Source organism: Lates calcarifer, unplaced genomic scaffold (assembly GCF_001640805.2).
Source record: "Lates calcarifer isolate ASB-BC8 unplaced genomic scaffold, TLL_Latcal_v3 _unitig_327_quiver_877, whole genome shotgun sequence".
Lineage (NCBI taxonomy): Eukaryota > Metazoa > Chordata > Actinopteri > Centropomidae > Lates > Lates calcarifer.
In genome coordinates, this window is record NW_026116468.1 from 1 (window position 1) to 64,722 (window position 64,722).

At 38.5% G+C, this 64,722-nt stretch overlaps 7 protein-coding genes, 1 long non-coding RNA gene and 1 pseudogene across 10 annotated transcripts; 7 read left to right on the forward strand and 2 right to left on the reverse strand.

The window, feature by feature from the left end:
• Positions 1–1,399: 1,399 nt before the first annotated feature.
• On the reverse strand, positions 1,400–4,723 carry LOC108894400 (isocitrate dehydrogenase [NAD] subunit alpha, mitochondrial-like; annotated as a pseudogene).
• A 769-nt stretch (positions 4,724–5,492) lies between these two features.
• Positions 5,493–10,806, forward strand: LOC108894399 (calcium and integrin-binding family member 2). 2 transcript variants are annotated; one of them, XM_018693053.2, is made up of 6 exons: positions 5,493–6,296; positions 6,708–6,742; positions 8,663–8,774; positions 8,868–9,015; positions 9,108–9,303; positions 10,354–10,806. In XM_018693053.2, the coding sequence occupies exons 1-6, from the start codon at positions 6,246–6,248 to the stop codon at positions 10,373–10,375; spliced, it is 564 nt and encodes a 187-aa protein (XP_018548569.1). In that variant the 5' UTR covers positions 5,493–6,245; the 3' UTR covers positions 10,376–10,806. The 2 variants fall into 2 exon arrangements, with proteins under 2 accessions (XP_018548569.1, XP_018548570.1); XM_018693054.2 differs by lacking the exon at positions 6,708–6,742.
• A 6,697-nt stretch (positions 10,807–17,503) lies between these two features.
• LOC108894401 (interferon-induced very large GTPase 1-like) lies at positions 17,504–20,471 on the forward strand. Its single transcript, XM_051068214.1, is given in 3 exon segments — positions 17,504–17,936; positions 17,939–18,219; positions 18,222–20,471. Coding segments are annotated over 3 exon segments (2,964 nt in total).
• Positions 20,472–25,059: 4,588 nt separating this feature from the next.
• Positions 25,060–28,258, forward strand: LOC108894407 (uncharacterized). Its single transcript, XR_001962811.2, has 3 exons — positions 25,060–25,142; positions 26,756–26,806; positions 28,167–28,258. It is a non-coding gene; the product is annotated as an uncharacterized LOC108894407 (long non-coding RNA).
• A 5-nt stretch (positions 28,259–28,263) lies between these two features.
• On the forward strand, positions 28,264–34,884 carry LOC108894402 (interferon-induced very large GTPase 1-like). The gene is made up of 3 exons (XM_018693056.2): positions 28,264–28,297; positions 28,368–28,427; positions 30,509–34,884. The coding sequence occupies exons 1-3, from the start codon at positions 28,264–28,266 to the stop codon at positions 33,541–33,543; spliced, it is 3,129 nt and encodes a 1,042-aa protein (XP_018548572.1). The 3' UTR covers positions 33,544–34,884.
• A 3,620-nt stretch (positions 34,885–38,504) lies between these two features.
• Positions 38,505–44,518, forward strand: LOC108894403 (up-regulator of cell proliferation-like). Its single transcript, XM_051068215.1, is given in 6 exon segments — positions 38,505–38,638; positions 39,986–40,987; positions 41,034–42,478; positions 42,481–43,234; positions 43,237–43,713; positions 43,716–44,518. Coding segments are annotated over 6 exon segments (4,614 nt in total). The 5' UTR covers position 38,505.
• Positions 44,519–46,298: 1,780 nt separating this feature from the next.
• LOC108894406 (ras association domain-containing protein 7) lies at positions 46,299–54,569 on the forward strand. 2 transcript variants are annotated; one of them, XM_018693063.2, is made up of 6 exons: positions 46,299–46,414; positions 51,907–52,043; positions 52,495–53,148; positions 53,228–53,484; positions 53,725–53,911; positions 54,280–54,569. In XM_018693063.2, exons 2-5 carry the CDS (start codon positions 51,941–51,943, stop codon positions 53,875–53,877), a joined length of 1,167 nt encoding a protein of 388 aa, XP_018548579.1. In that variant the 5' UTR covers positions 46,299–46,414; positions 51,907–51,940; the 3' UTR covers positions 53,878–53,911; positions 54,280–54,569. The 2 variants fall into 2 exon arrangements, with proteins under 2 accessions (XP_018548579.1, XP_018548578.1); XM_018693062.2 differs by having other exon boundaries at positions 53,725–53,899; positions 54,280–54,568.
• Positions 54,570–57,173: 2,604 nt separating this feature from the next.
• LOC108894404 (retinal cone rhodopsin-sensitive cGMP 3',5'-cyclic phosphodiesterase subunit gamma) lies at positions 57,174–58,238 on the forward strand. Its single transcript, XM_018693059.2, has 3 exons — positions 57,174–57,277; positions 57,395–57,432; positions 57,594–58,238. The coding sequence occupies exons 1-3, from the start codon at positions 57,174–57,176 to the stop codon at positions 57,668–57,670; spliced, it is 219 nt and encodes a 72-aa protein (XP_018548575.1). The 3' UTR covers positions 57,671–58,238.
• Positions 58,239–60,407: 2,169 nt separating this feature from the next.
• LOC108894405 (retinal cone rhodopsin-sensitive cGMP 3',5'-cyclic phosphodiesterase subunit gamma-like) lies at positions 60,408–60,902 on the reverse strand. Its single transcript, XM_018693061.2, has 3 exons — positions 60,799–60,902; positions 60,644–60,681; positions 60,408–60,484 (listed from the first exon to the last, which is right to left on the reverse strand). The coding sequence occupies exons 1-3, from the start codon at positions 60,900–60,902 to the stop codon at positions 60,408–60,410; spliced, it is 219 nt and encodes a 72-aa protein (XP_018548577.1).
• Between the last annotated feature and the right edge of the window lie 3,820 nt (positions 60,903–64,722).

Consider the following 64,722-nt stretch of genomic DNA (forward strand, 5'->3'; position numbering starts at 1 on the left):
TCATTAAACCTGGATACTTACAGGATTTAGACAGAAAGTACTTTAGAACACTGAAGCTTACAGGTGAGGTTCACCTCAAGGCAGACACAGACATCGTCTCACTGCTCTACATCTTTGTTTGGGAGCCAAGGACACACCTGCACATATAACATTACCTGTGTCCAGCTCTGAGTCTGATCCTGGTGTGGATCACATTAATTCAATTCTATTAGCGCAAAAGGAACTTTTCATGTACAGCAGGTCTAGACTGTACTCTTTATATTATTTATACTTACAAAGAGAGCCCCAACAATTCCCATCATGAGCAGCACCAGGCGACAGTGGCATTATAATGTTTGAGTGAAGCATCAGTAACCTGGTTAATTCTACATTATTCTCACTGTGATAGCCAACAGTTTCAGCCAATGATATGAGAGGGCTGTCAGCACCATGTGTTTACTGCCATGTTAATGTCTCAGCTCTGAATGTCTGCAGAAGTGTCTGTGTAGGTTTCAGGAATCTGATGTCAAAATGTTTTTTCTGCTTTTACTCACAAATTTAGGGAGAAAAATTGAAAAAAAAAAAAAAAAACATGTGAGTGAGGCTACTTGTTTTTTCAGGAGGTCAATGCTATGAATTTTCCATGACTGTAAGGCGATCTGAGGTGAGGAGTGATCAGTGGAAAAGAAGGTAGGGAAATACACACAACAAAACCAAAACAGAAGGAAAAATGGACTGAAGCTCATTATGGATCAGTGTGAGAGGGAGTGTGCACACACACACACTGGGTCGTTGACTGCCAGCTGAAAGATCTCTGCTGAGGCTTTGGTCAACATTTACTTCATTTACTAAACATGTTAGACTGCTCTCTTTGGATGGAGCCCGGCTAATACTTTCCCTCCGATTCCAGTCTTTGTGCTAAGCTAGGCTAACCCTGGATCTCTCTGCAGCCAAAAGTTTTACTGTTTCTTAATCTGGACTCAGCAGCTCTAAAATATTCCTGTGGATTAAAACCCCCAGATCTGAGCTGACAGTGAACCTGGGACACAGACTGATCCACACCAGGACTGTGCAGGGTGAACGGGTGAGGTTCAGGAAGCTTCAGTGGATCAAATTTGTACAATTGAGCTGCTTCCTCCTTCTTACCCTGTAGATGAACAGAAGCAGAGTGTCCTGTCTGCAGCAGCTTAGCTGACCTACAGGAACACAGGTGAGGAGGGCAGGTACACCATCATCACTACAGCTCACACAACTTCAACACACTTTATTTCACAGGGCCTCAGTGTTTCATCACAGCCATTCTTTTTTTGTTTTAGTAGTTTTGGAAAGTTTAGTTTTTCCCAGCTGAACTAATAAACTGCAGGAGGACACTGAATGTATTAATAATAGTAACATAATAACCAACATGTTGGTTTACTTTGGGTGAACTGGCCCTTTAACTGTTGCCTTCTCTTGTTTGATTTTGTTTAAATGCATCTGACCTCTTATCATACAGCCCTGCGTCCTCTCCACTCACCACATGTTCGATGCCGCTGTACTCGCCCTCCGTGTTCTCTCGGATTGTCACCAGGTTGACGTCAGTGTATGGGGTCTTGTAGCCCTCAATGGAGACACAGGGGCGCACGTTGGCATAGAGGTCAAAGGTCTTCCTGAGCAGCAGGTTCATGGAGGGGTGACCTGCAGCGATGGGCCGTCTTCAGGGGTCCTGCAGGACACAGAGTTTCTGCTGATGAGGGCTGAACTTAGAGAAAACTACCTGAGAGTCTGACACAAAGCATCCACTCACCTTTCAGTCCGATCTTGCTCCTGTCCATGGACTCTTTAGCATCAGGGGGGATCATCCACCGCCCGCCGGGTCCTTTTATCGCCGTCACATTCCTCTCCTCCCATCTGATCGGAGCCTGAAGGACACAATTTAAAAACACAGCTTACTCTCTGCCTGAGTATTTCTACAGGAGAAACATCCTCCTCCATCAAATCCTCTGATCACACTCACTTTTGCAGCCTCAAAGATCTTCATGACAGCAGCAGAGATTTCTGGTCCAATCCCATCACCAGGGATCAGTGTGACCGTCTGCATCTGAGAACAGACACACAGAAGTCAGCTTCACGGGAGGATGGTTACACAAACATACTTGTACACATACAGGTGCCCACATGAACTCACTGACCTTATGTATGACTCTGTAACTTCAAGAGGTGACCTGCTGCTTGTGTCACCTTTACCTGGACTTTACCGAATATCTGTTCAGGTTTATAATCAGACAGAGGGACAGATCTGGCATCAGCTGCTCATCTGCCCCTATACTATCAAAGCAGGCGCATCCCTATCTATCTTCGCTAAAATGACTGGATTATGCTCAAGGTCTCTGGAGTACAAAGCGAATTAGAAGAGTCAGCCATTTGTTTTAATGCTCCAAAATGTTGGAACAATCTTCAACACACAGTAAAAATCAATCCCCTAATAACTTATGAGCAAATTAAAACCACAATCACAAACCTCCCTGTCTCAACTTATAACTGTTGTAACTAATCTTGTCACTGTTTAACTGAGTCCTGTTTGTATGTTACCGTCTCTTATTTTACACACACACTAGTTCCTACTTCAAGGTCTCCTGCTGCACTGAAGCTTAAGAATAAAAGCAAGTGTAAATATTTTAATAGTGACACTGATTGCTCAGTGTGTCTGTGAGATACTTTATATTTATAAGTAAATGAAAGAACAGAATAAATTATCTGATAAAACTGTTTAAAATGTGGGTTAATATAGTATTTCTTCACAGTGGAGACTGATTTTAGTTTCACACAGTCCAGAATCACTGACTGAAAAATTACTCAATTATTTATCAAAATAGTAACCTCTCTTTTGATTGGTTGATTAATCAACTAATCACTGCAGCTCTAACATTCATTACCTGTTGCTTAGTTAGGTGAAAGGTTGTATTTTTATTTTTTTTTCTAGATTTATAAATTTGATTCCAGACCAACAGATCAGCCATAGTTTGTGTTATCAAAAATAACCTGGATCATTGTAATGATAAACATCAGAGCTCTGGAAATGTTTGATCACAAGCTTATGCTGAGACATCATAAATGAATGAATAAATGTGGACATCTGTTTCCAACTTTGAAAGTTGTAATGTAAGGCCATGTGAACAGACATGAAGAGTCCAGCAGGAAAAGAAAACACTGAAGTCTCCTGTCCAGCTCAATAAATTAAATCTGCAGCATGAAAAAGGCTCCAACCTGCAAAAACCTCTAAACATCTAATAACACCAACAGATTTTACATCCACTGACTAATCAATATTGTTTCAGAACTAAGTGTTTTTTTCTGTAAAATGACAACATCAACAATGAACGCCATTACAGTGGATGGACTGCAGGAGTTTCATCTGTCACCTCATGTGAACAGTAAACTAATGTCACCCGGCTGTGCAGAGTTTAAAGTGTACATATGAAAGTGTTGCACTGGGTGTTGGTGTCAGGTTGAGGGACCCTGAACTACTCACCCCTCTGGAAAAGGAAGCTGAAGACAGAGCGGGTCTCCTCACCACCCCACCCACCACCTGGGACAGCTGGAGGAGACAACATGAAGGTCATGTCAATGCACACACTCAGTGCTGACCTGCACCTAGCGCTAATGTCTAAGCTGTTTCCTCCAAATCAAACCTAAGAGTCCTTATACCAGTGATTATGAACAGCAGAGAAACTGATGTTTAACTGAACCATTCCTCAGTAAACATGGCCAAAAGCTTAAACTTAAACATTTATTCATGTCTGAAGCAAAAATACTAGAGTTTTATTGCTGTATTCATTTAACGTGTGTGTGTTACTGTACTGTTGGTGGACAAGTTCTTTAAAAATTAGCTCTGGAGTCTGTAAAACATCCAAAGAAACCTAGAGGCAGTTTCAGGGCAGAAACGTCACCGTTGACATTTTCACGTTGTTCATGTTGTTTGTTAGGTTATTTTCCTGGTTTTGTGCAACTTTGAACTATTGTGAAATGTGATCTTATGAAGTCTCCGCCCAATTCAACTACATTTTGATTGTGGTTACTAACTGTATGGTTAACTTCATGTAAGCCGAACCCACCCGAGGGCACTCGACTAGGTTCGGTGTTAATCAGTTGTTATCTGTGGGGTATAAATACAGCCCAAATGCAAAGAAACCTTAAAGTGGTTGATTTTTAAACGCAGTTATGTGTTGGTGTCTACTCCAACAGCCTATCCAGAACCGAGAGCCTTCATGCCGTGTGAAAGTATTTTTACTGTCTCCGTAGACGGTATCATGATAGTGAGAACAAACCTACGGGCAAAGTCGTGACTGTCATGGTGAAAAGCCGGAGAGTTGCCTCCGGTAGTTAGTTATCACTGCTGTCCACACTGTTATCACGCTGAAGGACACACACGAGCAGCTAACATGCTAATCCGCTAACCGTCTAACGGCAGTGAATAAAACACATTCAAAGAAACTACACAACACCACAGTAACACCAACACTTCGAGTCACATACACAACTAGCTCATAACTATTAAATACTAAATTAGTGGTTTTAATCCGTTCATAAAGCATCTTTTTCTCACCATTGACCTCCACGCGCTGCCTGCCATTCTGGACTCCGGCACAAAGATCCTCTGTGACGTGAGCACTCACTCTGAGAGAATCCTCCAACTCAAACAGACAGACAGATGTCAGTGTCATCAGGAAAAGGTACTTAAAACATGAGGAGTATGAGGAGTATTCAGCACAGACAAATGTCCCCTGTACGTGTTATCTAATAAATAATTACATTATTACCACTGGTGTATTAATATATAAATATTAACTTATTGTTACAGTTGGTTGAGTGGCTGAAATATTTGTTATTTTACATGAAAAATGCAGATCCTCTTCATATTCTGAAATCTTAGATCCCGTTTATGTGGAAATGTATATTTTACGTTAATATGTCCGTTTGAGTTTAATTTAAATATTGTAGTAATTCATCACTAATAAAGAGACGATCTTTGGTGGAAAGAGGAAGTAGGGTCTTAATCGACAGCAGGGTGACGTCAGGACGGCGTAGATAATCCGGGTTGCCAGATTTGGAGATTTTTGAAGATTTTACTTCTGTTTAAAAAAAAGAAAGAAAGAAAGAAAGAAAAACCTTTAAATTAATGAGAAACTAAATATGTTAGCCTACAGTAAAAAGCTACATTTTGTTTTTGTTGTTTTCTTTATAGATGGTTCCTTGTTTCAAAGTTTATGATATTAACATTTGAGTGATAAATGAATAAATAGAAAGGTTATTTGATGAAAAACCAAACTTAATTGTGGTACAAAGAAATGAATGACAATGATTAAATAAATAAAATAAAGCCACTTTATTTTTAAGTAAACTGTGCTGAAATCCTGATGTCGATGATGTCAATAACTGTGTAAGAGGGTAAATGCACAGAAAATAGAATCAAACGTCTAGATAAAGAAATGACTCGTGGCTCCTCAAACTCCTGCTGCCTTCAGGAGCGAAAGAGGATCACGAAAATCAGAACCTTCAGCGACACCAGCATACGAATAAAAAGGTACGTTTCTACTGAGGATGTGTGTTTTAACTTGGTTTTAGAGTTTTATGACACTTTTTTGCAGTGTTATTGTTTATTACAGTACAGTGACAGAATTGTAGAACCTATATTAAAAAAATATCCGGATCCAGTGTTTGTATTTGATCTTTGAGTTATTTTGAAGTTTGTATTATGATATTTTAGCCAATAAACAACTTCTGTGAAATCATTTACGGAAGTATTAAAAACTATTTTCTGATAGTATTATGTATTTAGCTTCATGATTATCAACGTTACTGTATCTTTTTATTTTACAGTTTGGCACAGGTGGACTTCAGGGCACAGCTTACTGCTGCCAGATGATCTTCGGTGTTTTGTAACTTTGCCTCTTTATCCTATTTCCAATCAGAGACACTTAAATGTAACTTCCCGCAGTTAAAGCTGTGTTATACGAGCAGCACCTGAAGGCAGCAGGCTGCCACCCCGCACCGCCTCTTCACCGCTGAGGCGTCAAAATCACCTTCTCCTCTGCAGCTCAGAGCTCCGCGGCGACTGGGAGGAGAATCAAACTCCGGGATCTGGAGCGTGGATGTCTCAGCTCGGATGTGTGAGGACCAGCTGCTGGACCGGAACATGTCGGCCTGAGTGGATTTAAAGCCGATCTGAAATCAGCAGTAACCTCCAGTGTGATGCAGCTGTGTGATGGGAGAATCGGCCGAGCAGGATGGGCAACAAGCAGACAACCTTCACCGATGAGCAGCTGGAGGCGTATCAGGTGACAAGCTGCACCGTGTCCGGCGTTTACACCGCGCGGACACGGGTTTATCCCGCAAACACAATCACAGTCATCAGATTAGAGCTGGGATTTTCTCAGGGATGAACAGAAATATTATATTTACTAAGATAACCTGCTTTTCTTTCTCTGATCAAAATAGAATAGAATAGAATAGACAGGGCAGGATGTCTCTCCTGTTGCTGATTGGCTGAGCCCCAGCCTCTCTCTGCATCCTGCTGCTGGATGTGATGCTGCTGCTGTCTTGCTGACTGATGGTGTGAAAGCAGATCCTCCCTGAGGATCAGCAGCTCTGTGACTCACTCTGAGTCAACACCCAGCTCCATCATTATCATCATCATCATCATCATCATGTTTATCTGTTTGTTTGTTTGTTTGTTTGTTTGTTTACAGGACTGCACCTTCTTCACCCGGAAAGAAATCCTGCGGTGAGTTGTCAAAATTCACATCAAGCACCTTCATCACCCCAGAGTCAGAGAGACGACTGGTTGGAGTTCACTACATCTCTTGTTAGTGGAGGGGTGCAGTCGCACACTGATTAGGTCCCAATCTGATCCAGCATCTGTGGAGTGATCTGTGACAAACCAGATGCATGGAGGCCCCACCCCGCAACCCAGAGGACCAGAAGGATCCAAACAGCACAGGACACCACTCAGAGGTCCCGTGTCAATGCTCCGACGGATCAGAGTTGTTCTGGTGGCACGAGGTGGACCTACACAATATTAGGCGAGACCCACAGATGCTGGATCAGTTTGGGATCTGGGGAGTTTGGAGGCCAGGTCAACACCTTGGGCTCTTTGTCGTGTTCCTCAAGACATTTCTGAGCAGTTTTTGGGGCGTGGTGGGAGCATTGTCCTGCAGGGGGAGGCTCCTGTTGCCGTGGGGGTGTGTATTTGGTCTACAACACCAGGTTACTTCTGGACTAAAGTTAACAGGTTGGCCTTCAAACAGACAACAGAGAACATGCTACAGACCTGAGGACAGTCTGAATCAGAGCTGAAGGTCTGGGTGAGCAGTGATGCATTCACTTACAGATATAAAGTGCATCTGAACACAATGCAACCATGTGAGCTTGGGAAAAAAGTGAACAAACTACAGATTCAGTGACAACACGTGTTTGAACTGAATGGAGTGATTTGAATCAGTAATCAGTGATTCCTGATTTCAGCCTCCTCTCCTGTCTCTGTCTCCTGGTTTTGGTTCAGACCTGCTGAGTCTCTGAGTCTGAGCACTAAAGTCCATCAGCGTCCCTGCAGGATGATTTACAGGCTGAAATCTCTGCGGTCACAATTAAAACCCTGTTGGGCCGCTGGGTATTTGTTCCTGTGGTCGTTTGTTTAGTTGAAGCATACAGTAGGTCAGGGTTATTTCTGCTGCTCTGCTGCGACTGGGTCGGATTTATGACTGTTATTAACGCCCATGGTTTTATAATGAACACTGGCTGTGAGAGCTGCTGCTTCAGGTTATTCTCTGTTCATTTATCAGACCAAATGTTTCAGTGTACAATCATTTATTGATTAGGTAATCAATTAAGATGATTACACAGTGAGACAGAAGCCTGCTATCTGTGCAACTGAATACACCTAAACTTTGGTGGACAATTTATAGGAAACACACTTCATTCACAACCTCACAAAGACAGGACCCCCATCCTCCTTCTCAGAGTCAACACACAGACATGAAACAGATGTTGATATGATTCTGTGTGACTTTCACTTCCTGAGGATGTCATTATCTCTGATGTTCATCCAGAATAAACCTCCAGAAATCCACTTACAAATCAGAGAAAAAAGAGGCTACAGAAGTCCTTTCAGAATGTTTTTAGGTTTTCTTCAGTATCACAGTAATCCAGTGATAGTTCTTTGTACATTCATGGATACTCTGCAAACAGAAGCTGATCACATCTGATTGGCTTCTTTTGAGGGGACAGTTTGACTGAATGGAAACAGATATAGGCTAGAAAACATAGGGCTCAAAGGGAACAGCAGTACCAACCTGTAGCTACATTACAACAGACCATTAATGAGCCTTTGCAGGGTCTCTCTCCTGATGGCTTAAATTTTTTCTGTCATCATGCTGGTTCCTAAACAGACCTGTATGTTGGTGTTGATGTGTTTCCATCCGTATGATATATATTTTATATCATGTTCACACAAAAGTCACATTTCATGCTGAGCTGACAAAGGGCAGCATAGGGGAAAAAACTCAACCCAGTCATGAACATCTGAACCAAATTTCATAAAAATCCATCCAGTAGTTGTTGAGATATTTCAGTTTGAACCAAGAGTCATGCTGCTGTTTTTTCTGTCCCATGTTAATCCTGATCACTGTCTTCTGCTGTGTTGCAGGTTGCATGGCAGATATCGTGAGCTGGCTCCACATTTAGTGCCGCTGGACTACACTAACAACCCCGACATCAAAGTCCCTCTGACGCTCATCATCACCATGCCTGAGCTGAAGGTAGAGAGCCGATAATCAGTCTTAATCTCCACCTGGTGATAACCTGTGACCTGCGTTAGCTCAGAGAGTTGTATTGTACATTTGTCTCAACAGGAGAACCCGTTCAGAGACAGAATCGTGGAGACATTCTCAGAGGACGGACAAGGGAACCTGAGCTTCAACGACTTTGTCGACATGTTTTCTGCTCTCTGTGAGACTTCACCCAGAGAGCTCAAGACCATCTACGCCTTCAAGATCTATGGTAACATGTTCGTCGTGTCCTCTGATTCTGTTCCTCTCTGTCACGGTACTGTGAAAGCTTTCTCAGCAGGTGATGTTCTGGTTCTGGTCCAGACTTTAACAGGGACAACTTCATCTGTAAGGAGGACATGGAGAAGACTCTGAACAAGCTGACCAAAGGAGAGCTGACTCCAGAGGAGGTTACGCTGGTCTGTGATAAAGCCATCGAGGAGGCCGACCTCGACGGAGACAACAAACTCTCCTTCGCTGACTTCGAGAACATGATCTCTAAGGCTCCTGACTTTCTGAGGTACGATGGTTATTTCAAATTTATCCCTCGCTCTGAATGTGATCCAAGGTTTTGCAGAATATTCAAATATCCAGGTTCTTGTCTGGCAGATAGGAATGTTTTTCTTCAGCGTTTGACCCAGAGTAAACCTGCAGTTATCTTCAGTTAAATCACCCAGGACCAACATCTGATGGATTAAATATACAACTGAACTGAGACAGAAACGTGACATCAGTCTCTTAAATAAAGCCTCAGTTATTCACAAAAATATGCAAATAACATACTCTCAGGAGCAGACAAAGGTTTTTTATTCAGTCATTTATATCCTGCATGTTTCTGCTCCATGTTCATTTTTTCTTTGAGCTCTGAAGTTGTCTTTTCACATTTCACCTTGACCTCTGGTTTTCCAGAGATCAAGTGGTTAAGAAGGAGGGTGGACGTTGTTGATTCTTGATTCAGCAGCTCGTCTGTCTTTTAGTTCAGACGGGGCAACTGAATCTTCTTCTGCTCTGCATAAAGCTAAGCCCGAGTCCACATTCAAGACATAAAACCCACAAAACCAACAGTGCAGTTCGATCAAACTCCTTTAACTGCTGATGATCCATCACTGCACGGTTTCATTCCTCCACCCAAACCAAGCAGAAAGAACACGGCTGGAAAAAAAAAGAAGAGGAGGAAGCCAGGAGAGAGAGGGCTGGATTTATCCGCTCAGTGATTTCAGTCATAAATCTGTCTATCACACCGGACCGCCGGTTACAGATTAGGTGGAAACGAGGCTCTGGGGTCCTTGTTGCCATGGCAACCAGGTGAGATAAACTGTCATAACAGGGTGTTAGGCTGATAGCCTGACTCAGACTGAGGACATGGATTAATATGAGGACGCTGCAGGTTCTGGTCTCCTGTCTGCTGTAGCTGAGTCATTCATGTATTGTAAACGCAATAAACCCTTGTCCCACCTCAACACTGATCCCAGACCAGTCTCCTTCTGAACCCAGAAACAAAAGTGATAGCAGAAAATTTGCAGTGATAGACAATATAAAACTCATCATATTGTTTGTCTTCTGTCTGCAGTAACTTCCACATACGAATATGAGACTGCCTTCACAGCTGAGATCCTGCAGAGACGTCTCACTTTGATACCTTTCCCTGATCCAACTGGTCTTTACCCTCCTGACTTCACCTCCCCTGCTCCCCAAACACCTCCACCTGAACCTCAGACCCACCTTGACTCAGTGCCTGTCCTTTCTATCACCTGTGGAGTGTCTTCTTCTCCAGCAGAACCTGAGACCTGACACCAAGTCTCATCTGGACTCACAGAAGCACAGGCAACTCTTGCCAACTCTGAATCTTACAACAACAAACAGCGGGGACATTTCACAGAGAAAGTTGTTAGTGCATGAAACCTTTCTCTTTTAATTAATCCTGAATGTTTGGAGGTGGACAGACCAAGATGGGGCTAATTTTATACCAAGAGAGCTTCTCTGCACCGGGGCTGATGTCTCCTCTGGACATTTTTTCTCTTCTGAGACATGTGGAGACACTGGGAGGACGATGCTGCAGAGAACAGGGCTTTTCTGACTTCAGTGCTTTGCAGAAAGGCTAGATCCACTGACTGGATTCTTTTTAAAAAGCACACTTTTAAAGGGCAAAACAGTAAAGAGCTATGCAATCTTTCTTCATGAAGTGCATGTTGTAAATTGCTTCTAGCTGTGGTTACTTTCTACGTCTGGTATAGTGACACGTTCTGGTGCATAATGACAATCATAGTAAACTGTAGCTCAGTTGATGGAAGGGCTCTCTGTCATCTCACCTGTAAAGTTTGGCTTTGATAAACTTTTTCCTGCCTCCAACAAACTTGATATAACGGCATTCACTCATTCAAGACAAAATGTTTTCTGGCTAGAATCAAATAAAAGGTTTTTCTGTTGCTCAACGTTCCATGACGCTTCTTATCAAAGAGGACTGACTCAGGTTCAGGTGATGAGATCTGTCCTGCCCTGTATCAAACACTGAGCTGAGAGAACAAAAACTGCTCCACAGTCTGCAGCTAAAAACCATCAGATCCAAAACATTAGTTCATCTCATGTACCATTAACTTTCCTCACAGGAAAGAAGAGGATGCTCACACTGGATACAGAACATACACCAATTAGCCACAACATTAGTTCTGCTGGGAAACCTTCGGTCCTTCTTGGGTGGAGGACTTTATATTCAGAATGTAAATATTACACAATCATTTAAGTTAGTGTTGCTATAAAACACCTAGATTAATGTAGGTTTAGATATAAAGGTTTAATGTAGGTTTAGATATAAGAGGGAAAATGACAGATGGCCTGATTATAACATGCTGCATTACAGTGGAAAACAAAAGCTAATTTATTATTACAATCTGAGCAGCAGCTGTTGGCCTCAAGTTTCAGACTGCTGTTCAGAGGGTTGCTCAGTTCAGGTGGAGACTTGTTGTTGCACCACTGAAACACCATCAGGACATTCATCCTGATTACTCTGACCAGCCAACTGTGGTGACGACACCGTGTTCCTGCTGCCGCAGCACACCTGCCTTTATCTGCTGGATCACACAGCCTGGACCTGAAGCATCCTCCTGAGGGAGGTGCTATCACATTCAGAGGGTGACTGGTGGGGAAAGAATGGAGATCAATCATTACTTAAATATCAAAGGACTAACCTGCCATTTATGGTATAAAACATGTCATACAGGGCTATATGAACATGCTACTGGGACCCAGCGCAAACAGTGAGCTGTGTGGCAAAGATACTGTGAGATGACAGGGACAGGTGTATATAGAAAACAGGAAGTTATTATACTCTGACCTGTTTATAAACACACACAGATCATGGAAGAAAGTAAGCCACTTTAAAAATCTGAGCAGCTAGATGCCACAACGACCAAAAACTGAACTCCTTCTTGGACATGTTGATATGATTCAGTGTGATTCCAGGTCCTGAGGATATCACTATCTATAATGTCCATCAATAATAAACCTCCAGAATTCCACTTGGAAATCAGAGAAAAAAGAAGCTGCAGAACTCCATTCAGAATCCTCCTGCTTTTAGGTTTTCTTGAGTATCACAGTAATCCACTGAGAGTTATCTGTACATCCGTGGCTACACTTCAAATAGGAGCTGCTCACAGCTGATTCTGTTTTTTTAATGGGACAGTTTGACTACATGGAAACAAATACAGGCTAAAACAACAAGTTGTAGCTCATAGCTAACTCACCAACTCCATCTACGTGGCACATTACACTGATCAGCCCAAGGTGTTGACCTGGCCTCTAAACTCTCCAGATCTCCAATTTCTGTCTCCTCTGGTCTGACTGTTGATGGTTTTATATGGAGCTAAAAGGGCCATAAGTGACCCAGGTGATGATGGTGACGTCCATGCTTCCACTTTGCATTGGTAACTGGGCAAGAATGAATGAGGCTAGATTCTATATTCTTTCATCCTGGTGAGAAAATATATATTTACATACTGAATGTGAATTACTCAAATGTGTGTTTGTATCTGCAGGTTAACACTGACAAATGCACAAATCAGGACAGTCAGATGCACGTGAGAGTCATCACTTTTTAACTTGAGAGGTCAAACAGTGTGAACTTGTGCGCAGAAATATACATGTGAATTTAATTTGTTGTGCACAAATATTGAGATACATGTGTGCATGTTTTCCTTTTGACTTCATGAAACTGTTTTAACGATCTATGCACTCATTTAGCTCCATAGCTTGATGTGCTGCAGACTGATTTGATGTTTGACGTCATGACGTGTTTGGGCTGCAGTGCTGCCGCCTCTTAGAGTGTTTTTGTCCCCCAAACAAATGTCTCATGTTTCTGTCACTGCAGGCAGATCGATGTCATTACTGTCTGCTGGATTGTCACCCAGCAGTTTCCTGTTGCGAACACATCGATGGATTCTCAGCTTCAGTCACACATTAATCTAATATCAGCCACTTTACTCTGCTCGATGTATTTATATTAAGGCATACAGGAAATCTGAGCAGTGTCTCTCTGGAATAACTACTGTTGGGCTCAGCTTGACATTAACCTCTAAGTCCTCAGCATGTCTTCTGCATGCCCACACAAAGCTCAGGAGGCATGTTGCTGCCAGCTGGGGTTAAAATATGGAGGATTTTCAGCTGTTTGCCCAGTCAGCAGGTAGCAATCACTTCAAACGGTCCAATCACACAACTCCACCTGAAGCGGTCAGTGGACAGACTGGGTTCACAAAGCAAGTTTTTACAGTACCTCACTCAGACTCAAGTCATCTCTGTTTCTGGAAATTTTCACTTCAGACAACTTAACTGAACTAATTGCAGTTTAATAAAATAACAGCCCTACAACAAATCCAGACATGCTCTGCAGACATGCCTTAATCTTGAAATATTGGGCACCACTTATTTTTGGGAAATGTCCTCCTAAAGTGGTAAAAATAAAATTCTGTGTTTCACCTGACTGAAAGTGATCCAGCCAGGATGTTGTTGTACAGCTAATTAATTAATGGACATATGGTCTTTACTGTAAGATGCTGCCATCCAGTGGCTCCACTGCCAAATAGCATTCATGTCAAGAGACATGAATGGGTACAAGGACTAATGTCTGTAAAAAATTAAGAACTTAATTATATTGTTTTCAACATTTAAACATTTAAACACATAAACATCCCCCTGTGAGTCAAATATCGTGAAAATAATCACAGCCGCTTCTTCTGTACTCACCGTACAATAAATTAATTTTTACCTGCGTGTCATTAAATACTTACATATATGCACTGCAATGATACACTTATCACAAGACCTTCAGCATTAACATAGTGTTTGCATTTTAACACCCTGGCTGGGAAAATATGAAATCGTTTCACTGCTCATCCTTTACCACCAGTAGTAAATAGTAACTCTGTAGGCAACACAAGCCATTTCTCTGTGATGGTCAAACTTAATTACAGTATCGGCAGATCTCAATATATATTTTGCAGTATTATTTACAGTATTTTGAAAAGGCGATGTGTAGGTTTGTTTAACTATTTCAAAAAGAAATTTGGCAATAATTATCTGACAAGTAAAAACTTCTAAAGTGAAAGTTAAAAGTTACTCTGTGAAACATAGATACAGTACACTTCTCACAGTAGTTGTTCTCTTGTTAGTAAAATTGTGTTCTGACTCTCTGAATCTCCGTTCTTCCTCCAAGGCTTTGAGTTTAGGTAGAAATTTATCAGCATCCTTTAGAGCTGGTCTTTGATGTTGCAGATTTCTTGGCAGATGACCATTTCCCACTCAGACTCCCTCAGTTACATCTTGATCTTGATCTATATGACGTTGTGCTGTTGATTTCTTTTTGCAGATCATCCCTTTGCTTTGTTGAACTTCACAAGGTCCTCTATCTCTCAGTTAAGGGCATTCTCCCTCTCAGTGGTCCTCAGGTCTTTTTTGTATTGAGGCAGACTGGAGTGCTCACTCATTTTTTTCTTTCACAGATTCTTGCCATCTTACTCAAGAACAAGAGCTTTTTAAGTAACTGTACTTACTGTCTTACAGGTGATCTCAATTTGAAAGCTGTATTTCCAAATGATATCTAGTCACTCAGTATATGGCTGTTTGTTTGTTTGTGAGACACTTTGTGTATTTTCCAAGTACTAATGTGATTCTGAAAACCTGGCAGACAAAAGAAACTGTTCCAGTGGAAAGTTAGTATGTCATTTCATGAGAGGGTGTTTCATCTCAGAGTTATTGGTAGAACAGGCAACAGAATCTTGTTAAACACACACACACACACACCCTCACAGACAATGCATAACACTGAATAAAAATGCACTCACACAAATAGGCACACATAACTTAAAAGTTATTTTGGAGATTTGACAGAATCTTGTTTAAAATGAAAGACAGAACGACAAATACAATATTCTCTCTGTTCTTTCTTTTAAGAGTGTAAAACTCACCTGTCAGAGAAATGCTACAACTGACTGCATCATAAATCACTGCAATGAAAATATGAGCTAGCTAGCTGAGTATCATCTACATTATTACAGTAAAAAATGTTGCAAATTGCATATATAGACTGAAAGAGAAGCCTGTAGGAAAGGTAATTCACAACACTTTTACAATAACACATAAAACAAGATAAACCTGCTCTTCGCAAAAACACCAATGCACTAACAATTCATTGTCCTTATAAAAGTGTGCTGTCAAGGTCTTTGATTCCTGTCAACTTAAGGAAGTGGTGAAGAAATATGACAGCAATCTCTAAAGTCTACAAAAGGTTGGCAGTGATCCACATGGGTGTTTACACCTGCTAGACAACATTATTTTAACAGAGCCTGATGTTGGTTTTGCTCTTGCTCAAGCTGAAGGCTGTTGGCAATGGCATTGTAGAGACACATACCTACACACACCAATCCAAACAGATTTTAAGTTTGCAATTATGTGTAATGTTTCTCAGTGCACTGCAGCTTCAGAGAGAAAACAGATAAAAAGAAACAAGGAAAACAACTGCAACCCTTTGACAACAAATATCTACTCAAAAAACTGCAAATACATAAAATGGAAGCAAATTAAGAAACACATTCACCATTTTGACAACACATATGTGGCGTAAACATACTGCAAATACAGTTGTGTCAGTGATGCTTCATCATTATTACACAACAGCTGTCCAGTGAGCCATGGTTTTATAATAACAAAAAACTTTATTTAGAAAGCACAATTCACACACTAAATGCAACACAGTGCTGAATATAAAAATCAGGTACATGTCTTAACCATGTCACAGATAAGATGGGCAAAGCCATTCAGTGATTTAAAAACAATGAAAGAACTTTGAAAATAGTTCTATGACATACAGGTAGCCAATGTAAAAATTTAAAATTGGAGTAATGTGAGTTCTCTGTCTGATTTTTGTCAGAACATGTGCTGCTGCTTTCTGTCTGAGATGTAACTGAACAATAGCTTTCTTAGAAGCACCAGACAGAACAGCATTACAATAGTCAGGCCTGCTGGAGGTAAAAGCATATATTAACTTTTCTGTGTCTGCCTAGAAGAAAAATAACTCTACTATTAATACTACTACTACTACTAATACTCCTTATATGACAGAAGGACACAAGGGTCACGTTTCTACCGTGACGTTCAAAATTTAGGTCTGAGTCAATGATAACACTTAAGTTTTGATCCTGTTTCTTGGTGATTAGTGCAAGTAGTTTTAGGTGGTCAGACAATTTTTCTCTCTTTTTGCAAATTCTAGGATCTTAGTTTTGTCTTCATTTAGCTGTAAGAAGCTCTGAGTCATTCTCAGATTTATGTCAGAGATGTATGCAATCAAGTCGTTGATATAACTCTAATCATTTGAGTTTACAATGTCTAAAGTTAAAACTGTATGGTTGGAAGAGCTGTAAGCGTTTTTGGGGTTGCACTCAGCCAGACTGGTTTATTAATAATATTTATCCTTGTACAGTCTCAGAGGGGAAAAAACAAGAAAAGTCATAGAAACCTGTTGTTCCAATGCATCGACTTGTGCCATGAGATCTCGCCACAACCATATCTGAATCACTGCTGAATAATGGGCTGTATGATGTGTTAACTTACTCTTGTATGTACTCAAGGGACTTTGAACAGTGATGTGACTTCTTAGGTTGTGAAAAAAAGTCAACAAACTTTGTGAGGCTGAAGAACTGCAGTTTATCGAAGTCCCAGGTGATGAATGATGTTCTCAGTCTTGGCCAGTACAATCACAATATGTTCATACACAGAGATATGAGAGGAAGAGCATGTCAGAGGAAAATTGCAAATGGATTGGTCGAGGTTTGTTGGTACCTTCCTTGTGGTACAGAAAATATTGACATATTTCCTAAACCAGTTGCCTTTGCCAATCTGAGAGGAGACATTGGTCAGTCACTCACACAGTTCAGTTTTCTTTTTAAGTGTCAACTGCTACATTTGTATTTCTGGACAAAGTTGAAGAAAATGAGTGCAAGATTCTGACTTCTCTTCAAGATGTGAGATCAAAACTGTTCTTAGTTGTTAATTGCAAGGAGAATGCGACAGAGGACATGATGTCTGTGAAGACAACAGTGGGAGAATTAGATTTACCAAAGGCCAGTGTTAAAGCCAAAGACCAAAGGGTAAGTGTTGCAGGATTCTCACAGAAAATCTGCATAGCCATCAAGAAATCAATGACAAATTTGACCCCCACAATAACCATTGAAAATATGCTTGACAAAGCTGTTGAACTTGGTCTGTCTGTGGATGAATGCAAAAGTGGTGAACAAAAGAAAGCAGCTGAGGAGATCATGAAAGGAACTGGAGTGCGGAGTATATCAGGCTACAAAAGCAAACAACTTCCTTTGCAAGGTATTAACTGGAAAAGGTTAGCACACTTAGAAATGGAGGAATGTAGGCTAAAAAGAGCTGGTGAACTAGGACTAGAAGAATATAAATCTCAGATACAGGCAGAAAAACAACAGATTAAGCAGGAGCTTAGCAAACACAAACTGTCCAGTGCTATGAAGAGTTTTATTGAACACTTATTTGAAACTGAAAAAGAAAAAAGACACTTTTTTCTAAAATGGATGAAACTTAAGCTTTATAGACATTCGCGGTCTGTCATTCAAAGGTCTTTACTGCATTGTGAATTGACAGAGCACCAGAACAAAAAGAAGATAAAGCTTTGCTGGATAGCTCTTTAGGAATAGAGCATTACATGAGAGAGATGGCACTGATCTATGAGGTTTCCTTGCAGTCACAAGACACTGAAATGCTCTTGGATGGATATCCTTTAGAACTCTTGGATGGAGATGCTTCCAATGTCCCAGAGAGATGGGTGATAGATGTGCTGATGGAGCTTCACAGGAAGGTTGGGGAGCAGAGCAGACTGTTGGTACTGACTGTGTTGGGTGTTCAAAGTACCGGGAAGTCAACACTTCTCAACACCTCTCAAACACTATGTTTGGTGTGCAGTTTCCTGTCAGCAGCGGCAGATGCACAAGAGGAGCTTATATGCTCTTCCTTAAAGTTGGAGAGGATTTGAAAAGTGACTTAAATTGTGACTTTGTTGTCCTCATTGACACAGAGGGTCTGAAGTCTCCTGATCTTGCACAACTAGAGGACAGTTATGAACATGACAACCAGCTGGCAACTTTTGTCATTGGCTTAAGTGATGTCACCATTATTAACATTGCAATGGAAAACTTGACTGAAATGAAAGATGTCCTGCAAATCACAGCTCACGCATTCTTAAGAATGAAGCAAATTGGTAAAAAACCAGTTTGTCATTTTGTTCATCAGAATGTTGCCAGAGTTTCAGCTCATGCAAAGACCATGATTGAAAGAAAACATCTCTTAGACCAACTCAATGAAATGACTCAAATTGCAGCTGAAATGGAAAGGCAGCCTTCTATAAAAGCATTCACAGATGTGCTGGACTATGACATAGAAAAGAACAACTGGAACATCCCAGGACTCTGGCATGGAACCCCACCAATGGCACCTGTGAACATTGGTTACAGTGAAGCTGTGGCAGATTTCAAACAAAATCTTTTGGATACAGTGAAAAGTGACAGAACTAATGAAGTCTCAAAGATACCAGAGTTTCTAGAATGGATGAAAAGTCTCTGGAAAGCAGTCAAGTATGAGAACTTCATCTTTAGTTTCAGAAACACCCTTGTGGCTCATGCCTATGACAACTTGTGCAAAGAATTCAATCAATGGGAATGGGACTTTAGAAAAGAGATTCTCTCCTGGCAGAATAAAGCAGAGTTAGAAATCTTAAATGCTGACAATGAAGCTGAGGTGGAGACTTGGAACAGATTGGTTGCATCAAAAAAGGGAGGTGTCAGACAAAATAACAGACCAACAAACAAACAAAAAACTACAAAATATAAAATAAACAAAATAAAGGAGAAACTCAGTGACTACTACAAAAAGAAAGACAGACACATAAATCTGATAGAGAAATACAAAGTTGACTTCATCAACAGTATCAACAGTCTGGCAAATGAAATTCAACATTCTGTGCATAATAAACTGGATTGTGTTCTTGAGCAAAAAATAAGTTCAAAAAAGGTTCAGGACATTCAGAGAGAATACAGAGCTGTGATTGAAGACCAGGTCATGAAGCTCCTGAGTGACTGCAAAGAGTCCACACTGACTGATGAACAACTGACACATGAGTTTGAAAAGATGTGGAATGGAGCTACTGTAAATGTGTCTGGCCTGAAAGAGCGAGATATTGCAGCATGTGTCCTCAATCAGTTGAGAAAGAATTTCTCAAATCTGAATGTCAATAAAGAACTGCAGAACATTGGAGACCTAACAGATATCGGGAAGGATCAATTTAAAACCACAAGAGACCATGTAGACTCCTATATGAAGAAGTTTCAATATTGGTTTAGTGGAGATTTGCAGAGCTTTGCAGACAGTGTCATTGACACTTCCACAAAGTTTGTTCTTGATAAAACAAAGGCAAATGGAGATTATCATGACTCCTTCACAAGGGATATTCTGAAAAAAATAGATGAATCCCTTCAACGAAACTACAGGCATTACAAAACAAATTCACAGTTTGAGATTGAGCTGAAACTTCACATTTGTGGCATTGCCTCAAGAGAGTTTCTCAAAATGCACAAAAAATTCTTGTCAGAGAATGATCCACAAACTCAGTTGGAAAAGTACAAGACTCAGTACTTGTCAGATTTTCTTGACTTATACAAACAAAAAGATGATTGCCAACATAAAGCAACTGCTTTTGTCCAATTGTGTATCAAACCTGCTGTAGAAGAGTACATCAGTAGGTCTCTGGGAGTAGATATTGTGGATGAAATTTTGACAAGTTGCCATTCAGCAGAGTACAGCTCACGTTCATTTTTCCAGTACAACATTCAGAAAGAGCTGCTGAAAAACAAAGACTTTGAGAGTTTTGTCAAGTACATTGGTAACTATGAAATATATGTGAAGGATTGGATATTTCAGCACATCCTGAAAAAAATGGCAGAGGACAAAACTTTGTGCAAACTGAAGAACAAGAATCTGCAGGTCATAGTTAGAAAAATAACAGAGGCAATAGAGGAGGCCTCAAAAAGAGAGGATGGTGCTCTGCTGCCAGACAACAAGGAGAGCATCACAGAGCTCATCAGCAACATGCGCACATATTTGACTAAAGACATCTCACTTTCAGGTTGAAAAAACCACCTTGTTCCAAATCCAAAGTACATGCCATCAATTTATCAACAGCCTAAAGATCTCAATAGAGGACTTAAAAAAACAACTTCAATGGGAATTCACAAACTCTGAAGACCTCACTGAGACTCTGAACAAGCTTCCTGTCAAACCACAGGATGAGCTGTTCAAGCGAGTGTTCCCTGTGAGGCTGGAGACACACGCACTAAAGGGGAGTGGCATCCTTACAAGGACTACACAAGGTACTATCCAGACTGGCTGATTCCTCCAGACCCCACCATAGAAGCATCTGACTACTGGAAATATGTCCTAGTACAATACAATGACAGATTTGCTCAAGAATACAAAGCCAAGCCAGCTGATGCTCCAGAGGCCTGGAGGAGAATCACAAAGAAACAAGCACTGAAAGACTTTCAACATAAAGTGAAAAAACGAATAATCATGACAAATATCTTTAAACAAAACAATATTTAAACATGCAAGAATTGTTCATATACAAATGTAAATTTTGGAAAAGACCAAAAGAATACAGGGACTAAGCATGTCAGGACATTCCACAGAACAATAAACAATAAACAGTCATATAAACAAATTACAACATTATTATTATTATTATTATTATTATTATTTACAAACCCAGAAGTCCTCAGCCTAATTCAGCATCATGAAAAGCAACTCAAACCTTTGAAATCTGTGCATGAAATGATCTTAATAAAACAGAATATAACATTGTATGTTTAAGTGTATGCTGTTTTGTAAATGTTATGACTTTATGGCTTCTTGTATATCTGTCTATATAATTACTGGTCTGCAATAATTATGATGGTAATGATGAAAATAATAATGATATACTACAAGTACAAAAGAGATAATTTTTTGTGATATTCCTCTGGTAGTTTTTATTTTTCTAGATGTATGAGCGCTGGTGTGCACAATAGTGATGATGATGATGATGATTTACTACAGAGACCATGTGATAGAGAGATGCTTTATGTCAGATATGTCAGCATGCTTTCAGCTTCACACTTGGCTGTCTAATGCTGACTTTTAAACAATATTTGATACAAATCAGTGATAAATAAATATTGATACAAATGACTTGGTGCTGACTTGCTTTGGTTTTTACAAAGATGTTCAAACCACAGAAACAGTCAGACGACATAAAATACCTACAATATTTGATATCCTATGAAGTACAAATATCATGTGATGAAATACTTTTAATGTGTCTCAATTTACATTTTGAAAAAGTTTTGTTATCTCTGACTTATTGTTTTTTTAATATTTTTTTTACTGATTAAGTTTTTCATTCATCTTGCTACACAGCTCTGTGCATAACAACAAGTACTAAAGATAATGATGCTGATGCTGATGCTGGTGATGAAGATGTTGAAGTACACACACCATGTCAAACAGATGTTTTCTCATGTCATTATCATTCATATCTTCATTACTTTTCATTAATATTTTTACTGTTTTATTTCTAATAGATACATATAAAATATTTGAATCTCTTAATGTATATTTGATAGAAGTCAGTGAATAAGAAATGTTCAGTATATGTTGATGTAACGGACTTAGCTGTAGCTTATGTTTAAACCCACGCTAATCAAGCCAACAGCAGAGAATACTGTGGCATCTTTTCAGGCAGATGATGATTTAAACAAGTTACAATGAAGTTGTAAAGCTGGAAACTGTCATATTTGTTAACATTTTCTGTGTGACTTTTGTTTTTTTCCCTCTTCCAATTTGATGTACATTAAAGTCATGTGCATAATGACAAGTCATGATAGTTATGATAATATATGCACAAAGACAATGTGGAAAAATGTTTTGTATGACAATGTTAGGGTTAGGGTTACAATGTGTCACAATGATGTGAAAAAACAATGACATTATTAAAGTCTTTTGAGTATCTAGTAGTGATGAACCTATGGAGAATTATCAGCTGAATCTGAAGCTCCCCTCAGCTTTACAATAAGTTTCAACTCACTGTATATTTGTCCAGACTACAGCTTTACTGTTCTGGTTTACTCTCACTGCTTTGTTGTTTTCAGTCACAGCTACAGCTATTCTCATAGACACAGCTATATAAAGCCACTACATACTACCTGCTACAAGATTTTATACTTGTTATGTGATGTACTGAAACACTGGAAATATAAAAGGTCCACTCATCATGTTTTCTATTGGAACGCATACTGTAGCTGTTGCTCCTAGAAATGTGTTTTGTTTTTAATGTGTCATTCAGTAAATGCAGTGTTTTGCAGTGTGTCAGTGGGAACTTGCCACATAACTGCAACATTCTTGCTTTGATTTCATCTGATAACCTTTGCTGCTCTCTCATGTTTTTTCCTGTCTGCTTCTTCTCTGACTGTCCAGTAGAGACAGAAACCCCACAAAATGACAACACTGGTGTATCTGTGTGTCATCTAAAGATGAAATTCCATTCTGAGAAGCCTTTACATTGTTTGCAATGAATGCATGGGGTTTGGGATTACACGTATTTTTGTGCTCAGAGTTTTGAAATGATCCAAACTCCAAGGAAAAGCATAAATTATTAAGACAAAACTGCAAAAACCAACACCAGGGGGCACCAAAGACTGAATGACATTAAATTTATAGATTCAACAATAGATGGAGTACCATCCTCAGTTGCCTTATAATATTATAAATTATCCTATCTCATACAGTTGCTTTAATGCAACTTCACAACAAATTTTCAATGTACAAATCTGATAATGCTTCAAGTTTCACAGAGCCTTTCAGCGGTATAGGATGGAGATTATAGGACAGCCATTAGGGGCTAAAGTGAAACCCACATGTATTTTAAATCCAACTTTAAGCTCACTTTTAAAATAAAAACGAAATGTAGCAGTTATCATGCTGCATCTTGTCTCTCAACCACATATGGTCACAGATTTTGGTCAGCATCTGACAGATAATATCCTTTTGTTATAGAATCTTTAGACCCTACTAAGACATACAAAGTGAGGCTGATATCAGTGAGGTAAAATTATGAGCAGTAATGCATGGGTCACATTCATCCCTTGCTTTGATGCAAAGGCAATTTAAATCCAGTGTGGAAATGGCAAACTATACTTGTAACAATGAAAATTACTGTAAAGAGAAGTAATTACAGAATGTAAATACAGTGAATGGTCATTGCTGAACAAATGTTGACTATAAATACTGTCAAAAACTGATTTCTTAAAAATCTTAATAAGCGAAAAGTATTTTATGTCCCCTGTAAATATGATGAAATGTTTACATTTTTTTAATATCTTGAAATTTCATTAATTCCTCATTGCCTATTGTTCCTTCTCACTGTATTGTAAAAAAATGTATTGCTAATTTAAGTTTATATATTCATAAAAAGGATACTGGCCTGCATTTTTGTTGTGATTAAGTCGTCCTGTGATAATTTGATCATGTAATATGAAGACACGTGCTTGTGAGTGTCACTGGAAAATTTGTCGTTATTTCCCCACTTTGCCACAGCCTGACTGTGTCAGCATTCTTGACCGTGTCAGTTTATCCAGGTCCTACCACAAAGGTCAGAGGTCCAGTGTCATGGTAGTTCAGTGCAACAAAAGGTGGTGTGTCTGCTGTTGTTCCCCCTCTACTTCTACACATCTACCTCCTTTTCTTTATCACAGCCCGTACATATAATACATTTAAATCAACAAGTTTGACAAAGTCAACATCATGCCGCATTTAGCTCTTCTGCCACATCTATATGAATTATTATGAAATAATATGGTAACATTTATTTCAATCAATATTGTGTTGATCTGAAACAACTATTAACATTTTGTCTGTTCTGCATATAAAACACAAAAAGCAGAACTTGCACTAGATGTGTGCTGTGATAAAGAAAGTGGAACTTGATGTAGATGTAGAGAAGCTGAATAACCACAACTGTATGTGAGAGACAGAAATATAGTTTACAAGAAAAGTGATGTTGTGGTTCCTAGCTAAAAACCCCTACAGGCAAGGATATTTTAGCTAGAGACGGCTGACTAATGCCTTATGATCTAGGTATCAGACAGGTTTCTACATTTATTCATACCTCCATTGTCACCCCATCTAGTGAGACTATCACACTTGTATGGGCTTTGACACTGGTTCTTCAAATCTGGTGGTGGCTACCCTGTGCTTCTCACTGCTATCTGAGCCATCAGCCATGACTAACTCATCTCCTGGGCTAGTTATGTTAGGCCCTTTCTTTCTCTCAGATATGCTAGTTTCATTAAGATCTATACTTTTTTAGCTTGGAGTAACCCTTTCTTATCCCGTGCTTGGTTGCTATAGGTGCACTGACAGATACTGCTGTAATGTGATGGTGCGCATTAGGTTACCTTTTTTGGTCATTGTTATTATTTTGTTCCCCTTTTCTGTTATTTGATTAGTGTCCTGTTGGTGTATCAAAGGTCACTGGGGCCTCCAAGAGGTGAGTCATGGTCACATTTCATGTAGCTGCATATCTCGCAACAGTGGTCATTAAAGGAAATGGGCCTGTCACGTTGTCAAGCCAACCACAATTTGTTCCTTTCAAAAAACGTGACATCTTGCACATCATTTGACAGATGTCCTTGAAGTATAAGAACACTCAGCTTTAGGGGGGTTCTCAGAAGAAATGACATTGACTGCCGGAGCAGAACCAGACACTATGTGAGTATCTTTTAGAGGCTGATGTTCCGGAGGGTGATTTTTAAACATTTTACGATTTTTGTCACCCATTCTTACTATCACGACTAATATTAACTATATTCTTAAGTATTGCTGTAAGAAAAACAACTATAGGATAAAGACACAAACAAATTGAGTATGGGGCTGAATTTGTACTTACTTTATTATTGAATTTCAATCAAATTTAATTCAAATTATTTGGCTTCTTCATGAATTGAAACATAAAATATGTAGTAAATATGTAAAGATGATCCTAGCCATAAAAATGCATGCAAAAAGAAAAATATATATAACCCACAAGTATGAGAAGCAAAAAAAAAAAAAAGCGTGCAAGTCTGATCAGAGTTGTTTTTTGGTATTTCTGTAGTTCCCCTAGGTTGTGCAGCTGCTGAGGGTGGGGGGCTGACTTTGCCAGTAATAGCATGGTCCGTACAAATTAATGAGTATTAATAAACAACAAACTGGCAGGAGAGTTACTAGTGCTCTGGTCAGGACTAGCTTGAAGAGCAATTGTTGTTAGACTGCATGCATTTAAAACAAGACTGCTATTTAGGTCTGACTTTCTGGCACTCATAGAAGTTTAATGTAACGAGTTAACAATCTGTCTCCTCTGCTGTGTGTGTGTGTTTGTGTACATGGAGGGGCTAAGACCCACATGAAGATGAAATGATGAAATGGGAGTCAATGGAGAGACTCACGTTGAACTGATATAAAACAGGTGCACATAAATTAGGTAAATAGCATAAATAAAATATTTTGTTTTTGTAATATTATATTGTATATAAGTATTTATTTATTTTAAATTTTTTGGTTTCTTGGGAGGGTGGGTGGTCTTGTTGGGCAGGGGGTCTTGTTGGGAGGGTGGGCAGGCCCACAAGGCAATGGTAGGGCAAACACTGCTGTGAGTACTATCAATAAATATACCAGGTGCAAGTAGTACAAGGAAAAAACGTGCCTGACACACCTGAATGTGTAACAGGTGTGTCAGAAAGAACCTTTTTTCTTTGTCACAATATTTTCTTGTGACAGGAAATTCCAAAAACCTATTCTTGTCTCTAAATCACTGCAGGAACAGAAAACAAGAGCAAAGCAGCACTAATACTGCCTGTGTTTAGGTTTAGGTTACAAAAGTGCTTTGGTTCACATTAAGAAATAATTGTAGTTTCTGTTAAATAAAACAACCATGTTGTATTTTGTGATTCAATTTACTGTCTACTTCTTCTGTATTACACCAGACCAGGATCTTTGCCAAACCATAACCAAGCGCTGTGGGAGTCAAAAAAGAACCATAAAAAAGTTAAATGAACTGATGAGGTTGCATGTAACTTAATGAAACCTAAGCTATATCAGTTCTCATGGTCCATGTATCCTTCAACTGTGAACAGTCTGTTCATGACCTACTACTAACAAGTGGTTGTCTATATAAACATTTGGCATTCATTCAATCTGCATATTACATTACATAACTAAGATATGTATCCTCGTTGCTACAATGCTACCTGCTTTCACACATCCGACTCACTCCTCCTCTACTGCATCCTCTTACAGAGCATTTAGTCATGTACTTATTTGTGTCTTTATATTTCTAAATGCAGATGAATGAAGGGAAAAGTCTGCCCACATCTTCTTTGGACCGGAGCCTGCAGGTACACTCTCAGTCAGATTCTTCCTTTAATAACTGTATCTTGTTTATAAAAAACAAAAACCCCAAACCAAAATGTTCAATATTAAGTAAATGCATTAGACAAAAATATTATTATGCTATTTAATTTCATAATTCATTTTCAAAGTAACTCAATTTTAATGGGAATCATTTTTATTCCATTATACACATTTTATTTCAAATAACCTTTTTCAAAAGCATCCTATTTCTGGCTCAGTAGCAGAGCCATACAAGAAAAGTGTGTCTTCTCATGAGGAGCTGCCTTCATATCAGGAAAAATGTGATCAACCTCATGTCCTTTCATTGCATGCACATGACTCCCTCTTTGGGAGTGACATTTTGTCTGTGCATTAGATTTGCTGTGATAGTAGGTGTTACGGGTGTTGCATGGTGTTAAGGCACACACCAATTACATAACTTGCCCACTGTCTTTTTCAGTTCATTTTATAGATGTAAATCCTATTCAGTTCATCTTTGCGTACCAGCAGTAGTTTATCAAATAAAAAACGTGGTAAAATACTACTTATCAATATTTACTATGATGGTGAACTGAAAGTGTCTGCTCCTCAGCTGTAGCAGAATCATATCACATGATGAGAGGAGAGTTGACATGTGACGTTTAAGTCATGCAGTCAGGCACTGTGCCCTTGAAAAATAAGTTCCTTTCAATTAAGGGAGTTCCTCTGGGGTACAATCCATCACAGAAGACAGGAGATGTCCACAGATGCTCCCCTGACAAGTTTGGGGAGCAATCTGGAAAGGAGGGATGGTGAGGGGTGTGTTGAAGCCCCTTTGGAGTGATGAACACATCAGTGTAAAGGTGTTGAGAGTAGTCTACCTGACCCATGTGGCACTTCTACTGTTCATCCAAGGAAGACCTAGAAGAGTACTTTGTCCTAGTAAGAACAGACATCTCCTCCACTCGGTACCACATAAAGCACTAGAGCTGTAGTAGCCTCTCGGCAATGTCGTGTGTGACATGATTGTGTTTAACACATCACACTGCCAGAGGGTATATTATGAAATAAAAACTGATATCATGAAAAGTGACATTGGTAAAGTGGCACATGTATGTTGCATTGTTGGTAGCAATGCAAATATGAAATAAATGTAGTCTTTTAAAGAAGGGCACTCTGAAATTAAATGGTATATTATGAAATAAAAATTGAAATGAAATAAAAAGTTTATTTCATATTAACTTGTTTACTTAATATTGAACAATTACAAGTTTAAACCATCAGATGAAAATGTGCAGCTATTCTGAATGTAACCTATATTGTCTTTAAACAGCCTCAAAAATATTTCAACTAATGAACTTATTCCTGGACATAAAATTTTACCAGAAAACCTCACCTGTGACTCTGGAGTGCCACCTGCCTGTCTAGAGCGGTTGAGCAGAAAGTATGGGGCAATGCTTTTGTTCAAAGTGTTCAGGTAGGAATGTTGAAAATAAGAGTAAATAACTTCAAAATTTGTTGTTTTGTTTTTTTTTAACTCAATTGGTGTTACTAAACAAAATATATGATATTTATCTTTGTCTCCAGGTTTTAAATCACAAAGGAATGGGGAGAAAAGTCAGATTTTGTCATTAAAAGAGCATACAGGTAACCCAGTTAGATGATGGTTTTAACTTTGGAACTTTGGAAGGCTGTTTATGAAACATACTATTCCTGTCTTTTTCCCTCCCTCTATAACACACTGTCACAACCTGGCTCAAAAAAGGACAAAGCTGAGAGGACCACACACAGGACTATTTTACTGAAATTGTATTTTTGATTTTCATCCGACTTTCAACTGTAGACCTGATAGTGTATAGTGTAGCCTACTTATTCTTAATTATGTAGACAATAAATAGATCAATGAACAGGGATGTGGCTTGACTGTTAACCACAGATTATTGTTACAGTCTTCCCCCTAAAATCTAATGCTTTATGTTTTGGGGATACAAGATAACTGTATAAACACATTTATGCCCTGACAACATGAGTAATATAGGTGTACAGGCATAAACATGCCAGTCATGTCCTAAAATCAATCTTCTCTTTCTTTCTGACAGTGCTGTTGAACTTTTGCACCAAACTTGGACTGGAAAATTTTTATCCCAACAAACTCACTCTTCGTTCTCTCTTGGAGATCAACAAAAACAGTATATATGATGAAATTGTCCAATCAGTGGAGAAAATACCATGGTGTTTTCTCAGAAAACTATTTAAAATCAGTGCAGACTGCAGGAGCTGTACACAATTATCAACCAATTATGGAGAGAACAATGAACTTGACTTTGACCCTCACTCTGCAGATGATTCTGTAGACAGTGAGGTTAACCCTCTGGACCTAATCACAGCAGTCTTCCTTTGTGCTGACAGCTTCTTGCAACAGGAAATTGCCCTCAAAATGTCAATGTGCCAGTTTCCTGTCCCACTGCTGTTGCCCCATGGCAATAACAGTCAGTGTACTTTGATGCTGTGGGCTCTGAGAGACATTGTCAAAGAGTGGTGTCCACATGGTTTGTCTGAATCAAGAGGGTTTATTGAAGAAAACATTGTCCAAGCAGATATACCATTCTATTCTTTTGTGAGACTGAAAAACTGTAGTTTATCAAAGTCCCAGCTTTTAAATCATGTTCTCAGCCGTGGCCAACAGAATCACAGTATCTTCATTAACAGGGAAATGGAAGGAGGAGCAGTTAAAAGAAAAATAGCCAATGGACTGGTAGAAGTTTATTGGTACCTTCCTTGTGGCAAAGGAAATCTTGACATTTTTCCAGAGCCAGTTGCATTTGCCAATCTGAGAGGAGACATTGGTCAGTCACTCACACAATTCAACTTTCTTCTTCAAGTATCCACTGCTATGTTTGTATTCCTGGACAAAGTTGAGGAAAATGAGCACAAGATTCTGATGTCTCTTCAAGGTGAGAAATCCAAACTCTTCTTCGTTGTTAATCACAAGGAAGGAAACACCCAAAAGGAACTCAAGTCTGTCAAGACTAGGGTGAAAGAATTAGATTTACCAAACAGCAGAGTAAAGATCAAAGATCCAAAGTTAAATGTTGCAGAGTTTTCAAAGAAACTTTGTGAAGCCATCAAGACATCACTGACAGAGGAAACAGGCAGAATGAATATTGAAAACATGTTTAACCAAGCCATTGAACTTGGCCTGTCTGTGGATGAATGCACAAGTAAAAACCAAAAAGAGGCAGCAGAAGAGATCATAGAAGGAACAGGGCTTCTGAGTATTCAAGACTACAAGAAACAAGAACTTCCGTTGCAAGGAGAGAACTGGAAAAGGCTATCACAGCTAGAAAAGGAGGAGTGTAGATTGAAGAAATCTGGTGACTCAGGCCTTGAAGAGCACAAATCTCAGCTACAGGAAGAAAAACGACAAATCAGAAAGGAGCAAAGACAATACAAACTGTCCAACAGAATGAAGCATTTTCTTGAGTACTTGTCTACAAGTGACAAAATAAGAAGAGATTTTTTTCTTAAGTGGATGAAACTCAAACTTGATGCGCATTCACGGGACACACTGTCAGACTTGCGTAGCAAATTCAAAGAGCAATGTGAGAAGAAAGATGTAAAACGTATGGCAGAATTAGATCAAGCTTTGCTGGATAGTTCTTTAGGAATAGAGCATTACATGAGAGAAATGGGACTGATCTATGAATTCTCCATTATCAACTCAACAGAAACTGCAGATCAAACAACTCATCTCCCTGGTGTGGCTGCTGAAATGCTGTTGGATGGATATCCTTTAGAACTCTTGGATGGAGATGTTTCCAACGTCCCAGAGAGATGGGTGACAGATGTGCTGATGGAGCTTCACAGGAAGGTTGGGGAGCAGAGTAGATTGTTGGTTCTGACTGTGTTGGGTGTTCAAAGTACCGGAAAGTCAACACTTCTCAACACCATGTTTAGTGTGCAGTTTCCTGTCAGCAGCGGCAGATGCACAAGAGGAGCTTATATGCTCTTCCTTAAAGTTGGAGAGGATTTGAAAAGTGACTTAAACTGTGACTTTGTTGTCCTCATTGACACAGAGGGTCTAAAGTCTCCTGATCTTGCACAACTAGAGGACAGTTATGAACATGACAACCAGCTGGCAACTTTTGTCATTGGCTTAAGTGATGTCACCATTATTAACATTGCAATGGAAAACTTGACTGAAATGAAAGATGTCCTGCAAATCACAGCTCACGCGTTCTTAAGAATGAAGCAAATTGGTAAAAAACCAGTTTGTCATTTTGTTCACCAGAATGTTGCTGGAGTTTCAGCTCATGCAAAGACCATGATTGAAAGAAAACATATTTTGGACCAACTCAACGAAATGATTCAACTTGCAGCTGAAATGGAAAGGCAGCCTTCTATAAAAGCATTCACAGATGTGCTGGACTATGACATAGAAAGGAACAACTGGAACATCCCAGGACTCTGGCATGGAACCCCACCAATGGCACCTGTGAGCATTGGTTACAGTGAAGCTGTGGCAGATTTCAAACAAAATCTTTTGGATACAGTGAAAAGTGACAGAACTAATGAAGTCTCAAAGATACCAGAGTTTCTAGAATGGATGAAAAGTCTCTGGAAAGCAGTCAAGTATGAGAACTTCATCTTTAGTTTCAGAAACACCCTTGTGGCTCATGCCTATGACAACTTGTGGAAAGAGTTCAGTCAGTGGGAATGGGACTTTAGAAAAGAGATTCTCTCCTGGCAGAATAAAGCAAAGTTAGAAATCTTAAATGCTGACAATGAAGCTGAGATGGAGACTTGGAACAGATTGGTTGCATCAAAAAAAGGTGAGGTGTCAGACAAAATAACAGACCAACAAACAAAAATAAAGGAGAAACTCAGTGACTACTACAGAAAGAAAGACAGACATGTAAATCTGATAGAGAAATACAAAGCTGATTTTATCAACAATATAAACAGTCTGGCAAATGAAATTCAACATTCTGTGAGTAATAAACTGGATTGTGTTCTTGAGCAAAAAATAAGTTCAAAAAAGGTTCAGGACATTCAGAGAGAATACAGAGCTGTGATTGAAAAGCGAGTCATGAAGCTCCTGAGTGACTGCAAAGAGTCCACACTGACTGATGAACAACTGACACATCAGTTTGAAAAGATGTGGAATGGAGCTACTGTAAATGTGTCTGGCCTGAAAGAGCGAGATATTGCAGCATGTGTCTTGAAGCAGTTGAGAAAGAATTTTTTAAACCGGAATGTCAATAAAGAACTGCAGAAAATTAAAGACCTATCGAAAATTGGGATGGATCCATTTAAAACCAGAAGATACCATGTAGACTCCTATGTGGAGCAGTTTCAAAATTGGTGGAATGGAGATTTGCAGAGCTTTGCAGACAGTGTGATTGACACTTCCACAAAGTTTGTTCTTGATAAAACAAAGGCAAATGGAGATTATCATGACTCCTTCACAAGGGATCTTCTGAAAAAAATAGATGAATCCCTTCAACAAAACTACAGGCATTACAAAACAAATTCACAGTTTGAGATTGAGCTGAAACTTCACATTTGTGGCATTGCCTCAAGAGAGTTTCTCAAAATGCACAAAAAATTCTTGTCAGAGAATGATCCACAAACTCAGTTGGAAAAGTACAAGACTCAGTACTTGTCAGATTTTCTTGACTTATACAAACAAAAAGATGATTGCCAACGTAAAGCAACTGCTTTTGTCCAACTGTGTATCAAACCTGCTGTAGAAGAGTACATCAGTAGGTCTCTGGGAGTAGATATTGTGGATGAAATTTTGACAAGTTGCCATTCAGCAGAGTACAGCTCACGTTCATTTTTCCAGTACAACATTCAGAAAGAGCTGCTGAAAAAGGAAGACTTTGAGAGTTTTGTCAAGTACATTGGTAACTATGAAATATATGTGAAGGATTGGATATTTCAGCACATCCTGAAAAAAATGGCAGAGGACAAAACATTGTGCAAACTGAAGAACAAAAATCTGCAGGTCATAGTTAAAAAAATAACAGATGTAATAGCACAGGCCTCAAAAGGAGAGGATGGTGCTCTGCTGCCAGATAACAAGGAAAGCATCACAGAGCTCATCAGCAACATGCGCAAATATTTGATTAAAGACATCTCACTTTCAGTAGAGGATGAAAAAACCACCTTGTTTCAAATCCAAAGTACATGCCATCCATTTATCAAAAGCCTCAAGATCTCGATAGAGAACTTAAAAGAACAACTTCAGGAGGAATTCACAAACTCTGAAGACATCACTGAGACTCTGAACAAGCTTCCTGACAAACCACAGGATGAGCTGTTCAAGCGAGTGATTGGCTGTGGACATCAGTGCCCATTTTGTAAAGTTCCCTGTGAGGCTGGAGGCAAGGAACACAAACAGCATCATGCAACTATTCATCGACCACAAGGTCTTGGTAGGTATAGGAACACAGCCACTAAGCAGCTAGTTGAAACACTGTGTACAACTGATGTTCACAGTGAAAGAAAATTTTTAAATGCAGAAACTAAAGGGGAGTATCATCCCTACAAGGAGTACACAAAGTACTATCCAGACTGGCTGATTCCTCCAGACAATACCATAGAGGCATCTGACTACTGGAAATATGTCCTAGTACAATACAATGACAGATTTGCTCAAGAATACAAAGCCAAGCCAGCTGATGCTCCAGAGGCCTGGAGGAGAATCACAAAGGAAGAAGCACTAAAAGGTTTGAAAGATGCCTTCAACATAAAGTGAACACACAATCCTGACAAATATCTTTAAACGAAACAACATTTAAACATGCAAGAATTTTTCATGTAGAAATGTAAACCTTGGGGAGAATAATACAGGGACTAAACATGTCAGGACATTCAGCAGAACAATCAATCAAATTAAAGACAGATCAATGCAGTTTAAATACTGACCAATTTGGATTAAATTTTAGTCCTCACCCAGGGTAAGTCAGTGTAATGACAGATGAAATATGTGTATGAAATAATTAAGTATGACAGAACACAATATTTTTTCATGTTATTATTATTATTATTTTCTTAAATATTATATATGCTTTGTTTTCTTTGTACAATTTTCTGTAGGCCTTCTTTCATAATGACTGGTGTGCACAGTATTAATGTTGACAATGACAATGATAAAGAAAATGCTGTACTACAGAGATCATGTAAGAAAAGTCAGGGTTTTACAGTGATTGTTTTTACTTTTTTTGGTATTGGTATAAGATCATGTTTGTAATATTTTGGTTATATTATTTTGATAAGTTCAACTTTTTGTTTTTATTCTTCTTATTGCTGTATTATTTGATATTTCTGTATGTCTATGTGCATAATGACCATAATGATGATGATGAAGATTTATTACAGAGAACATGTGGAAAAAAGAAATGTTTTATATTGTATATGTCAGCAGGATTTCAGCTTCACAGTTGACTTTCTAATACTGACTTGTAAAAGAATGTTTGATACCAATCAATGATTGACAAATATTGATAGAAATGACTCAGTGCTTACTTGCTTTGGTTTTTACACAGATTATAATAATGAGATGAACAAACCACAAAGAAGCTGAAACCACAGTAACAGTCAGTCAATTTTTTTCATGTTCATTTTATTTCTAAGATGTTTATCAAACTAACATAATGAATGGTATGCACCAAAATGATGATGATTTTGTTCTAGGAAGTACAAAGATCCCGTGAAGAGATGTTTTTTAATGTGTCAATATTTACATTTTAAAAGCTGTATTTAACTCTACCTGCAAAATGTAATCTTTTACATTGTAAAAGTTATTAATGTGTGATAGAGCAAATAATAATAATGTTAATGCAAATTACTTTTTACTTCATGCACAGATACTGTGGCATTCTCTCATGTGTTGTCAATGATTACCTTGTAACTTTTATTCTTTTAGACAAATGATGATGTTTTGAATAACCAACAAGTAAAAAAGCTGAAAGTAGTTTTTTAATCTGACTTGTTTTTTATGGGGTTTTTTTTGATAAAAAAAGGTTTTTCATTCATCTTGCTACACAGCTCTGTATATAATGCAAGTATTAAAGATAGTGATGCTGCTGCTGCTGCTGAAGTGATGTTTTCTCATGTCATTTTTGTTCTTATTTACTTTACTTTTCATTACTATTTTTACTGTTTTATTTTCTCATATACACATGTAAAATATATCTATCTCTTAAAGTGTATTTGTTAAAAGTCAGTTAAATGTTCAGTATATGTTGATGTAACTGACATTGTGACTCATGTTTGAAAATGGACTAATAAATCCAACAGCAAGGAATACTATGTTTAAGGTTTTTTCCCCCCTTCTTCGAGTTGATATACATTAAGATCATGTCCATAATGACTACTGTTGATAATTATGATATATGCACAAAACAGTGTGGAAAAATCATAATAAATGTGTTGATAAAGCATAGATTTTTAAAGTAGCTGTAATCAATGTTTTTATGACAATTTTATGACAACATGAAAGTGTGACAGTGTGAGAGGTGTCTCTGGTTGTGATGAATGTACAGAGAATTATCAGCTAAATAAGAGCTTTATAGTGACTTTCAGCTCATTGTTTATCTATCCAGACCACAATTTTTTGTTCTGGTTCACTCACACTGCTCTCATCATTGTTTTCAGCGGCAGCAGGCAGCTGTTTTTGCAGAAAAAAACAAAAAAATCCACCATCCACTACCTGCTGAGCAGCAATCAGCAGAGAGCTAACAAATAGAATTAAAATACTTTCCAGAGAGCTAGGTTTAGCAAACTGTAAAGTTAACCTTGAACTTTGAGACAAATCCTGACATAGAAAACTCACAGGTTTTTGGTTCCAGTTCAGCTGCTACATAAGGTCAGTGAGTAAGTTCACTCTGAGTTCAGTGTGTGCCTGTTGAATGGAACAAAGCATCATCAATGGAACTCCATACTATAATTCAACATGCCAACAGCTAAAAGAGAAGAAAAGCCTCCATTTTAATCTAGTGAAGCTAGAAAATAGTAATGTTTAACGGCACAGCAGTGGCAGTGAAAGTGTCTCAGTTGGCAGAAAATAGCCAATGCATGACCAATATTACATTTTACTCAGTCCAATCATTCATTGTTTATACCTGAATTTCTTTAATGGATGATAAAGTGCTGGAATCATACTGTATGTTAAAGTTTTAAATATATTTCTTTAGCTGTAACTTGATGGGGACAAAGTGCTGCTGGCAGTGGAAGATGAAACCAAACAGACATAAGTTTAGTAATAGGTCTATGATTGTCACCTCATAGTCTGATGATTTTGGTCAACTGTAGTTGAAAAAGTGTTGAGGTTCAAACCAAGTGACAATTTTTAAATTATCTATCTTAAATGTAAAAGTGTCTCAGTGTCTGAATATTTAATGACTATATTTCAACGTGCAGTAAATTTAAAGTCACTGAGTTGAAAGTAGGCTGGAGCCTATCCCAGCTGAGAGGTGGGGTGCACCCTGACAGACTGCCAGTCCATCGCAGGGCCATGAGAAATTATGGCTCATAGATCAGTGTCTTATGTGTCTAAAGCTGTATACAGATATCATTTTTTTACTACAGTAATGTACAGTAAATGTTTCAGAGCAGAGAACTGATAAACAACCTGACATTTTACTTAATGTCCACTCTCACACTTGCGTACACAAACTTCATCATGCTATCAACACTTCATGAATGCACAGAGGTCTCTGAAGTTTCAGTTTCAAAATGAGTACAGCCTGCATGGCTATATTTATACTGGCCTAATTTTAGGACGCCCAGGGTTCCCCCCAACCTGGAATAATACCTTTCCTCCCCACAGACGGAAACCCCTAATGCAGAAAATTTAAGAAAAGGTTTTTCTGCTTACTTTTTATAGGCGACCTTGTCATTAAAACTACTGGCAGATGAAGTGAATAATACTGTCATTGCAATACAATATTCTGCTGGGAAACCTTGGATCCTAATTCCACCACCCATCTAAACATTGTTTGAGTAGGATTCCTTACTGGTACCGTTACCCCTTGATGCTCTCAAGGGGTAACGGTACCAGCAATTATGCTGTCCACTCATATCAAGTCGGCTGATCTGACTGAGTGAAAACATGTGAAATCCCAGATGTTGTGTACTAAACTGTAGATGCTAATAGCTAGTCTCCTGGTCTTTGCCATGATGTCTGTGCTGAGAATACCAAGCTCCAATTGTGACCAAATTTGGCTGTGCATAGACTGAGACCACAAATAAGACAGCCAAGTTTAGAAGTGAATGATGTTTACATCATCACAGGTGCTGGCCTTTTTATAAATCATGTAGTTTAAGATAATAAGATAACAGAAAGTGAAAGTAGGGGGTCTCTCTATAAAAGAACCACTGCCTCTCTTTCACTATCTTATTTTGTCTCTGCTGCAGCCGCACTACAGTAAAAGGTAAGCATCCAAAGTAACAGAAAGTCTATGTTTGAGTGTAGTTGTTATGTTTATTAAATGTACGACTGTGTGTGTGTGTGTGTGTGTGTGTGTGGTGGGTACATCTTATTGCACCCCATGTTTGGTTTCATGTATCTTTCCATGAGGGAGAAATGGGAAAACATAACTTTAAAACCAGGTCAGTGAGCAGTAGTATAAATTTTGTCAGTTGATCTCTATGAATCTTTTCCTTCTCTGTCTCCTGTGTTGTATTACACATCACAGGGATATAATGCTAATCCTACCCTATCTGCTCTTCCTCTCTCATCTTTATCACCTTCAGTCTTTTCATTTTCATCTGTGTCAGTGAAGAAAGTAAACACAGGGTCAGTTGATATTTATATGCAAATGTTACAGTTAGGATAATCTTGCAATGAAAAAATGGGGGTACCTCATTTATTTGGTAACCCTTGGGAGAGGCCGTACCCCTAGGTTTGGAAACTATATGACCAAATTAACTAACTGTATAAAAATTAAAGCAAGCGGCACCTCGATAATGCTGCTTTCACACTGATACCGCAGTGAAATTCTAATGATGTAATATACAATAATGTCTCAGTCACAGGGACAATATTTCTACATTATGACTATTTTACTTTTGATATGTTAAGTATTTTTCCTGATAAAACTTAAAGTCATATTTTGAATGCAGACTTCTACTGTAATGGGATATTGTCACTTCTATCGGAAGAAAGTAAATTCAGTGTAGCTAGCTTAGTCGAGTGCATTTGTTTTCTGGCTTGACATTGCAATCCCCATATGATCCCCTAGAACAATAAAGAGGAAAAGTGGATTTATATAATCTAAACAGATATATGTACAAATATACAGAACTGCAATGGTAGTTCATATTGACATGAATTAGCAGACAGGAAATGAGCCACACAATGTGAGGGAGAGAGAAGAGGTGACATAAAAATAAAAATAATATGAGGGAAAGCTGAGATAAAATATCAAAAAACTTACTCCAGCTGGCAACAGCGGGAGGTGGAATCAAAATTGACTCTAAAGGAGGTATGTCACCCTCTTGTGGTGGTTTGCATTCAAAGCCCAGTGAGAGACATACATTACATTCAGTGGAAAAGAAAGGAAAATTTATTAATTTTTCATATGATCGCAATAATCTTGAAAGACATGATAATCCAACATTCTCATAGTAATTTTGTTGATTTGCAATTAAATAGTTCAGCAGTTTTAATGTTGTCTTGTGTGTGTTTTTCTCTTTGCACTTCTCCATAGGATCAATGATAGGACTCTTAAAGAATAGCGGTGGAGTAGTGAAAGCAGAACCAGAGAACAGCCGAGAGTTACCAGATCCAGACCCTGGAGGACATGAGGAACCAGAGAACAGCATCGAGAAAGCAGACCTAGATCCAGGTAATGACCCTCCCAGTTACTTATATATACAATTTACGGTTTCATTTCACAGTTCTCAGCTCCAGGCAAAGTAAGGAGGGCCCCCAAAGAAAACCCTGCTCAAGACCCCCTGTTGTTTAGAGGCAGCCCTGCATGACCCCTCAGATTTATGTGGTAACACATTGGACAGCCCAAACCCTAGGTTTGGGAACTATATGACCAACCTACCTAACTGTATGAAGAAGTTTAAACTAGCTCTACCTGTAAAGTACAACACACTCACACATTGATACATCAGTAAAATTCTAGTAATGTATATATAGTAGGGATAGACCGATTATCGTCCGGGCCGATTATCGGCGCTGATATTCTGCATTTTAATGCGTATTGGCATCTGCCTTTTTTTAAATCCGATGGCCGATAAGAGATCAATTTAAAACTGGGTTATTTTGGCTCTGATGCAGCCGCGCCTCTCTGTCTGCAGTCACTACTCTGTCTCCAGCATTGTCCCACCCACAGCACCATCTGTTTGGTTACAGGCAGAGCCACGTCACGGGTAACAGCCAATCAGCAGTGAAAGCTGTGCACGCACTGTGCTCTCACACACGACGGAGAGGAGAAAAAGTTTTGCCGAGTGGAGAAGCTCCGGAGAGCAGATATATGTTTCTTTATTTACTGTAGTAAACTTTAGGGACCTATTTAGTTTTCATTTAACTTTATAAGACATGCTGCTGAGCCTGGGAGCTCCCTGCACTTTTTGTTAGAATTTTAAAACAAAGATGTCAATTGTCTAAGATAAAAAAAACCTTTAACATGTTGCCAATCTGAAAAGCTGTTTAATAAACATATGCTTAAAGGCATTTAACGAAGTTGACACCATTATTTTCACTTTTACTGCAAATTAATTTCGGCTCCAAATATCGGTTATCAGCCTCCTTGACTACTAATAATCGGTATCTGTATCAGCCCTGAAAAAAAACATATCAGTCTATCTCTAATATACTGTCTCTCTCAAGGGGACAATATTTCTACATTATGAGTATTTTTTTTACTTTCGATGTATTTTCCCTGATAAAACTTTCATATTTTCAATGCAGGACTTTTACTGTAATGGGATATTTTCACTACTTCTATAGGAAGAAAGTAAAATCAGTGTAGCTAGCTTAATTAGTCTAGTGCATTTGTTTTCTACCTTGACATTCCAATTCTCCTGGAACATTAAGGGAGAAAAGTGAATTCCACTAAGAAGCTTTAATCATTTACAATTTTCACTTGAACAAGAAACACTCACAGCATAGACAGACACTAAATAGGTAGTCTTCTGTCATTTACTAAAGGTTTATTTTTCTTTTCCTCTCTCTCCTTTAGGCTTTTTGAACTTTCTCTCCAAACTTGGGCTGGAGAAATTTTATCCCAACAAACTCACTCTTCGGTCTTTCTTGGAGATCAACAAAAACAGCATATCTGATGAAACTGCCCAGTCAGTAGGGGAAATGCCATGGTGTTTTTTAAAAAAACTATTTAATATCAATGCAGAATGTAGGAACTGTGCACAGTTATCAAACAATGAAAATGGTGGTGATGTTGATGATGAAGCTGAAAATAATGATTGGCCTGATGCTGACATATACACTGCAGATGATTTTGAAGACACAAAGATTAACCCTCTAGACCTCATAGTAGCTCTCTTCCTTTGTGCTGACAGCTTCTTGCAACAGGAGATTACCCTCAAAATGTCAATGTGCCAGTTTCCTGTCCCACTGCTGTTGCCCCATGGCAATAACAGTCAGTGTACCCTGATGCTGTGGGCTCTGAGAGACATCGTCAAAGAGTGGCGTCCACATGATTTGTCTGAATCAAGAGGGTTTGTTGAAGAAAACATTGTCCAAGCAAATATACCATTCTATTCCTTTGTGAGGCTGAAGAACTGCAGTTTATCCAAATCCCAGTTTCTGAATCATGTTCTCAGCCGTGGCCAACAAAATAACAATATCTTCATACACAGATATGTGGAAGGGGGAGGAGTTAAAAGAAAAATAGCCAATGGATTAGTAGAAGCTTGTTGGTACCTTCCTTGTGGTACAGAAGATCTTGACATTTTTCCAGAGCCAGCAGCCTTTGCCAATCTCAGAGGAGACATTGGTCAGTCACTCACACAATTCACCTTTCTTCTTGAAGTATCAACTGCTACCTTTGTGTTCCTGGACAAAGTTGAAGAAAATGAGCACAAGATTCTGACATCTCTTCAAGATGTGAAATCCAAACTCTTCTTAGTTGTTAATAACAAGAAAGGCAGCACTAGAGAGGAAATGATGTCTGTCAAGACAGAGTTAAATTTACCAAAGACCAGAGTAAAAACCAAACACTCAAGTGTAAATGTTGCAGAGTTTTCACGGAAAATTTGTGAAACTATCAGGACGAAACTATAAGAAACAAGAACTGCCTTTGCAGGGAGAAAACTGGAAAAGGCTATCACAGATAGAAAAGGAGGAGTGTAGATTGAAGAAATCTGGTGACTCAAGCCTTGAAGAGCACAAATCTCAGCTACAGGAAGAAAAAAGACGAATAAGGGAGGAGCAAAGAAAATACGAACTGTCCAAAGGAATTAAGACTTTTATTGAGTACTTATCTTCAAGTAACAAAGAAAAAAGAGATTTTTTTCTTAAGTGGATGAAACTCAAGCTTGATGCAAATTCATGCAGCATACTGTCTGTGTTACGTAGCAAATTCAAAGAGCAATGCGAGAAGAAAGATGTAAAACTTGTGGCAGAATTAGATCAAGCTTTGCTGGATAGCTCTTTAGGAATAGAGCATTACATGAGAGAAATGGGACTGATCTATGAGTTCTCCATTATCAACTCATCAAAAACTGCTAATAAAGTGTCTCATCTTCCTGGTTTGGCTGCTGAAATGCTGTTGGATGGATATCCTTTAGAACTCTTGGATGGAGATGCTTCCAATGTCCCAGAGAGATGGGTGACAGATGTGCTGATGGAGCTTCACAGGAAGGTTGAGAAGCAGAGTAGATTGTTGGTACTGACTGTGTTGGGTGTTTAAAGTACCGGGAAGTCAACACTCCTCAACACCATGTTTGGTGTGCAGTTTCCTGTCAGCAGCGGCAGATGCACAAGAGGAGCTTATATGCTCTTCCTTAAAGTTGGAGAGGATTTGAAAAGTGACTTAAATTGTGACTTTGTTGTCCTCATTGACACAGAGGGTCTGAAGTCTCCTGATCTTGCACAACTAGAGGACAGTTATGAACATGACAACCAGCTGGCAACTTTTGTCATTGGCTTAAGTGATGTCACCATTATTAACATTGCAATGGAAAACTCGACTGAAATGAAAGATGTCCTGCAAATCACAGCTCACGCATTCTTAAGAATGAAGCAAATTGGTAAAAAAACAGTTTGTCATTTTGTTCACCAGAATGTTGCTGGAGTTTCAGCTCATGCAAAGAGCATGCCTGAAAGAAAACATCTCTTGGACCAACTCAATGAAATGACTCAAATTGCAGCTGAAATGGAAAGGCAGCCTTCTATAAAAGCATTCACAAATGTGCTGGACTATGACATAGAAAAGAACAACTGGAACATCCCAGGACTCTGGCATGGAACCCCACCAATGGCACCAGTGAACATTGGTTACAGTGTAGCTGTGGCAAATTTCAAACAAAATCTTTTGGATGCAGTGAAAAGTGACAGAACTAATGAAGTCTCAAAGATACCAGAGTTTCTAGAATGGATGAAAAGTCTCTGAAAAGCAGTCAAATATGAGAACTTCATCTTTAGTTTCAGAAACACCCTTGTGGCTCATGCCTATGACAACTTGTGCAAAGAATTCAATCAATGGGAATGGGACTTTTTAGAAAAGAGATTCTCTCCTGGCAGAATAAAGCAGAGTTAGAAATCTTAAATGCTGACAATGAAGCTGAGATGGAAACTTGGAACAGATTGGTTGCATCAAAAAAGTCGGAGGTGTCAGATAAAATAACAGACCAACAAAGAAAAATTAAGGAGAAACTCAGTGACTACTACAGAAAGAAAGACAGACATGTAAATCTGATAGAGAAATACAAAGTTGACTTCATCAACAGTATCAACAGTCTGGCAAATGAAATTCAACATTCTGTGAGTAATAAACTGGATTGTGTTCTTGAGCAAAAAATAAGTTCAAAAAAGGTTCAGGACATTCAGAGAGAATACAGAGCTGTGATTGAAGAGCAGGTCATGAAGCTCCTGAGTGACTGCAAAGAGTCCACACTGACTGATGAACAACTGACACATGAGTTTGAAAAGATGTGGAATGGAGCTACTGTAAATGTGTCTGGCCTGAAAGAGCGAGATATTGCAGCATGTGTCCTCAATCAGTTGAGAAAGAATTTCTCAAACCAGAATGTCAATAAAGAACTGCAGAACATTGGAGACCTAACAGATATCGGGAAGGATCAATTTAAAACCACAAGAGACCATGTAGACTCCTATATGAAGAAGTTTCAATATTGGTTTAGTGGAGATTTGCAGAGCTTTGCAGACAGTGTCATTGACACTTCCACAAAGTTTGTTCTTGATAAAACAAAGGCAAATGGAGATTATCATGACTCCTTCACAAGGGATATTCTGAAAAAATAGATGAATCCCTTCAACAAAACTACAGGCATTACAAAACAAATTCACAGTTTGAGATTGAGCTGAAACTTCACATTTGTGGCATTGCCTCAAGAGAGTCTCTCAAAATGCACAAAAAATTCTTGTCAGAGAATGATCCTCAAACTCAGTTAGAGAAGTACAAGACTCAGTACCTGTCAGATTTTCTTGACTTATACAAACAAAGAGATGATTGCCAACGAAAAGCAACTGCTTTTGTCCAATTGTGTATCAAACCTGCTGTAGAAGAGTATATCAGTAGGTCTCTGGGAGTAGATATTGTGGATGAAATTTTGACAAGTTGCCATTCAGCAGAGTACAGCTCACGTTCATTTTTCCAGTACAACATCCAGAAAGAGCTGCTGAAAAAGGAAGACTTTGAGAGTTTTGTCAAGTACATTGGTAACTATGAAATATATGTGAAAGATTGGATATTTCAGCACATCCTGAAAAAATGTCAGAGGACAAAACTTTGTGCAAACTGAAGAATATGAATCTGAACGTAATAGTTAAAAAAATAGCAGAGGCAATAGAACAGGCCTCAAAAGGAGAGGATGGCGTTCTGCTGCCAGACAACAAGGAGAGCATCACAGAGCTCATCAGCAACATGCGCAAATATTTGACTAAAGACATCTCACTTTCAGTGGAGGATGAAAAAACCACCTTGTTCCAAATCCAAAGTCCATGCCATCCGTTTATTAACAGCCTCAAGATCTCAATAGAGGACTTAAAAAAAGAACTTCAGTGGGAATTCACAAACTCCGAGGACATCACTGAAACATTAAACAAGCTTCCTATCAAACCACGGGACGAGCTGTTCAAGCGGGTGTTTGGCTGTGGACATCAGTGTCCATTTTGTAAAGTTCCCTGTGAGGCTGGAGGCAAAGAACATAAGCAACATCATGCAGCTATTCATCGACCACAAGGTCTTGGTAGGTGCAGGGATCTAGACACTAAAAAGCTAGTTGAAACACTGTGTACAACTGATGTTCATAGTGAAAAAAGATTCTCAAATGCAGACACTAAATGGGAGTGGCATCCTTACAAGTACTACACCAAGTACTATCCAGACTGGCTGATTCCTCCAGACCCCACCATAGAGGCCTCTGACTACTGGAAATATGTCCTAGTACAATACAATGACAGATTTGCTCAAGAATACAAAGCCAAGCCAGCTGATGTTCCAGAGGCCTGGAGGAGAATCACAAAGGAACAAGCACTGAAAGGTCTGAAAGATGCCTTCAACATGAAGTGAACAACACACAATGCTGACAAATATCTTTAAACAAAACAACATTTAATCATGCAAGAACTTTTCATAAACATATGTAAACTTTGGAGAAGCCGAAAAGAATACAGAGCCTGAACAGTCAAGGTATTCAGCAGAACAGTCAAATTAATGATATATATATTATATATATATATATATTAATGCTGTGCACAGTAATGAGGTTGACAATGACAATGATAAAGAAAATGATAATGATGGCAAAATTCATATGAAACAGTTTAGTTTTTCTATATTCATCTTTTTGGCTTGTGTTTGTCTTTCTTCCCCTTTTCAAGTTACAATATGCAATAAACACTGTGTGGTTTGCAACAATTATGACGCTGAAACAAACTATTGAGCATGCAAGAAAATGATGATGCTATAGGTTTGTGAAGCACAAAGATCATTTGATGAGATGTTTTCTTTTCTTAACATTTGCCTGTTATTAACACTGTTACTGTGTACCTGAATATTGAATAAATCAGCATTAGCTGAAATGTATCCAAGATGATGACTTTTTTCTTGTTTCAAATCCAAAGTACATGTCATCTGTTTATAAACAGCATAGTGATTTCAACAGAGGACTTAAATGAACAACTTTAAAGGCAATTCTAACAAACAGTCTCTTATTTACATCCATAATGGCATTGGAAAGCTACAGGTTGATTTATATTGGATACATGCAGAAATAATCTCACTGCACTGGTAGATTTATTTGGTTGTTTTGAGAAAAGTAATGGCATGATAAGATGCAGTGTTTAAGCTGTTCTAAATATTGTGTAAGACATAAATTCTTCAGCAACTTATCACTCAGGCACAAGGGGGCATTCAAACCACATACAGTTCACAATGAATAGTAGTCAGAAATACAAAATGCTTTCCAAATGAGTGGCTTTCAATTGCAGGTGTAACAGACAACAGTAATTTCACAAAAAAGTGACATGAGAAATATGTTTTCATTAGATACAAAACAATAATATTTAAACCATTCCATACCCACAGCAGCTATAATTCTGTCTGGTAAGAATTTAACTTTTTTTTTTCTTTAACTTTAGTTTTGAGCTTGTAAATTAGCTGTTGCTGCGTCACATATCATCTGACTAACTTAGCTGTGGTTAAAAAAAATTAACTTTTACTTCATTGGTCGTCATTTCTACCCAGTAGTTTCTGTGTGAGTCTCTGCTTGTGTTTATTTGCTTTTGTAATAAAGTAGGGCAGAGGAAAACCAGCACAAATACACACAGATATAAACATACACACATAACTTGCAGAGTGGAATGCTGGAGATAATGCTGGAGATTTTGAAAAAGAACAGGGCGGCAGCAGGAGCCACTCCTCTCACTTTTTATCTGTTACACATGGTGGGAGGAGCCCAGTGTCAGTGTCACAGTGACATCACTGACAGAGGTAGCGGTAGAAGTAATACAAGTTAAAGTCTGATTTTTCTTGTGAGAGTTAGTGAAATTAAACAGTCTTGGTAAAATGTACAGTACTGACAGGAGTGAAGAGCAGTTGAGTTTAGTGTGGCTGTCAGGTGATATCTTATCTCTACATATATATCTGAATTTCATGAGAAATGGAAAAGTTAAAAAAAAAAAAAAAAAGAAAAAGAAGAAGTATATTTTGGTCTTACCTTGCACTGAAAGTAAAGAAGAAGAAGAAAGGGTAGATGCACTTAATGGCCTCCCATTTTCAGAGTGACATCACTTCTCATGCTGAACACCCAGATGAGCTGCATTCCACAGCTTTACTCCTCCTCCTCCCTGGCTGAAGCATGTCTGTAGGTGAGTGTTTGGGTCACATCCACCCACTAGCCTGAACACACACAGTGAGAAAAGAACAAGGACCGTCAGTGAAACTGAGAGCAGCTTGAACTAACAGGTGAGTCTGTTAAAATTTTTCTTTGAGCTTTAATTACTTTATGACATGGTTGAAGAGACACTAATTATCATCACGTAAAAAATGGGGTAGTTTTTCAGGAGGCTTTTATCTATCCATTCATTTATCTTAATAAATGAACAATATCATATTGTACGCAATGGCACTGAAGCTTCTCCACTGAACAGACAGAATAATTAGTTTACATTTGTGAGCAGCTATATATATATGTATGTACGTATAAAAGGATGAGCAAACAAGACAAGCTAAAAAAAATAATTAATGAAAGCATTCATATTTACATTAAGTCGTAGTTTATAAGTCATAGACTAAAGAAACTGGAGCTACGATAGTGATTTGGGTAACTTCAGTTGTAGAGCTTAGAATACAGTTCATTTATAATACAGACAATACATTTAATGAGATGATTTTTTTCATTCTTCAATCAAGAAAACAATCTTCAGGTGAAACTGAGTAGGTTGAGAGTTACATCATTTGAAAGATGTTTTTTTTTTTCATTATGATAAAATATTTCTTCAAGGGGAAGTCTACTTCTTAAAGCATAAAAACACATTTTCTATCAGGTATAAGAGAAGCACTTTCATCAGCTTTAATTCTAACATATTTTCAAAAGTAACTGGAGTTAATTTTTTATCCACAAAAAGAAAATTATTTTTTGTGGCTACAGTTTCCAGGGTTTTGAGGACTTTTAGTTCTTGAGTATGTGAGTGAGTATTTTCTGAATGATGGTGACACTGAAAGTTATTCTGAACAGTGAGGTTAGTAAACAGAGAATGGAGGAATGTGTGGGTGGAGTCTGAGTCCTCCAGGAATGTCAGCGTGTTCTGCCACATTCCTGCCCGCAGCAAATCTGTGCGTCTCCCCTTGCAAACATGAGACAAGTACACAGACACAAATCTTCACACACTTCAAACATCTGCAAAACTCAAACCTGCCTCTTGTGTTAAACTGATCACTGAGGCTACTGCTAGTGTCTGACCTGAATAAGTTCAGCCAGAAAGATATCTGGTCCTGTCAGGCAATATGTTCACATATGGTGTTTTGCACCTCGTTATACAAATGTTCTGGCAACCATACACGTCAGTGTAGTATCACTAGTTTGGACCTAGTCATGGCACAATTCTGAACTGTCACATTAACATAAAGGCTACAGTAGCACAAATGTGAATGTGAATACACAGAGATAGACACATGTCTTCCACCTTGTTAAGAACACTGTAATGATGTATCATCTTATCATCATATTTATCATACCTACACCACCTGCAATAATAATCATCAACAGCTCCTCCCTATATTTTCAAATTCACCAACAGAGATGTGCAACCAGGCTACAGTTAATACTTTATTGCAACTGCATGCTGGGAAGTCATCTAATAACCTGACAATGTCTCATATAATCAGTTGAGTCAATACTTGGTTAGAAATTTATAGTTTCAATTCACTATATTGACCTAGGTTTTCAGGTAACTATTAGTGTCCGTTGACTTCAGTTGAAAGACATATGAACTTAGTTAATGATTAGAGTTTGGTTTACCGAAACTGCACAGTGAGTTTTAACTGTGTATCTTTTGAAGACCACAGATAGTGACATTTTATGACTTCACAGTATCTAATGTTGAATGTGCAGTAACCAGGAACTCCAGCTGTCAGGTTAATTTTTTGTTTGTTAAAATTACAACATTTCCCTCTTCAATGGAGCAGAGAAAAAGTAGAAATTAGCAAAAATGTAATCATTTGAGTAAAACAGTAAATAACCTGTGAGTGTGTAGTATGTATTCAGTTACTCCCCACCTTTGTCTTTAAGCATTAGAGAAATGCTTTGAAACAATTTGAAGTGAGAACTGGCCTCTCCAGATCATCTCTCCTGTAACTGAATGTAAAGGGGAGGAGGAGTGACAACAGTGAAAGTAGAAAAAACATATTAGCTCATTTCTTTCTTTTGCAAAGAAGCCTGATTGTCTTCTTTTCCTGTAACACTGAGAGTGTGAGAAAATTCCAGAAACCACCAGTCTGGATACTGACACTATGACAGAATGATATTTTATACTTGTTTCCACTCTCAGGCTGGTTCAGTTTTCATACGTCACCCAGGTGGAAGGTTACAGTATTGTATGGAAACAGCAGGGTGAGAAAATCACCTTGTTCCCATTATAGAGATGAGCAAACTCTAATCTGAAAGGCTCCAGGTGTTTTTCATTTATTATATTCAACAATGTCAGAACATTAAATAACCCAAAACAAAATATATTTTATGGGGAAATGTAATGCTGCCTGAATTAGTGTTATTTAACTTATCAGAGAACATTCATGATCTTTGCCAGAAAAACGTTTACTGCCAACATTTTTTATTTGGTTATTTAGACAATATCTCCACATGGCAACTAAATGTGTTTAAGGGGTCAGCTGACCCAAATCTTATCCAAACATTTTTTCATGTGCCCCTGTGGGATCTCATTAGAGTATCAGGGTTAATGTGTAATGGAAACTGTCTGAGATTTCACAAGACAAAAAAAACAGTCAGATCGCCATGAGAATAAAGTAGTAATTTGGAGAACAAAGTCATACAAACTTCAACAACATTTCTGAGATGTTTACATATATTAATAATCTGTTATAATAATCAGGTAGTAAGAGCAGTTTGACAATTTATGTGTGAGTGATATGGATGCCCTTAAGTTATTGGGTTCATGAATAAACACATTTGAAATGACACCAGTAACATGATGCATGAGCAGGTGACTTGTCACAACAATGACTTGGCTTCCTCTGCAAAGAGATTACAATACAAGTTTATCATGGCATCAAAAAACACATTATGTCTCTCACTTGTCTCTTCTTCCTCATACAGTACGTGTCTGTCACCTACACGTCACAGAGATCATTCAGATATGCAAGATATTTTTGATGACTTTATGACTCTTGACATTTAATTTGTTCAACCCTAATAGTGTTATAGATATAATACAGATTTAGTTCTCTTTTGTATTCATTGAAAGGTAGTTACTCCTATCTGTTTGCATCAGCTCAGTTCTTTTGTTCAACCACGGGCCATTTTATAAACACTGAGTTTGATTTTATTGCAACACCGATGCACCACAATAAAATATGAAAGAAAATGTCATGAGGCAAATGTAAAATGCATCACAATCTCAACAACAAATTCACATGACAATGTATAACCAGCCATTTTTGTTGAGGATTTTAATGGTTTATACTGTATGTGCCCCATTATGCACTGTAGCAAATTACTGTAAAGAGAGGTCTTACCAGAATTCATGTGTATGAACAGTGTCCTTACCTGCAGATTTTTGTTAATCTTGTGGAAGTAGATGCTTAGCCATTCCTCCTTCAGGTTGCTTGTTTGCCATCTTGATCCTGCAGAAGCTGTGTACAAACACCAAACATAAGTCCTCACCACAAAAAAAACAATGACCTGCAATACAACAGTAGAAGCAGAGTAGGAATTTTTGGCACAACCTGAAATACTTCCTATGTGCACAGAAAAAGGAAAAGGTTGACAGAAGTCTAACACATGAGGTGACAGTGAAACAAATGAGAGTTGCTACAATCACAAAATGTTAACATTGAAGTAAAGTACAGCAAAACTTCCAATTTTAACAATTTGGGAGTATAGCATGGTATATTTCAAGATGGTTACTCCCATGGATGGTCTTGTGCTCACACTATTTCAATAGTTTTTTTTTCTTGAAACATATGCTTGTGAAGAAGTAAAATAAGAGACAATTAGAGCTTAGCATTACCTAATTTTAAATTAACTGAATCAACTGAATTAATGTTTAAATTACAGTTTAAACATAAGGCGAGAACGACAGAAGGCTACAAACATCTACATGCATGATTACTGTTATTTTAAAGTGCGCCACACCAGCTAATTTCGGCGCAGTTCCCTTTATCACAATGAATCATTCATTAATTGACTGCCTGCATAAAGCTAGCAACACTCACAACACTACACTACGACAAACTGACAAAGTACACAAAATGAAACTTACTTACGCCCTCTTAGTTTACTGTAGTTACTGATAACACTGGTTGCACGTTTAAAAAGTAACATGGCTACTATAATGTTAACAATTAGTCTTCTTTAAAACCAAACCCCAAAAAGAGAATTCAGCAGGAAAGACAGAAGATGACTCAAAATCACTCTTAAAGTTTTGTATTTAGCAAAAAAAAAAAAAAATTCCTTCAATTCTATTCTTTCCATAAACTCGCATCTCTCTTTTACTTTCTCTGTCTCTCCAGTAGGTGGCGCTACAATGTAATCGTCTGTACTCCTAAAGAGTACTCCTTTTTTCAACGTGAAAGGTTGTATTAAGGTGTTTTGGAGCTCCATGTAAGGTTTGGTGCAAAAACAAGTTTTCTTCGTTGAGTTACAGCTCAGTAACTTATCGATTATGACACTGGGAGGCGCACTCTACCACGAAAGACCTAGTAACACACCCATAGTATAGGCTGCTAAACAGCAACTGAAAAGCAAGAAAAGTATTAGTATTGGTCAACAATTATCATATACCAACAATAGTATGTTGTGGTGATTTCGGTTCTTACAAAAGTATTGTTCATTAGAGTTCGTTGGGAAACATGTAAGTTGTCTAGTGCAGTGAGATGTTGAGCAAACCTACCAACAATTGACCGCGCAAAACTTCCACTCACATCCACAAGCTTCCGTTCACGTGCCACGTTATTGTAAATCGGACACGGTAGTCGAGTCGTTCTGGCACCGTTCAAGTTACCTCGGAAAGTGGGTAACTTGGCGGTTCACGATTCAAAGATCGTCTCTATCATAAACGGGTCAAAAGTAATCATGTTTTGTTGAATATCTGCGTGCGTTGCTTGGTTTATGAGGGACTGTTTGTGAATAAAATGCTAGAGTCAGGCTGGAATGACTGTTATTTGCTAATGCAGTGAGTTAAATATCTTACAATGTGGGAAAGTACCTCAGTGCATTTGCTCACATAAAAGCTGCTGATAAAAAGGTGAGAGGCAGGTTTTCTTTCAGCCTTTTCTAAGAGTTGATAAATACTGAGTGTTACCTTTGACTGCTCAGTTACATCTGTTTAGCTAATGATGTAAAGGAAAAGTTTAATTTTAGTGCAACTTTTAATGCAGGACATTGTAATAGTAATTTTTCATGTTTGCTTAAGTAAGTAAGTAAAATGACACTGACACTTATGCAAAAATCATATTTTAACCCAGTATTGTTATTTTTTAGTCTCATCCACTGATTTGCAACATCACCTGCAAAGGATACCATGGTGTACATTTCTATTGGTTTACAAATATAGATTATCTATGAGTATATATCATTTAAAAACCTAGTCCTTGCAGTGATGGTTTTGTTTCTTTTGTTTCTTTTTAATTTTTTAACTTAATTGTTTAATGACCAGTTGTTTTAATGCTAACCAAGGTTAAAGTACAGTTCACTGATGTCTATGTCTGTCTCCCTGCAGGTCATTAGTGGAGCCTTGTGCTGCTGAGTGAGTGATGGAGCTGAAGGTGTGGGTGGAGGGTGTGGTCAGAGTTGTCTCCGGCCTATCACTAAACACTTCCTGTCAGGATGTTGTGATAGCTCTTGCACAAGCAATTGGTGAGTTTCTCAGTTTTCATTCAATACTGCTTCTTTAAATCTTTCCAAAATTACTGTTATTACTTTTACTTTGTGGACACTGTTTTGGACATTACAGTAGCTTTCCTGTAACACCATCCTCAGGTCACCCTGTCAATTGCTAACATGGAGCATCTCCCAATGGGATCATTTTTGATTTGATGACTTTACTGCTTTTTTTCCAGCACTCCTCTTAGGATAAACTTTATATTTTTATCCTCACTTTACGCTCTTTAATAGCAGCATCATCAGTATGTCGTTCACTTGGTCCAACGGTTATGTGTTGCAGGGTGCCTTGCAAAATCAAGACCAGCTAAGATTTTAAGTATTTTACTGCACTGCCACAACACAAATATAAACTGTTCCTGCAGCATTTTTCTTACATGATACTACTGTTGAATATTAATCCTTCTTGTATCTTTGTTTTCTGTAGGTCAGACGGGTCGTTACATTCTTATCTTGAAGTTAAGAGGGAATGAGAGGCAGCTAGTTGCAGATGACTGTCCTCTGCAGCATCTGGCTAAGCTGGGACAGCTGGCTCAAGAGGTGCAGTTCGTTCTGCGGAGGACAGGTCCCAGTCTCAGTGAAGGTCAAAACACACCATCCAGAGAGAGACGTCTTCCCCTACCCAGACCACCAGAACCAGAGCCGCTCAAACACAGGGATACACACAAGGCTCTGTCCTTCAGTCTGGGTCCCTCAACACATCCCAAGAGGACTAAACCAAACAGGGCCTGGTCTCCATCACCCAGAGCCTCCCCAGAACCACGAGCTTCCCCTGTCTCTTTCTTAGATGCTCCCAGCTCTGTGAAGGCTGTTTCCTCTTACTCCTCCAAAGAGGAGGTGTTTAGGCAGATTCTGCAGCAACAGAGGAGGCTACAAGACCTGGAGATCCAGCTTCAAGCTCTGGAGAGGGAGACAGAGGTGTGGGAGCGGGAGAGGTCATCTGCTACAGTTCCAAGTCTAAACCTGCATCTTGCAGATGAACTGGAGGAACTGGAGCAGCAGCTGAGGCAGAATGAGGCAGAGCTGATGCACAGAGCACACTGGGAGGAACAGTTACAGGCAGAGATGGACAGAGAACAAGGTATGTGTTTGAATCTGTTTACATCTTCTTCATCCTCTGACATTTCTAAAGCAAGACATGTTATCACTGTTATCAACAGATATGCACAGACGTCTACACCAGATACACTCAGTAATCAATGAGCACAGTTATCAGATTCAGGAGCTCCAAGCCCGTTCTGCACATGTAGCACAGGACATACAGCTCACAGCACAGAGACAAACATCCCAGCAGCAGGAGGAGGCCCTGAGGCCTCTGAGGCAGGAGCTCCACAACCGCTTGCAGCAGGGAGATGAACTGGAGACAACACTGTCACAGACACAGAGGGAGCTCCAAGCTGCAGAGGAAATCCAACAGGTAAAACTCCTCCATCATCCAGTATTCTATTTAAAGGTGTGTGTGGAGTCAAAATAAACCACAGTGTGTGTGTGTGTGTTCACAGTGATGAAGGAACACATCACCCAGAGCAACAGTGTGACTCACTGATGTGTTTTAATAGTTTCAACAATGGAGCTCTATGACTCAGAGGAATCAGATAAATCATTGCTTTACACAGACGGTACTTGTTGGTAATATAGTACTCCTCTATTATTCCAGGACAGATGTGAGGTGATTGAGGAGCTGAATAAGGAGCTGAGACAGTGTAACCTGCAGCAGTTCATCCAGCAGACTGGTGGTCCAAACTCCGACCAGACTAACTCACTGCCTGTCACAGAAGTTTATCTCAGCAACGCTGGTATCATGGAGTAGGAACGTCCAAAACACTGTCACTGTACGTCAACAGGTTGTTTCACATATATTATTCTGATTATTATTATTATGGTCTTGTTTTCTCTTTTTGTCAGAGTAAAATGTAGATAGTTTTTATCAGAAATATTACTGACAGGGAAGAAGAGCTCAGTTATCTCCACTTTTGGAGATTTTCAAACTAAATAAAATAAATTAAAATTAAATTTTCAAATAAATTAAATAACAATACAATGAAATTTTATAAGTTATCCCATGTTTAAATTAAATTGACTTTAACTCACATAAATGTAGAAATAGCAGAACAAGTCAATTTTCAGTGATTACAAGCTCAAATAAACTGAGACAATCATGAATAATTAAACATGATGTCTGACACTGGTTCTTTCTCTGTTTGTATTGCAGGACATGAACTGGAAGAAAACCACGGTCTCAGAGCCGGAAACCCATAAGACCTGTCCAGTGCGTGTGTGTGTGTGTGTGTGTGTGTGTGTGTGTGTGTGTGTGTATCTGATAAGCCAATCATTGCCAGGTTATTTGTAAAAATGAAGAACAAGACTGTTTTTGAATGAACAAACATGAACAAATGTTCATGTCACTCGTAAAAACTGATGTTTGTATTTTTGCTTGTTGTTAATATTCCTGTAACTTGTTACATAAAATGCAGAGGTGTGGTTCACCTGAAAAACTAAATGCTTTTGAGTATTTATTTATGTATTTTAAATAGGATGTGGCAGCACATTTCACATTTCTGTCAAAGTCTATTTCACGTCTGTAAGTTTATGTTTTCCCTCATTATGACCAGTTGTCCTCTATGATGCGTAACCATGATCTAACCTAAGCCTTGACCCCAACTACAGAGAAAAATTTGACTCTAGACCAGCATATATGAAAAATGTTATTCAAGTGGTTGAAAATGTGTTTGCTGTTTTAAATGTGTTATATAAACTTGGAGATGGGGTTCAGCACAAACTCAGGTGTGGACACAACAGACCACCTCTGCTATTATGTCACACTGACTTATCTGCACTGTCAGACCCAGAAACAGTCAGGTTGTGGTGTGTTAAGTAACAAAGTGGTGTGGATGTACAGTACATGAGGGTTAAAGATTACGCCACCCTCTCATAATTCAGGTCACCAGGTGTAATCCAATCTAAACATGTACCACCTCCTTCCAAATATACCGTTGTCCTGTATCGATCCTGTGGGGTCTGTCTGTCAGTGTGTTTTTGTTTTGTTTGTTTTACAGTATGAGGGCTCAGTCTCTGCTCTCTTTCCCATGATGTGTGTTCCTTAGCTCTCTAATCTAATCTGACCTAATTGCTTGTAACTAATCTAATGTGATGTTATCTGATCTAATCCAGTCAAGTCTGATCTAATCTGTGCCACTGTATAATATATTCAGAAAGTACAGAGGATGAACTGGTTATAGTTTTTTTTAAGTTGTTGAAGAAAGACAAGCAAATAATGAGCATCACACACATACAATACTATAGTGGGGCAAAACAACTAACAGCTTTTTCTTTACTTTATAGCTCTAGATTCATATCTTTATATTTTATACTTAAAGAGGACGATAGAAAAACACATTAAATAAATAAATAGCACTGTTGTTGGGTATTACAGAGGTGGTTTTTGAGGGGACAGAGCCAGTGGGTTGGAGTTGTAGAGGGGCAGTGGGAGTCGAGTTGTGGAGGTAGTCTTTGTTTCATTTCAGTACAGTGATATAGGGCTGACACTATACTGGCTCCAGACTCTTGTGAGAAGGCTGGTCACAAGGTGACAAGATCCCAACCTGAGCTACCCCCAGACCCTGAGAGAGGGGGGCAGTTCTTTATGGGGTCTTTCCTGTACATTTGCCCTCTGGGCAGCTGGTTGCAGTTTCATAAAGTTTTCATTCACCTCGACACAATATTCACAGTCTCTAAGAGGTTTGGTGACATGTTATGATCAACACCATCCTCTTCACATGTCATTGTCTGCATTATCGACCACTTTACTGTTCTGTCCCTTTGGCTACTGCACACTGACCCATCCAGTGTCCTGTTTCTCCATGTCTTTATTCCCCTTTGTTCTAATCAAAGACAACTGTCCATAAACAAACACACAACTAAATGATGAGCAGTTAGCTCACAATGATCCAGAATGCTCTATGTCAGGTTAACACCCACCCGGGGTGAGGTGACGACAGTACGTGTTGCACCACAGGTACGGGCTGTTCTCACTGTCATAAGATTATCCCTGAAAATACCCCACCTCAGCCCCATTAGCGGCTTTGGGTTTGACCACCATGGGTATATAAACGCTGTGACTGAGGCAGGACACAAGACAGAGAGGCTGCAAAAAGAAAGAGATCTTTCTCTTTGTTTTGCACTTCCTACTTTGCTCAGCCCTTCCAGGCAGCTTCACTTCACCGATCCAAACTCTCACCAAACTAACGCGCAGGTAAGACTCTCAGCTGGCACCTCACAGCCACATACAGTACACTGTAGTTGTAGTCTGTGATGGGTTTTAATGGATGTTTTCAAAAGCTCATAGAGCCTCTTGGAAACATTGCATTTCAAGTGTGGCTGCTGATGATGACAAACTGTTGATTGTGAAGTTTTCTTTGTGCAGAGATAGCTATAATATTGACTGAAAAACCAGTTGGCTCTCAGCATCAGAAACACTGAGCTCCAAAACAGACACGTCTGTTTAGACACGTTCATTTTTACACTGATAAAATAAGCAAATTAAATGTTTTGGCACTTCTCATATTTTATTAGTAATATTTTAAACTATTTTTAGATTATTGACAAAAACGTGACTTGATGATGAGAAATGTGTGTATTTTCACACATTTTAACTTTTTGAGCAGGTACATGAGAAGATCAAAAGGTATGGAGTAGGAGCAAGGGGATAATTAGCTTAGCTTAGCATAGAGACTGGAAACACTGGGAGGCAGCTAACTGAACATGTTATTCCATCAGGTTGTCACATGTTTGGTTGTATTAATACCCCCAACCCACCCCCAGAAAAGTTCCCTGACACACTGTCCTTCCACACGTCTTTTATTATTAGAACATCTTTAGCTGTTCACATAACCAACGTTACTGACAGCTTAAAGTAAATATAATCACAGAGTTATGACTAATTATGGGAGCAGGAGCTATGAGTTAAGACATTTAGGTTAAGTGGATTAGCTGAGGATGGGGGTTGTAGCCTGAATAGGGTCATCATGAGGAAAGCAGACATATTTCAATATATCTGAGTATTTCTCTGTTCCTTTTTATATATAAATCTTTGTTGTTTTCATAGAAATGAACGCAGCAGCAGCAGAAGGCTCCAAGGCCGCTCCTCCCAAGTTCAAGCAGAAGGAGACCAGGCAGTTCAAGAGCAAGGCTCCTAAAGCTGGACAGAAGGGGTGAGACACACTCACTCATTTGGTAACAACCACAGGAAGATCTGCAAGACTATGATAAAATATACAAGACTGTGGTAGCACATGAATATATAACACAAATATGTTTATTTACCACAGGTTTGACAATGATGTACCAGGGATGGATGGTCTTGGAGGTATGAATGTTTTTTTTTCTTCACTATTTTTATAAATTGAGCTTTCAGCCTGATTAAACATACATAGATAATAAAGATGAAATACAAATGAAGTAACAGCTCTTTGGAGATTTAGATTACTCTGTTTAACCCATTTGTGACTGTGTCTTCCTCTTCTTCAGACTCTGCAGTGGTCTGCCCCTGGGAGGCGTTCGGTGACATGGAGCTGAGTGACCTGGCCCAGTTTGGCATCGTTTAGACCTCATGCCAAATGGAAACAGTTTATTCCTGGTGGCTGCATTCCAGCAGTTTTGTTGCTCTCCTCATGAATTCTCCCCCATTTTGAGTGCGGAGTGGAGCCTGACAGTGGTACCATTTAAGAATGACTGATGAGTGGAGAGGGATTTTCTCTCTCTCCCCTCGATAAGTGGAGGAAGAAGCTCTTGGACAGCAGCCCCCAAGAATGAATCCTCTCCTGTCCTGGGCCATTACACCTCAGCACCTGGAAGTTTTAGCATCTATCTGAGCTTAATATTGTCTTTGATTACATCTGAATGAGATCTCAGGAAGACCTTATTGTCCTGTGTAGCCCAGCACCTGTGTAAAAGTGTAACACACTGTACTGCTGCTTGGGTTTAACTATAGGGATGATTGGTGAACAACTGGGAATCAACACATGTGTCACTTAGAGTGGGTAGATTATCTCAAATCCAAAAGCAAGTCACTGAATTCACTGTAAATAATGTATTGTAAATATCCATATATCTTCTTTCTTTCCATCTTTCTTTCTGTCTGTATTTATCCATGTAATCACATCAAGTAGAGTTGTGTACTGTGTGGCTAATGCTGAATATATTATAATAAAGTCATTTTAGTCACATTATTCTGGTGTTTTCAGTCTGTGCATCATTCTTCCTTCTTGTGTTAAATCATTTCATTCACAGTTGTATTTTACATTCCAGTGGATTCTGTTTTTGGTCCATAAAAGACCTCCGATTCTTATTCGTGTTAAAAACAAGGACCAATTTGACTAATTCATAACAAATCTTTAGTATTTTTTTTACCAGTGTTTCACCAACATACAATTCTCTACCATTAAACATTGAACTGTAATGCATTGGTGACACAGTGATATTGTGAGGTTTTAATGAGATGTGAGTTTACTTCAGAATCTCAAATCATTCTTTTCTCTTTATTTCATATAGAAGACTTTTAATCACTGAAATGAGGTCACATACACTATTAATTTCAACACCTAGTTTAGACAATATGTCAACTGTTTTAGTTTAAAGAAACACGACTGTGATGTCAACATTTAGCACCAAGAGCTGGACTGAAGGGGAAAAACTGGTCTGTAAACAGTGCTGCCTTTGTTTGTTTGTCTGTTTGTTTTCAGTGTTTTCTCTTTCTCTGGAATGAGGAAGTTAACCAGATTTGCCAGACTAGCCAGTTAATCTTCATTCTTGCAATCTTTACTTTTCTAATACCACAACATACAGTTTGAAAACTGTTCCAAAAAGGCATAAATCTCATCAGTTGTTTGTCTTATTGGTCTTACTGTTCTCTTTTGTAGCCAAAGGCAAAAAACACCCTCTCACTATGAAAATTAAATGACCATATACAATATGAAACGTGTTGCTCATTGTAACAAACTACTGCCTATCTCTGCTCTTCTCCTCAGCTCTACAGAGCTTTACAACATCCTGTAGTTCATAGTTTTAGTTTTGTAGCCTGAAGCTTTACTAGATGTATAGATAGATAGATATAGATAGATATATAATATGCTAATATGATGATTTGATAATATATCTGTTATGCCAGTTGTGTTTATAGTTTATTCCATTGCTCCAAAATGCTTAAAGAAAATCCATAAACACTATGTAAAAAATGTTAGTAATCGTTTGTTTTGGGGAACTTCTGTTGCCTTAATTTGTTGGGATGTTGTTCACCAGAAAGTGTTTTTCAATTTAAGAGGAGGATAGCTGTTATGCTTCTCATTGAAGAGGTCAGGGTGCTGTGCCTCTTGAGGCGCTCAGTCACTTGAAGTGGTTGTGTTGAAAATGGCGACATCTGCTGGCCACATCATGAGTATTGCATTTGTATGGATGGATTAAATCTGACACCATGGTGAAACACTGTTTTCAAAACCAGTGCAACAGCTCTTTGACAGTGTGATTTGATGAAGTTTGGGGTGGTCACAACCTTTTAGGTGTGGTGAAGTGAGGCAGTGACACATCTTGCCACCAGTAGTGTAACATCTCTGCCACGCCTTATTGAAGTTTAGAAAATTAACTTTACCAAACCAACAACTGGACTGCTGTGTTTTTCACTCCAGACTCCACTTTGTAGATCAGATTTTATTTATTTTAAAATAAAGTAAATATAAGAAATATAGTTCTCAGTTAGTAACAAATGAATGAAGGTCAGTATTAGTAACATTCATTCTACAGACAAATACTGAGGGGGGCACTACCTACAATGTCAGTGTCAAAAACATTCACGCTTTCATTAACTGTCTTTATAATGTCAGGGTTCCTCTGAAGGTATAACACAGTGACAAAAGTCAGCACGATACCAATGCCAACATACTGTACATATAATTAAACATAATACACAAGAATAATGTTTAACTGTCAGAGGACTGGACTTCTATGTACACTGTCATGTTTACCGTAGAATATGTGTAAAGCTACTGTGGGTGTGATACTGATGGGATGACAAATAAATAATGCACCACTTTCAAGAACATTTCATGTGTCATGTCTACGCATCTTAGGCTTTTCATGTGTCATTTAATGTCATTTTGGTGAAGGGGTAGAGTCGGGGGGAGGGGCAGGGTTCGGGGTGAGTCAGCAGAGAAATGATGTGATGTGGAGTGACACATAAAAAGCAAAAATTTGTAGCAATAATGCACAAAATGACTTGAGGAAAGTAGAAAAGTGGTATGTTATTCATACACTATTTGGTGTAAAGGTGCGATTCTGTAGGTGGAGGATCTAGACGATGCCAAACTGGGCCAGGTCACTCAGCTCCATGTCACCGAACGCCTCCCAGGGGCAGACCACTGCAGAGTCTGCAGGAGAGGAAGACATAGTCACAAATGGGTTAAACAGAGTAATCTAAATCTCTAAAGAGCTGTTACTTTATTTGTATTTCATCTTTATTATCTATGTATGTTTAATCAGGCTGAAAGCTCAATTTATAAAAATAGTGAAGAAAAAAACATTCATACCTCCAAGACCATCCATCCCTGGTACATCATTGTCAAACCTGTGGTAAATAAACATATTTGTGTTATATATTCATGTGCTACCACAGTCTTGTATATTTTATCATAGTCTTGCAGATCTTCCTGTGGTTGTTACCAAATGAGTGAGTGTGTCTCACCCCTTCTGTCCAGCTTTAGGAGCCTTGCTCTTGAACTGCCTGGTCTCCTTCTGCTTGAACTTGGGAGGAGCGGCCTTGGAGCCTTCTGCTGCTGCAGCGTTCATTTCTGCCGGATAAAAAACACAGACAGTAGAGATGGTTTGGCATCTAGGTTAAGAAGGTTTCAGTAAGCTACACCACAGTCCTAAAACACAACACAAATAGGCAGGAGGCACAAGGAGAAAGAGTCATAACATTTACTGTGTAACTGATTGTTGAGGCAGTGTGCTATAGCAGCTCAGATTGGTCTGACATTACTTCATAAGTTTGTTTCAAAATCTTTCTTTCTCTTTGTTTCTCTCGCCAAGTCACATGCAGCGGGGCAGACCAAATAGGCAGTGTTTAAAGCCAGCTCATCATTTAATTAGAGACACAAAATGCTGTGTGAATGATTGTTAAAGTGTCTCAACTCATTCATCACATTTTTGTGCAAATGATCTGATCTGAAGCCAGAGTTAAATCAGCTATGGTTGGGTATAACACTGCTGTCTTCTTTTTACCTATGACTCTACTTGGCTTCTACTTTTGACTTCATGCTGCTTACCCAGAGGTGAGGCCCACTGCACGTGCCTACCAGCCATTAACAAACTGCAAGACAAACGGATCCATAAGCACATACAGATCTCTCTCCTTTTGTAGATGATGTGACCTTTTAATCATAAACATGACTTGCTTTTCTCACAGTGCTGATTTTTTTAAAATAATCTGAGAAGATGTAACAGGCTTTTGAAGATGGTCAGAAAGTTAATTCCAGTAACAAAGTGATATTATCCATTGAAAAAGAGCTTCCTTCATAAAAAAAAAATGAATTTGATGTAGAGGTTAATCAGATTCTCACTGTTCCTATAACATCACAGAAAACATGTCCACAAAGAATTTAAAAAAAATAAAAAATCCTCTTACCGTAACCAAGAGTGTGTGGACTCGTCCAGAGAAGAGTGCTCAGTCTGAAAAGTTCTCTGTCTTCACTCCCACCATTTATATGCCACTGAGTCTCTGATATAATCCAGTCATTCATAAAGCCTGTCCTGGGAGTGGGTGTATTTTGAGACAGCCTTATGGATAAGCCTGCTCAGGTGATCACAGACGTGGTGGTTGTCACAGTTTTTTTTATACATTATGTAAGTTTACATGTTACACAAAAACAATCAGTCATAGTCATTAAAATATATAAATAGATGCAATTTAAAAACAAATATCAATAATTAAACTGCTTTTTTTTCCCTCTCCATATAATCTGCACTGATGCTTTAGAATCAGAATAGACTTTATTGCCAAGTAAGTTTGCACATACAAGGAATTTGTCTTGGTATATTGGTGCTAAGGATAGTTATAATAAAAGAAGAGAGTAAAGAGCAAGAAGCAAGAACTATATTTACAGGGAACATAAATATACATAATTAAAAAGTAAAGTGTAAAGTATAAAGTGTAAAATGTAGAGTGACATGGCATTGTACGGTAATTTGAGTCCAATGGATTTAATCATTCTCATGAGAGATTCTGTCAACACTACAAAGTTAGAGCAGTAGAGTTTCTTTCATTTTTTACATTTTAGTTTACCAATGAAACCTGAGAATAATTGGTCCTGATCCAAGATGTTCTCTGTTCTAAGAGACCAGCAAAAAACACCAGCAATGCATGTCAACATGATAAAGGCAAGCCGATGACGATGTTGTCATCTCAAGACTGTTCAGCTGCTCCACTGAATGTTACAGCCTGACATAAATGTGATCTTTTGAATTTTGGGGAGTTTAAGACAGAGTTCTGTTGGTTTGAACTATTGATGTTTGACTACACAGTGTGAGTAAACTGAAAGAGACTGCATGTTATAAAAATGCTCTTACGTGTGTTTCTCTGTGGGTCATTTTGGGACAATGACTGATGGTTACTTGGACCATTGCGTTAGTCAGTCTCGGATGCTGCTCATAGGATCATGAGTTGAACACAGTTCACACCAGTTTAGCACATGTTCTTTGTTATGCAAAGATCTTATGACCCTACCCACCAACCTCAAATTACAGTGTGAGAGATTATTACCTGTAATCCTTTATTTTCTCACCATGGTGTCTCTTGTGCAGCCCTAATCTGTTCTGCAGCGAATTAATGTGTTAGTGTCAACTTAATATTTGATTATCAGTTACAAATAAAACCACCAGGACAACAAACTATCTTCAATTTATGATTCATAATTTATTTATTTTTAATGAGTTGTCTTTTTTATACTAGACAGATTCTATTCTTTAGATTTTTATTGGAAATGCTGCAAGAAAAAAAAACAACCTGGACACTTGAATCTCCATATCTAATATGCATAAACAATAATTTACAAATGTCTGACCCCTGCGGTGGCCTTGTGATTATCTTTGACTTATCAGGCTTACTCATAAGCCTTCACTCAAATACCCCTCAGCCCCTGTGGTTTTCTGACCACCACATTTTCATCAAGCAAAGAGTGGGAGGGGGTTAAACCAAGGCTATAAAGGCAGGGTGATGATACAGTGATGAAACAGAATAGAGAGACTGCAAGAAGAAAGAGGACTCCGTCTTTGTCTTGCAGCTACTTTTTTGCTTCTTCTCTGCAAAGAGAAATTTTCTTTGACGTCCACCTCGTCCGACAACCAAGTAAGTGTATTTTTCTCTGAGATGTACGGAACTCAAATGTGTAAGTACTTTATTTTGATAATTGTTTAAACAGATAAGAAACAGAAAAAACAGCATTTTTTTTTTCAATTTTGCTGGTGATATGAGTAAAACAAAACATCACTGGTTTGTAATACGAAATATGTGAGTTTTAAGTCTTTTATGTCTTTATCTCAGTAATCATTTAGGTCTATATCTTATAAAGAATGATACACTGAGATACATTTTTTAACTGTTCATCTGATACTATCTGATCTCCTTAAATTCAATATTGCCTTTTGAAATATTTCTCATTTGAATTCAGAAAATATGAGAAGAGTGGAAGGAAACTAAAGACTGTAAATTCATCATCTCTGCAACATAATATGACTAAATTTCAGGAATATTAAATCAGAAGCCTCAAATCTAAAGTTTAGGATGAGCACAAAAATAACTGATCAGCTGAGTTGTTAACGAACAAAAAATATATCAAACGTGATAATCTGATCATGAATTTATAACAGTAATAATATTAATAAATTTTATTTATAAGCGCCTTTCTGGCCACTCAAGGACACTGTACAATAAGCAAAAACAATAATGGATGTAATTAACATACAATGACATTACATAAATTAACATAATAGAAAATCAGAATTTGTAAACTGTCTGATTTCTGTTCCTGATTACATGAAATTTTAATTTTAATTGTATTTTTTGCTGCTTGTTCAAACTGGATTTACCATTTTAAGAGGTCTTTGGATTCTGTTAAATCATTATCTTTGATATTTAATGAATGAAACAATAAACTGAGGTGTGTTTTGTATCTTTTGTGTGAAGGTGGAGACATGCCACAGGATTCATGTTTAAATATTTCACCATGCTGCAACGTAAATCCTGTGGACGTGATCTGGTTTAGGGATGTTCAGTATCTAAATCTGCTGGATATTATCTTTAAAAAAATAGATTATAATCCTTGTCATAATCCAGCCTCATCCCAGAACATGAGATGGAGCAATGAGATCTTGTTTGGTGGCATATTTTGACCTTAGGTCATGCACAATGATCCCTGACACACCACAGTGTTTTGACCCTGCTTGACCTCTCGCTAATGGACTGACACTAATAGGATTAGATCTGTAAAATATGAAGTGTTTATGACAAGTAAGCAGGGACGAAAACCACTTAGACGTGTTATTAATAGAAATGACATAAAGGGAGATGTTTGAAAACATAAGAGGATAAAATGTGGGGCGTCTCCTCCAT

Coding starts and splice junctions, on each gene's coding strand:
- LOC108894405 (XM_018693061.2), bottom strand. CDS start 60,902: ATGAACGCTGCAGCAGCAGAAGGCTCCAAGGCCGCTCCTCCCAAGTTC. Junction 60,682..60,798: donor CCTAAAGCTGGACAGAAGGG/GTGAGACACACT, acceptor TATTTACCACAG/GTTTGACAATGATGTACCAG. Junction 60,485..60,643: donor AGGGATGGATGGTCTTGGAG/GTATGAATGTTT, acceptor CCTCTCCTGCAG/ACTCTGCAGTGGTCTGCCCC.
- LOC108894402 (XM_018693056.2), top strand. CDS start 28,264: ATGTTGAAAATAAGAGTAAATAACTTCAAAATTT. Junction 28,298..28,367: donor AGTAAATAACTTCAAAATTT/GTTGTTTTGTTT, acceptor CTTTGTCTCCAG/GTTTTAAATCACAAAGGAAT. Junction 28,428..30,508: donor GTCATTAAAAGAGCATACAG/GTAACCCAGTTA, acceptor TCAACTCAACAG/AAACTGCAGATCAAACAACT.
- LOC108894399 (XM_018693053.2), top strand. CDS start 6,246: ATGGGCAACAAGCAGACAACCTTCACCGATGAGCAGCTGGAGGCGTAT. Junction 9,016..9,107: donor CTACGCCTTCAAGATCTATG/GTAACATGTTCG, acceptor GTTCTGGTCCAG/ACTTTAACAGGGACAACTTC. Junction 9,304..10,353: donor AAGGCTCCTGACTTTCTGAG/GTACGATGGTTA, acceptor TTCTGTCTGCAG/TAACTTCCACATACGAATAT.
- LOC108894404 (XM_018693059.2), top strand. CDS start 57,174: ATGAACGCAGCAGCAGCAGAAGGCTCCAAGGCCGCTCCTCCCAAGTTC. Junction 57,278..57,394: donor CCTAAAGCTGGACAGAAGGG/GTGAGACACACT, acceptor TATTTACCACAG/GTTTGACAATGATGTACCAG. Junction 57,433..57,593: donor AGGGATGGATGGTCTTGGAG/GTATGAATGTTT, acceptor CCTCTTCTTCAG/ACTCTGCAGTGGTCTGCCCC.
- LOC108894406 (XM_018693063.2), top strand. CDS start 51,941: ATGGAGCTGAAGGTGTGGGTGGAGGGTGTGGTCAGAGTTGTCTCCGGC. Junction 53,149..53,227: donor AGAGATGGACAGAGAACAAG/GTATGTGTTTGA, acceptor TGTTATCAACAG/ATATGCACAGACGTCTACAC. Junction 53,485..53,724: donor CTGCAGAGGAAATCCAACAG/GTAAAACTCCTC, acceptor CTATTATTCCAG/GACAGATGTGAGGTGATTGA.